Source organism: Vigna radiata, chromosome 5, assembly GCF_000741045.1.
Source record: "Vigna radiata var. radiata cultivar VC1973A chromosome 5, Vradiata_ver6, whole genome shotgun sequence".
Taxonomy (NCBI): Eukaryota; Viridiplantae; Streptophyta; class Magnoliopsida; order Fabales; family Fabaceae; genus Vigna; species Vigna radiata.
The window spans coordinates 2193220-2259851 of record NC_028355.1 but is presented as its reverse complement, the minus strand read 5'-3'; the positions used below and the strand labels follow the sequence as shown (position 1 = coordinate 2259851).

The window sequence follows — 66632 nt, the reverse complement described above, 5'->3', positions numbered from 1 at the left end:
AGGAGTAGCGCGACGAGAGATATGGGATTAGTTGTTGGGAATTTTATTATGTTTAAAGTATTTTTCTATACTTTTGAATAATGGATTTTAATAATTGTAAGTTTTGAATAATATATTGTAATACGTTCGAACGTTTGATGTTTTGTTTGCTTCCGTGATTTTATATAAATGTTATAAGCGACGACATTTAAAATCACATAAAATTGGTGTAAATTTCGGATTTTATTTTTTTTCAAGTGGCACTCCGTTAGGGGTGTTACAAGAATCATCTGCATCTTGCGCAAGGTTAGCCTCCTCTTTCCCTTTATCTTTCTTTACATCCTCATCATGCCAACGTTCACTTGAATAATGTTCGAATTTACCGCATGTGTAACACTTGATGTTTCTTTTATCAACTTTACTTCTTCCTCTCCCTCTTGAATACTTTCCACCTCTTTTGTTGGCATTCTTGGTCTCACTACATTCGTCTTCATCATTCTGATCAGGAGTGCATGAGTTTCTACCTCCGATTCGACCTCCCCGAGCACGACCTCTACCTCTTCCATTTCCACATCCTTTGGGTTTGTAACCGCTTCTGGCCTGTAGGGCTTGGTTCATACCTTGATGCACTTCTTTCTCTGCATTTCTTCTTTCGAATAATCTCTGTTCATGTGCCTCCAACGAATTATGTAATTCCCCTACCTTCATTTCTTCAAGATTTTTGCACTCCTCTATCGCGACGATGATATGATCAAACTGGGGTGTCAAGGTTTTGAGGATTTTCTCGACTATCTTCTTGTCTTTCAGGACTTTGTCGCAAGATCTCATCGCGTTTACAACGACCTGAATCCTTCCAATGTAGTCTACAACAGTTTCTTGCTTGCCCATGCAAAGGAGTTCGTATTATCGCTGCAGGGATTGCAAACAAACCTTCTTCACCTTGCCGGAATTGTTGTATCCCTCCTACAAGATGTCCCAAACTTCTTTTGCTGTGACTTTCGAGATCTTCTGAAAAATGGCAGCCGATACAATTGATGTAGAAGCATCCGAGCCTTGCAATCTAAACGCTTATTTTCTTTGTATCGTTTTGTTTCTTCAGAGTCACCTGATCCACCCTTCACTGATTCACCCTTCGCTGGTTCCTTGAAACCCTTTATACAATCTCATCAACCTCTTGATAGCCAAGAATGGCTTCCATTTTGACGTACCAATCATCAAACCCTTTTCTGTCAAATATGGGAAGGTTGCTGTGTAATACGCCGACCATCTTCTTGATTGTCTTGACCAAGTTTCTAACCTAAGCTACTCATACCACTGTTGACTCAACAAGTATTGTGTTTATGCAGAGAGCAATGATGAATAACGCAGAGAATAAGAGAGAGAGAAATGAATGAATACCAGAATTGTATTGAATAAAACAATCACTATTATATATAAGGAGTACACGAGTATATATAACGGACAAACACAAGTCAGTTATGCAAGTTATGTTTACATCAACCGCAAGTTTGTCTATTTTAGAGAAAAAATGATGTTTGCCTTAATGATGTTGTTTTTCCATGGTGTATATTTTCTTTCCCTTTCATGGTTGTTCATGTAAGTTATATCTTAGTTGTTTCATATTATACATATAATGTTTCGAGATACAAAATCATAGTTTCTCCTTTTATGATGGTGAGTTTAGGGAGTTAGGTGTAACATCCATTTGTTACTATGGAGAGGTCTGTAAACGACTAAAATTACTAAGAATGATAAGAAACAATTTATTTTTTGTTTAGTTTATATTTTTGAAAATATAAATTATTATTGTTAATAAATGTTGGTTATGTTATGGTTGTTTTGAAAAATACAATGCAAGTGAAAATTTTATGAGGTACAATTATTCTAAATGGTACAATGAAAATAATAGTGATGAAAGGAGTGATACTATCATGAAACAAAGAAAAAAAATATATAATCTCAAGAAATATTTTAAGGTTCAGAAAAATGGATAAAGTTGTTAATATAAACGGTTTGTTTTGTTGTGTGATTAACATATTCCTAATTTCAATGTTGTTAAAAATTTCATTATTTCTTGTAAAATTTAGATGAGTTGTATGTGTGTTGAATAATTTTGTTATGTGATGTTAGCATTATAACCTTTTGTCACCTAATACGTAATGTTATGAAATCAATAAAAAATTTAAATAGGTATAATATCTCGGTAAATCTTTGTTTTTTTCGAAATTTTAAATAAGTTATATTTTTTTAACGTATCAATTAGGTTTTTGTTTGTATAAAATGGAAGTAATTAGAAGTTTCCGGTTAAATTGAACAAATGATCGTTTAAGTTTAGATTATGTGACATTTATTAAACACACTTGATATTAAAAATAAATTTTGCATTAAAAATTTAAATTGTACACGAGTGAAATCAAATTTAAGAAAAGGCAAAGTGAGCAAAATTAAAAAAATTAAGTGCTGTTGAAAAATGCAAATGAAATTGGAAAAAAGAAAATTGAGAATTAGAGTTCGTGTGAGGGAAAAAAAAAAAAAAAAAAAAGCGTTGTTCTTCGATTCAAACAGGATCCGTGGGTTTTTCATTTTTTAATGGGGAAAAGTTGATTCTTCAATTTATCAATAAAAAGTGATCTATTCTGAAAAAGAAACAACAGAAAAATACTAAACAAGAACAAGAACAAATACATGCCTTGCTCTGGAACATTCTAGCTTCGGCCTCTTTTATCCGTATGAAAAAGTATTCACAATTCTGGAAGGTGATGGAAAAACATAAATTCATTCCCAATCTCATTTCCACTTAAATTTTTTAATTTTACCCACTTTCTCCTTTCTTAAATCTGATTTCATCTTTATGCTATCCAAACTTTTAATAAGAAAAGACAGAAATATTATATGTAGATTAATAGTAGGCATACAATTAATCAGTAGGTGATAGTCAATTAATAAGAACTAATAAAAAAATTATAGAGGAATACTAGTTTATATGCAAGCAGAGTAATATCAATTTTAATAACATGTTTACTTTTTAATTTATTAAGTATTTATTGATTTTTGTATTTATTTTTAAGTAAATATATAAGTAATATTTTATAAGTAGGATCTCATTATCTTATTATTAAAGACTAAACTTTTAAATAGAAAAATTTATTAACTAAGTTTTTTTTTTTTTATAAAAGTTATTATATTTTTAAATTTTGTTTTTATTTAATATTCTGAAAAATTTAATAAAGATCAGAATATATTACAAGAACATAACATAAAGTATTATCATCCTAACCAATTAAAATTTTATTTTGAGTGAATTTATTTCTACTCTTACTGGAATTAATATTTAGAAGTTTTCCATGGGTGTGATAGAAGATTTTAGTATTACATGTAATTTAAAGGATCAAAATGAATTTTTGTCTGATTAGGATTAGTAAGATGTGTTTTAGATTGTTGATATAAGATTTTCATGTATAAGTATAGCAGAATTAGAATCATATATCATAGTTGATTAAAGCTTATTACATCGAAAGCTAGTTATTTAATTTAATTTGTGTATATGCATTTGTGATGAGTTAAAAACAATTGTAGCTATAAATTGTTAAATTTAGTAATTGGTTATAGAAGAGACTATCCCCTCACCTTATTATTGAGATGGAATTTGTGTCTCATATATAGAATTGCAAACATAACGACATATATATGAAACATATTATTATATTATGAAGCAAATCAAGTGGCAGATTGAGTTGTCCTAACCAAGTACTACAAACCTTACTAAATTCAGTCTTCATTCCTCCTGCTCAAAAGGGAATTACTTTCACTATCTTTCTCTTATATATAAAATAATTATTCTATTTTTAACCCTAGTTAATTTTCATTTCTTATTAAATTTTTTTCAATATAATTAATACATTTATTTTGGAGATTCAGATAATATTGCATTATTTAGGCAGCCTTAGAATTAGGAAACATGAGTTTTGGGCATGTTCCATCCTTACTAGTCAGCATTATCCGAATCCTACCTCATTTTCTTGAGTTGAATCCAAAAAAAAAATCAATGAGAAGATGAAAATTATTAGCCTATAGAATAGTGAATCCAAAGAGGCAGAGAACAAAAACAACCTTCAAAAGCCGTAAGTCCAGGGGCAGCCACATAGCCATTTTAGTTCTTCACTGTCAACAAATAAATAAATAATTTAATCATAGATATGTGGATGAAGCTCTTACAAAAATTCCTTTCATCTAACATATACCTATCCTTTCTTTCCGCTATTCTTTTCCTTTTCACCCAATTTTCCATACCCAAAAAACCAATCTATATATGTATTGCTATTTTTAATTCAAAACTTTAAGATAATAATTTTTAAAGTCAGATTTGTATTTTCATCAATAATAAATCTCTTACACATGTAATGAACAACACGAACATAATGTTGTCTGTAATAATTTAATCATAGTTTAATGTCTTATGTACCATGATTCGTGTAATAAGAAAGAATTCTAAACACAATCCGTCATTAAGGAACTACCTCAAAAAATGTTTCCTTTGCCCTATTGGCCAGCACCCTCGATTAAGGATTTTTTTTCGCATGTATCCTATCAAAGGTTGATTTGCAGAAGATCATCACAAATTCCAAAATTTGTCTTCAGCTGATGTTTTGCACAAAATTTTAGTTTTATTAGATTTCATTCATGTGGTTAAATTATATTAAAATATGCGCACAAGTGTATGAGATTATACAACTACGACCTTGTAAGTTGTATCTGCATGTGGCATTCAAATCAACTTAAAAAGAATACTCAAATTATTATATTAGATTTTATGTCTTTTAGCATCAAATAAATGAAAAAAAGTGAATTATAAGTAAAAAAAAAAAAAAAAAAAGAGATAATGATAATATAAGAACAGATATAAAATGTTGAACGGGNAAAAAAAAAAAAAAAAAAAAAGATGATAATATAAGAACAGATATAAAATGTTGAACGGGTAGTGGAATTTGGTAGTGTCTAGGAGAAACTGCCCAATGAAATGCATGGTGGAGATATGGTGATGGGAATCACACATAGCAAGCTTATATGGTTCGGTTAGTAAGGAACATCTCACGATAACTTTGGCATCAAATCTTTCTATTTCCAGATTTCCACTATTTTTACAAACATAAACATTTTTTTAAATCTATTTTTCCTCCCATTTAATTTATAATATCATAAAAATGTGTATTTAATTGTAAAATCTAAGTAATGTTAATCATCTAATTTCAAATTCTAGAGTAACTGATTTGACGTAAAAATTATAATGTAATGTGTATATAATGTAATAAAATGCGAGAGATTTTATCTTGATTATAAATAAAAATTTATAATATATAAATATGTGTAAATTTTATTCTATAAATCAATTTATTAATTTTGTACAGTTATATTAAATTATAAACAATTGGTTTTATTAGTTTACAAGCTGATCTAATATAAAATTATGAGTTGTAAACTAAACCCTAGAAAAGTAAACTCAATCTAATTAAGTCATATTTTTTTGCACTTCATCCAACCTATTGTAGAAGTTTAATTTTTCAGTGCATATGTTTGTCTTGTATTATAGTTGGTTGGTCAAAGATAAACAAAGTAGTGAGGATACAATTATTTATTGGCAAATATCCATATATTAATGTTGATGCCACAGTGCATGCAGTGCATCCTTTTTGCATTGTTTGCTTTTAATTCATGACAAGTTTACATCCTTCTATTTACCAACGTAACTCTTCCTTTTTGCCAACATCTATAAGTTAAATCATGAAAGTTAAGCACTATTAATTTAAAACTATTGGAGAAACATATAAAGCAGGTGTGTGCATATATATTTCAAATTTGTTTTAGGTCTCAGATAAATTGTATCCTAAAAAAAAAAAAAAAAAAAAAAAAAAACCAATGTGTGTGCTGACTTTTCCATTGCATGATTTATACCAATTATGATGAAGATATATAATTTGTTTCATAGAATGATTAAAATAAAAGAATAACATTTTAATTAATGAAATAATTGAAAATAGGTACTTTTATTAATGATAAAGTAAATTATGGAAATAATATAGAATTTTAATAATATTTTTTTATGTACAAAGTATAACATGTTAACTTGAATACAATCAAGGTAAATTTTTTATCATCAGGAATCCAACAAAACTTGAATCAAAATAATATGAAACCTCCAGTTGATCACAATCAAATTTTGTTTTTTTTTTTTCTAAAATGTTTGATTTACTCTTAATGTTTGGATTACATCTAGTTATTTCAGGTACATAATTTAAGAAATTTAACTAATAAAAACACTTTATTAGAATATAGTCTTTTTAGGCACAATAAGCATCGATTTTTCTATATATTACACATTACGAGTATAAATATATCCAAATATAATTTTCTTAATTTTTTCCTGAAACTAAGAATTTCAAAATAAGATGAGAAAAACAATCTTAAATAAAGTAAACACAATTTTAGTTTAGAGGATAAAACTTTACAAAGTACAGAATATTACAATAATTTAAGAACACAATCCAGTTGTACTAAGTTTTTTTGTCAATTAAACTATAATTAAGTTCCATTAATCTAATGAGTGTCACTATGCTTCAACAGCTTGTATAAACATGTTATAGTCTAAACATAATATAGAATAAATATTATATCATTTGTCCAGTGGATTATAATGTGCAATAAACTATTTTAACTACAAAAAATGTTAAAACCCTTCCTAATAAATATTGATTTTAATCATTCGCATGTAGTCTAATTAGTACATTTTAACATTATATTTCATATGGTCCGATGATATGATTTTCCTATCTTGTATTGTCTGATATTTTGTTATCATCAAAACACTTTCATCTAAAATTATTCGTCTGATCTTAATAATGGGCTGTTATATTTTTCAATACTTTTATCCTGATGTGTTTTTTTACTTATTTATGACAAATTTTGCAATGAAACCAAATTAAAGGAATAATATTCTTATAATAAAGTTTTATACTTCAAAATTATCTTACAAATGTATTTTGTGGAAATATTTTTAGCTAAGATGAAAAAATTATTTCAATTTTCTTAATCTTAACTTTTATGTTCTGATACCATGTTCGTCGAATAACACCATTAAGGTTAATCATCGTATATATGAGGTATTGTCTGCTTTGAAACTTTATCCGTCACAATTTTGTTTTTAAAAGATAGATCAAAAGATAGAAGAGAGTAGAAATATTTAAACTTTCTTAAACATCAACTCCTAAGAAATATGAACTTTGTGTGTGGTAAGAACATAAACCTTCAGTCAAGAAAAACTTACTGAAGTAATTGTGTAGAACTTGATTTTACTTATTTTAAATATCTTTCAAAAGTGTAATTGTTATATGATTTTATTTTAACATTGTTATATAAGTATAATATTGATTATTAACTAAAATTATTTTGATCCAAATATGTTTAAATTGAGTTGGTTGGTTGATAAAGCGGTAAAATATGTAATTGTTTTGCATAGTAATAGTCTAACATAGTTTAAGTGTTATGGTAGAGAATTGTATAAGCATAGAAGGAATGGATAAATATTATGTTTTATTGATATTCTGAACCAAGTATATATTAAGGTATCATGAAGATAAGTTTTTTCGTCCAATTCACAATAAAGTTATCTAACAACGTATGATTTATCTAGAATGTTTGATAAACTTTGATTATGTATTAGGTGTTGGTCTCAAGTAGACCATTTTAATATATTTTGTCTCCTAAATTTTTTATGTATTTGATTGAATTGTTCTTTAATAACATTAGTTGAAACCATGAGTGTGAGATTTATTACGTATAAATTAAGTTAAGTTGTATATATTCCATTATTTTATGGTACGATTGAGATCATTATAATACGAGATCATATTATGGAAAAAGTAATTCATAATCATTTATATATATATATATATATATATATATATATATATATATATATATATATATTCGAGTATTTAATAACTAAATTTAGATATAATAACTGTTAAAAAAAGAAAAAAAAAAGCTCACAAATTTATATTGGTTAGATTAAAAAAAACCTACATTCATAGAGTTTTAACTAAAAGATTTTCACTATATCAAATAAAGTTGACAAGATTATAAGTACACTTTAATAATTTAAAACTTGAAGACATCTAAAACTTGATAAATCTATTAAGAACCACATATAATGTAATGTTACACACAATTGCATAAAATCTATCACCTACTTAACATAAAGAATTGAAAAATGCATCAATAAAATGGAAGAAGTACACCTGGGAGTGAAAATTTTATAAATCAATCCTATTGTAAAACAAGAAAATTTAAGATCAAAGCCATATTCAATTTCAATAATATAGTTCTTAGATTTCAAAATTAATGGATAAGAAAAAGGAAATTGATTTTTAAAGACAATCTGTTTTATGATTATATTAATTAATTATGGAAATAATTTAATCGATTAATGTTATTCACTTTGAAATCCTATCAATTAGGTTAATCAATTAAAATAACAAGCTAATTAATTAATGATCAGTATATCTTTTTCGAAATTGATACTTTCACGTAAAAATTAATCTTAACTAATTATATTATAATTAATTAGATTTTAAAAATATTCTAGTTTAATATACAATATTTCTAAACTCAAATCATATATATATATATATATATATATATATATATATATATATATATATATATATATATATATATATATATATAAAGACGAAAAAAAGTGAGCATTGAAGGTGCACACATGGCAGCGGATAATTGGTATGAACAAACATTTCTAAAATAAAGTTTAATTGTGAAAACAAAGATTCCAAGCTCATTCTATTTTATGTGGGAAACTAACTTCACCTTTCACAAGCCTTAACCTCAGTTCTCTGTCTTCTCTCTTCAATTTCTTCATGTTGAACCGTTTAATTTTCAATTAGGTGGTGTCCAAACACTCACAGCGTAGTGAGCTTCCATTTTAGCCGGTTGATTTCTCATTCTGCCACCGGTAAGTCATCTTCCCCTCTCCCGTGCATCTTAGGGCTGCAATGCATGTAGTAGATGTGGAACTTTCTTGAGAATTCTACTCTTTCTCTTAAATTCCCAACTCTTTCTAGATTCCTAATCCTGCATCCTAACATAAATTTGCAATCTATAGGTGTTTCTAGCATTTCCTCGAGGTACAAGAGAGCGGGCAAGGTTCGATTGTTTATTGTGCTGTCAATTTGAGGTAAGGGAAGCTGGTATTTCTTTCTGCTTATGGGAATTGTTTTATGTGAACTAGGTTCTGTTGAAATTGAATAATGATGTATGCATGTGATTGTAAATTAGGAAAAGTTGATGTTTGAACAAAAATTAAATGAAATTGTATGTTAGAGCACGTGATTAATGAAGTGTGATTTATGTGACTGTGAAATTGTGATTGGTAATGGTATGAGCAGTATGATTAATGTTAAATTGAGTGGTTAAAGGCTGTGAATCATCTCATGCATGTTACTAGCTGCAAATCAAAGTTGGGTATAGTGTTTTAGACTAGTTTAGAGGAAGTGAGGTGGTAGTTTTGAGTTCTAGAAGTTATAGCTTGAATTAAGCAATTGGGACAACCTAAGTAAGTCCAAAGTGACTTGTTAGAAGTGTCAAAATGACCAAAAACAGTCCTCAAGTGGTAAATTTAGATTTGAGCCCATAAGTTGAGAGAATTAAGGTTTTTGAGTGTAAATTTGTGCATAGTTGTTAGGGATTAAGGTTAGGAATGTTTATAAGCCTTTAGACAAGTTTAGATTCACATGTGTTTCGAGTTAGAATGATTAGAAATTCATAGAAGTACCTAAAACGAAACTTAGGGGTGTGAGTTCTGCAAAATCTGCATAAGTCACGCCTGGGCACCCTTCAACGCGCTATTTCACCTTAATTCTGGCGTCTGGGCGCCCTTTTCTGCTATTGTTTTTGTTTTTGACGTTTTGGAAGTTTCGGACGTTCGTTTTAGATGTTCTTTAGGTCATTCTGAGAGTTTTTGACCCTTTCGGAGCCATTGGTGAGAGTCTCCAAGCTATTTGAATTAACTAAATATTGGTAATTAAAGATTATAAAGAAATTTGTGTTAATAAGTGATGTTTCTGTGAAATTATGTAATGTATGAGTTGTTTTTATTACATAACTGAAGGAATGATTGTGCAACATGATTAAAGGTATGATGTATTGCATTGTAAATTATAGTTTGAAAGCATGTATGTACAAAGTATGTGAATTATGTAAGTGTAACAAAGTGATGGTTGGTGTAAGTGTAACAAGTATGGTTATTTGACGTAATTCCATGATCCTCAAGGGAGGTTACATGGTGGTGCCTGTAGTTTGTTGTGATTGACCGTATGAATGGTCGGAGTGTCCTTATGGGGTTTATCATGACATTCTAACGATCATTCATGCTCAATTAGAGAGTGATGAGTCATGTGGTGAGAATAGTAGGAGGTCCTAGTCTTGGGTGTCTCCATTTATGGGCCAAGATGAGTTTGGATGGACTTACACTTGTGTGTGGTAAGGGTGAAACCCGTTGGCAATGGCTTTGCAAAGCAGTAGAGGCCACCACAAGTGCACAAACCCCTAGAACTTAACATTTCATACTAGTCTGGATGGTCAAATCACGTGTCGGTCATTGGTATCAACAAAATGTGTTCGGTCTTAGTCTGTATTATGTTATGGTATTTGCATGTTGTGTGTGTGATTGTATAACATGATAATTAATTTCATTTAATGTATAATCTGATAGAATGTTTACTTGCTTGCTTGTGTGCATGCTGTTATGTATATGTTAGTTTGAATTTGGACTTATCTTGCATGCTTTTCAACCTAGCTTACCATTGCATTGTGTGTGTTGTATGTGTTTGCCTTTCCTTATTGCGATGATCATCCAATCCTTTGGATGTGAGCAGAATCTATTGGTGATGTGCCCTTGGAGCAAGCATTGGAGATTGAAGAAGACCCAGCTCTTAGTACTTAGGATTTATATTAATTCCTGTTAGATAGCATCTTTATTTTAAAAGACTCTTAGCGTTTATTTTATAATGATCTGTATTTTGGAGATACTATTCAGGCATCCTTAGATCTTTAGTTGCCATGTATTTTGAAGAACTCTTAACTTGTACTTAAGTTTTAATTACTAGCCAAATTTAAATAATTATACCCATTAATTCTATCACTTGTATACTCTTAACTACTTTCTTTATCATTATTTGATACATTCCATATATATGCGTCGTATATTTTGAGATGTCAAAATATATATATATATATATATATATATATATATATATATATATATATATTCATATTCATGTTTAAACATCATGCACTTAAATAAGGTCTTTCTCAATAATAAATTTGAAATTATTTAACACTTTCAAAACAATATAAATAACTTTTGAAACTATTAAAAATTAGAGTTAAGTGAATCGAAACTTACTAACTTTAACTTTTTAATTTAAAAAATTTGAAATTTATTTATTTTAATTATCCATTATAATTTATTAATTTGTTTTCCTATTTTCATTTGTAAAAATTGTTATAAAATGTTATTAATGTTATTTTTTTTTTACTACAGATAGTTTCGATTAAATAGTTAAACTTATATTTCTAATTCTGGTTATTTAAAAATTATTAGAGATTACTTATTGAAATTTAAAAATGTCAATTTTTTAAATTGAAAATATTAAGAGAAAATTAATCTACTACTAATTATAATTATTAAGAAAAAATACTTCTGTTTGTTATAGTTTTATAACTATATTTTTAGTATATATTTGTTATTATTCTTATCCTTATTAATATAATCAACGTTTTATTATTTATTTATAAAAATTACCTAAAATAAATAACATTTTTTTCTCAAATATTATGCAATTATAATATTATAAAACTTAACAAAAATATTTATTTAATAAATATTTTTTAATAATTGATACAACATAAAAAAAATATTATATTTTTTTGTTTGTTACTATGTGCATGGTTATAATAAACAGGTACGCTCTTTTGGTAACCATTTTTTTTTATATTTTTAATCAAATAATTGTATTGTTTAATCAAATAAAAGTGGTCTTCTTATTTAATAAAACAAGCAAGTACATAATCTCTTTATTCAAATCTAACTAAATAACTTCTCCTCCCCAAAATAGACACTGCATTTATTTTTTAAATAATTATGACAAAATGGTATAGTTTAATGTATTATAATATACATAGAGAGAAATGTGACCAGTTCCCATTTATAATTATAAACACATTTAGAAAATTTGAAAATAACTTATTTTTTACTATTAAACATTACAAATTCATCTTTCATATAAAAATAACTTTATCAGAAAAAAAAAAGAAAAAAAAAAACGAGTCCATCTATCATAATGAAGTGTATAGGAAAATGAATTTATCTCTTATAAAATAATTTTACCCTATATCATTTTCATTTTAATAAGAATATATAAAGATAAGGAAAGTTACTTCAAAATATTTTCAAAAGATCATTTATTAATTTAAAATATTATTGATTACTCTTCAGAATCATTAAATTTAATCAGATTACTTATTGAATTGACTTTAAAGATGATTCTGTTTAATTAGTTTCACATATTATAGGATCATTTCTATTGTTTTTTGAGTTAAACTCTGTTACAGATTTCTTTTACTTTTTTTATTACAAGGTCATTTCTATTGCAACAGTTATTATGTAATATTATAATTTTATTGTTTTTTGAGTTATAGTCTGTTACAATTTTTTTTTTATTACAAGAGGGTCATTTCTATTACTAAGAGTCATTATATATATATATATATATATATTATTTTAATTTATTTTGTTGAATTAGATTCTGTTACAAACCTTTTTTCTTTTTCTATTACAAGAATTATTATAATTCTTAATTTTATATCACTTTTTAAGAAACTTTTATTTTGAGAAAAGATATGTTATTTAATTATTTAATGTCATAAATTTTATATTAGATAAACTATAATAAAATAGAGAGTGTTGTTGAAGACATGTAGAGAGAAGAACTCCTACCTTGCCATGCATGTGGCTATGAAAATGAACTGCACTTCAATATTTGAATGCCAAATAATAATGTCCCAATATTCTTGAAGGTTTCAGATCCTTCACCATTAATCGATTTAACCACATTTGTTTATCTTTTCTGCATAAAAAATCAGGTGGCAAAGGAGACAAGAAAATAAAAAAATTATGGTTGGAAAAAGAAATGATAAAAAGACAACTTAGAGAAATCAAGAGGTTGCTAAAGTCGCTGTTTGGGAACTTGAACCACAAATTAGTAACTGTATTTAAACTTTAAATCCTTTTGCAGCTCAGCACTTGCTGGACTTTGCTTCGATGTGGGATCACCACACTCTACATTCTTCATTCTTCAATCTATCAAAATTTTCTATATATTTTACCTTTCACGATCTCTAAAGTTTATTCACCAAAATGAAGGTAACAAAAACTACCTTTCTCTTCTGTTCACATTATTATTATTATTCTTCGTTTCCAAGTAGCATGCATCATGATCATGTGTCTCTTTGCAGATTTTTGAGTGGATGCAAAACAGAATCAATGGGAGCAATGGAAGAAAACGTACTTCATCGATTTCAGCTACCCGTAAGCATATTTTTTTTCCTTGCTCTCATCATTCTCAAGCGAGAGGATCATTTTTGCCACAGTTTTTACATGGTTTGATATACTAAGGTCTGATTATGACGTTGGCTAGCTATGAGTTTTTGTTTCTAGATGCACATAGCGATAAAAACTATTCTGAACAGAGTTAAGAACACAATAATGCTCACGGCTAAGAACAATAAAACAATGTTCACAGGTTTGGTGGTGTCTACTGTGTACTGTTGAGTAAACCATTGTTTATTCTACAGGAACAGAAGCTATGCCACTTGGGCTTGATTAGGTAGACTGAATTATAGGCTGCAATTATTATTCTGTTTGATTTATCATACAAGAGAAAGTAATTAATATAATAATAATTCAGTTGAAATATTTATCCATTGTAACTTGGTGTTTGCGACTTTATATCACCTTGTATATTCTATCATTCAGATTACACAAAGCATGAACCTTGCAAACAAGAGTTCAGTGACTGGCCTCAAGCACTCCTTGCAATTGGAACGTTTGGGAGCAACACCATGAAAGAAGATTCGGGTGGAAGGAATAAAAACACTGTGGAGGATTCATCTTCCTTCAAGGATTGCACACAAGAGATCACGCTAGAAGAAGTTGCAAATCTTCAGAATGAGTTCTGCATATTCTTTAAGGGGCGAGTGGAGCCAAATTTGGGAGGTGAACAAGAAGAACACACCAATGATCTGACCAAGGATTGTTTGAACAGTGAGCATTCTGAAGCTAAAGAAAATGAATCTCTTTCTGATGGCTCCAATGCCATGCGAGGTAATTTCTACCCAAGCAAGAGTATAGTGTTTAGCAGGGGAAAAGATTATTGTTTGGATCATAGCAGTAAGAGAGGTGTTGGGAAGAAATCACTCTCTTTTCTTCTTAAGAAGATGCTTGGTTGCAAAAGTGGTTTTCAACCAACCCCTTTGTTCAAAGATCCACTTTCAACTGAGTCCAGAATGGAGAAGGTAGATCAGAAACCATGCAAATCACCTTATAATCACTCCTTCAGTTTTCTTACTCTCATTATACTTTGCTTGTGATCACAGATTTTGAGGGCAATACTTCACAAAAAGATATATCCCCAAGGTTCATGTTCGACTGCACCGTTCATAAACAAGTACCTTGAAGCCACACCAATTTCTCAGTTTGATGATGATGAGGACAATGAAGATGGTGATGATGAAGAGGAACTTGCTACTGTTTCAGAAAATGGAAGTAAATGGGTGAAGACTGATTCTGAATGTAAGCTCTGCACATTGAATGATTTATCTACATTATTACATTTTACTCAGTGCCTAAGTTCATGTAATCATGTTTTTTTTTCTGTGACAGATATTGTTCTTGAGATATGATTGGCTTGTTCTGCTGTACCTGAACCACTGTGATTATATGCATGCTGAAGTCTTCACATGGAAGGTAGTAGCATAAACAGGATGGAAGATATGAAGTAGTGTTCTACTCTTTTGGATGTATGAATCATGCCAAGGAAAGCTGACAAACAGGAAGAAGAATCTGGAAAAGTTCTATGTTTTACAACTTTAATTTAGTCCATGAATGTCACAACATAATCCAGTTTCTTATAGATGAGATCTTAACTTCTGTATTTGTAATAAAGTGTGATTAATTTAACAATAACAAGCTTTTTTTTTTCTTATCTTTTTCATTCAGCTTTGAAGGTTCTAGTGTAAATGTGCAACTACGATACATTATTGCATGGTTGGTTAAGGGTCACCACCATATATGTTAATAATGTGAATCAATCGAAACTTGACATATATACTTAAAATTTTCAATTTAAAAATAAAATTAAAAAATGAAAATGAGTTAGGCCATGGTAATTTTATATCTTATAGTTTCAAATTCTTCATTTAAGATTAAAGTACTATATAAACTTTATTTTAATTTTTTTAGCTTTTGGAAGAGATATTTTATCTTTTATATAAGTTTTTTTTAAAATAATTAACATCGAACAGAATTTTATTTTAAAAATAATAAGCAATTACTTTGATATAATATTTAATATAAAAACTTTGTTTTAATAGACTAAACTCCATCTTACATATTTGGGTTAATTGCAAAAAGTCAGTAGTTGGATATACTAAATACTTTTTATTCTTTTCGAAAAATTAAAATGTTGATTACTTAAATCAAAATTTTTGTAACAATTCCTTAACTCATATTTACCAAGTATGCATTCCTAAATTCATCAAGAAATAACTTTCGCATCAGCAAACCAACTACACATCACTTTTACAAGCAACTCAACATACCAAATTTTACAAATCAATCATCACATCATCATACAAACATCAAATATAACATGTCTACCCATCTAAATCAAATAAACTAGCTTTCCTTACTTGATAGATGACTCAATCGCTATAGAAAACCTAAAATAACCCCAAACGCACAAGAAGTTCTATTTGCTATGAACCACAAAAACACAATAGATATATTGTTAGAAGCACTGATTAGTAGGAACTCAAACTTCACATGCAACACTAAAAGGACTAGTATGCAAGGAAAACGAAATACACCAAAGAGAGGAGCAGAAAACCAACTACTCTATTTAGGAAATTGATTAGTAAGACTTGAAGATCTCACTATGATCATCACTCAAGCGGTCATCGATCTTCAAACAAAAGAACAAGGAGCAAGAATCCTTGTAGAGAAGTCAATAAACTCTAAAAAAATTATTTCTACTATGTTTTAAAATAATAAAACTCTTTTATTACAAAACGACATATATTAAAACTATTTAATATTAAAATAATTAAGTCTCACTGTTTTTAAAATTGTTCAACTTCTAAAAATACAATTTTTTAAGTATATATATATATATATATATATATATATATATATATATAATATGAAAACTTATTTATTTATAATTATGTAATACTTTATACAATTTTTTTTACTTAAATTCAATTGATATCGATATTTATAACTTTTTCTAAATATTTAGCGTTAACAAAATGAAAATATATTTTTTTATGTTGAATATTTAATAATATTATATTTTGTTTATTTTATTTTTTATTTTTTATAAAAATAATTAATTTATACTGAAATCGTACAAAAGCGTATGAGTATTTTTGTTACAATAGTAGAGATCAGATAATAAAAAGATAATAAAGTTTGTCCCTACTTTATGTTGCAGTGATTTATCCCTAGTATAATTCCAAATATAAGAATTCATGGAGTGAAGGTTGAAATTATGCAGGTGCAGAAAAACAATTGTCCAGGTGTACTACACAATATGGAGGGATAATGTGGAAAAATGAATTTATTTTAGTATGAGAGATTTGAATAAGCTTACAAGGACAGATGTTGGCTTAAGGAGGCTAAAGCCTGCATTTGTCATCTACAAAAGAAAGTTGAACTAATTAAGCTAGATTATTGACATGCATATCTTTAAACCTGTACCTCCTCTATCCTTCTAATAGCTTCTTTCATTTTTGGTCTTTGATCAGAGTTACTTTCGGTGCAAGCAACACCAATACGGAGAAGTTTTAGCATCTGATTGCGTGAATTTGTGTCGTTTGATGACAACTCTGGATCGACCAATTCAACTTCCATTCCTTCTGAAACAGCAGAATGGGCCCATTGAACAACATCAGTACCACCCTTGCCATTGCTGTGATACTGGGCAGGGAACTTGCCAGTGATCACTTCAAGAATGATTATTCCGAGGCAGTAAACATCTGTCTTCTGTGTAACTTTTTGGTTTTGCACAAAGTCTGGGGTTTTGAAGGCAAACAATGCCTGCACTGCAACATTCGGGTTCACCAGTGGCTGAAATGCATAGTCACTCAAAAGAGGCTCATAATCATCACTTAGAAGAACATTGCAAGATTTAAGATTCCCATGAGGCAAATCGTATGTGGAAAATTCAGTGTAAAGAAATCCCAACCCTCTTGCAATTCCCTTCACAATCCTCAAACGAATTGGCCATGTCAATTCAGAATGTGATAGACCTCTATCACCATGCAATACATAGAACAAGCTTCCTTTCGGCATGTACTCGGTTATCAGGAGCTTCTCCTCCCTTCTGTAGTGGTAAGCCAGGGGAGTGATGATGTTACGGTGTCGTATCCTTCCGAACTGCCTCATCTCCGCGTCGAACACCTCCTTCCCCATCTTATTCACCTCCCTCATCCTCTTCACCACCACGCACAGTCCGTTCGTCATCGCCGCCTTGTACGCCGACCCCAGCCCACCGTTCCCCAGCACCTCCGCTGCCGCCTTCATCATGTCTTGTAGCCCAAACACCCCTCTCGTCTCGTTCACCATCACTATGTCCCCCCTCTTGTTCTCCCTCCTCTCTCCCACGCTCCCCCCCACGCTCCCCCTCACGCTCGCCACCTGCACCTCCACAGCCTCCTCCGCGTTGCTGTTCCTGCTCACCGCCGTGAACTCCACCCGCTTCTTCCGCGTCAAAAGCAGAAATAACAACGCCGCCACCGACACCACCACCAGCACCACGATCACCTTCCTCCCCCACCCGCTTCCGTACTCCTCCTCTCCCACGTTGCTCGCCATCGAGTATGACGTGTCGGAAACCTCGCACGCCTTCACCAACGGTTTACCGCACAGTTCATCGTTTCCTACGAACGAGTCCACGGTGAACGTCGCCAGACTCTCGGGAATGGGCCCTTCGAGTTTGTTGAAGGAGAGGTCCAGCGATTTTAGCCGTTGGCCGAAGTTAGGGATTAAGCCCGAGAAGGAGTTGTACTCGAGGTGGAGTTCTTTGAGGAGGTCGAGCTGGGTTAGGGATTGGGGGATGGTGCCGTTGAAGCGGTTGCCGGAGAGCCAGAGTTTCTTGAGGGAGTTCAACGGGTCGAAAAAGTCGTTTGGGATTGGTCCGGAGAAACGGTTTTGGGTTAAAAGGAGGGACTTGATTGAGCCCAGTTTGTTGAACGCCGGGATTGGTCCCGTGAAGGAGTTGTTGATGAAGCTGAGAGTTCTGAGGCCGCGAATCTCCGCCAGGGCGTCGACGTCGATTGGTCCCGAGAGGTCCAAGTCGGAGAGATGCAGGCCCGTGATGACCCCGTTGAAGCAAACAACGCCTAGCCAGGTGCCAGAGCAAGGCGAGACGTTGGGGATCCAGGAGGAGAGAGAGCGATCGCCGTTGACAAGGGACTGCTTGAGACGGAGGAGGGATTGGGTTTCGGTTGAAGAAGAGAGAGTGAAGAAGAGGTGGAAGAAGAGGAGAAGGAGGTGGTGGTGAAAGCGAACAGCGGCCATTGGGTGGTTGTCGGAACAATGGACCGCTGCTGCTCGCAGAGACTAAGGTTGTTTGTTTTTTGAGAGGGAGGTTGGTATTGGGAAGGGAAAGTGAGGCAGGGTGTCATGTTGGAGGTTGGTTTAGTGTTGTTTTGGTGTTTGGGGGTGAGAGAGAGGAGAGAAATGAGTGATGATGGTGTGTTTTTGCCAGAAATGCCGTCGGAGATTCTAAGAATAGATGGATGTTGCACTGGACATGGTGCTCCTTTGGTTCCTTCCGATATGTTTGGATGAAATTTACCATTTACAATACTTTCTAACTTCAATTTCTATTTTACATTGTTGTTTTGTGTTTTATTCCTCTAACTTTAATTAAGGTTTGAATTATGTGTTTACTTTTTTTTATCATAATAAAAAGTAATAAGATTATTATTATTATAAAATTGAACTTAAAGAATTTTTATAATTTTTTTATAAATAGTTTTTATTTATGTTGTATGTAATTTTTAATTAAAAATGATAACTAAAGTTAGAAAATCTGTTGAATAAAAAAAATAATTAAAATTTTAAAAATTATCTTCTTAAACAGTAAAATTAGTAAAATAATTATTCTAACTTAAAAAAATTATTTAAAAAGTAAAATTAAAAAACAAATATAAATGTCTTTATATATATAAAGATAAAAATATTTTGTTTATTTCATTGCGATCAATTTTGCAAATTTATTTATAATTTTTTTATCTTATCATTCTAATATGAGAATCTAATTTATATAATAACTTCCTTTCATATTTCAATAATTAAAAATTTATGGATTAAATATGTTTTTAGTCTCTCAATTATAAGCGTTTAAGTTTAGTCCTTCATTCAAAGTTTACTTCATTTTCATCATTCTTCTTAATGAAACTATAGTTTTTAATTCTTCATGACTAACTGTTTAATTTTTTTTTCTGACATGCCTAACTGTGTGCCATATGTAAGATCAATTCTAATTTTGTTTCTGACTATGATTAAGATTAAAAGAAAAATCATTAAATTTAGGGTGAAAATTGGAATCCCTTTTCTTATTCGTTCATGGGTTCATCTTTTGGATGCACTCTTTTCTTCTCCATCTTCAACCAACCATGGCCAATTAATGTTCCAGACCAATTTCAAGTTATCACCCAAAACCTAAACTGTTCTAACATTTCCCATTACTATGCATCAGAAAACAATCATACCAAAACATTCCAGACCAAACTATTAATACTAGTCAAACATACACCAATTATAATCTTCTATAACACCTCACAGTGCACAAAATTTCCAGTTTTAAATGTATAAATCCAATACAGAAACATGTATCATATCATTCTCATCTTTTCCCTAACCTCAATATTGTTATCTAAGTACTCACTATTTTCATTTTATAAAAACCCATTTAACAAACCATCAATTTGTTCATAGTTAGAACAAAGGACACAAACAAAACTATTATCCAATCAATCAACCCATCAAGATAAAATAACCCCTGAAACCTGGACACACTTTTCTCTTCCACAGTGCTTTACCCTTTTCTTCTTGTATGATATCTCCAATACATGATAGTAAGTAAAATAATAAACAATATAGTAATATTTAAATAACTAATTTTAATTTAGTTTGAAACAGAAAAGAAATATTTTTTTAGGTTAAATCCATTCGGAAGTCCCTATTTTTGTGTTTTTGTCTCACTTATATCCTTGTCTTTTATTTTTTGCCAATTAGGTCCCAAAGATTGAAAAATTAAAAGAATTTAACCCCTGCCGTTAAATCAAGTTAACGGGGTTAACTTTTTGCTTACCTTGTGAGAGTGAGGTGGACAGATATCGTGACGTGGTGTGCGCAGAACCTTTTACATGAATTTTATTATGGAAATCTAGTTATTATTATTATTTTAACTTTTATTATTATTATTATTAATTATTTGTATTATTTATTTTTTATTTTGAATAATTTTTTTAAAATAACTGGAGCTTCTTCCTTCTTCCTTCTTCCTTCCACAAACCTTAAAACTTTCTCACTGCACTGTTTGCGCTGCACCACCTAGATTGCTGCCACACCGTCGTCGAGGACCACCTCCTGCACCGGACACTTAATCATCAAACTCGTTGCTACAGTATTGCCGATAACAGTTGCTTGTACTGCGTAGCTCCATCACCACGTTTTATCCTATTCAGGTGGAGCACCACCGCACCACTTCCTCTTCGTTCATGACTACCATCATCGGCGTTGACGAAACCATTCATAGGAAGCACTGCTCAACTGTCGCGCTCTGTTCTGTTGGGTCGATCACAAATGTTCTGTTTGGTTCGCGATCATCGTAATTTGTTCTCTCTGTCGTGACGTTTCTCTTCTATTTTCTTCTTGGGAAAAGGCAAAGAGAGGGGCGGGGAATGTGCTTCTTGGCTTTTGCATTTCATCCATTCCTCAAAAATCAGTTCAGTTCGAAAAAGGGGAAGAAGAAAATGGAATTCAAGAAAATGAAAATTAAATTAAAGACGAACATAACATAATAGAATAGATAGAAAGAAAGCCCTAAAAGACTTGTTCATCGAATCCAGAATCCATGGCAAACAATGTTCATGAAAATCCCCATTATAGCATTTCGGCCGAGATCACTCTCTGCTGCAGAAAGAGAAAAGAGAAGATAGAAAGAGATAAACAGTGTGCGTTGCGTTGTAGAGATAGTGGTTGAGGTGCAGAGGAGAGACTATTGGACACCATAACAAAAGCAGAAAGTAGCGTGATTGCGAGATTATGTTAACCGGCGACACCGTTAATTTCAAAATTAACCCTAATTTCAAGCTCCCAATTCAATTATAAATTAACCCTAATTTCAAAATCTTTCACAAAAACCTCAATTTTTAAATTCATTGTTTAAAATATTGCCATTTACAAGGATATACATAATAAAACAAATATTAAAAGGTTTTGTACATGTGAGGCTCAATTTATTTAACTTATCTACATCATGAAACTTATCTACCTCACCTTCACAAGTAATCGTGTTAACTTGATTTAATGACAGGGGCTCAATTTATTTAATTTTCCAATATTAAGAACCTAATCGGCAAAACTTAAAAAAATGTAAGTGAGACAAAAACACGAAAATAAGGACTTCCCAACTAGTTTAACTTTTTTTTTTTTTTACATTCCTTAAAATAATCAAAACTTGGTGTCAATTGTAAAGTTCACATTTAAAAAATAAATGAGTACATATTTAAAGTAAACTGATAATGTAATACCATATGTTCATCCAGATCCATATCCTCTTTTCTTCAAACTATAGATAATAGCATTACCGCGTGAAAGCCTGCAATTTCAAGTTAGACAAATTTCACAATGCTTACAAGATACTGCGAAATTCTATTTTAGCTTTTTTTTTTTGAGGAAATTAATGCAGGAAGAGAAAATGAAATTACCGAGAAAACGTTGCAGTGGCCAGGATCAGCAAGGTGAGCCATCAAATTTTCAATGGGATCAGCTCCAACGTAAATAGCTTGAAACCAGAACCCTACAAATGCCAGCATTGCAAGTCTTCCATTCTTTATCTCCTTCGTCCTCAACACCATCACTGGTTCAGGTGACCCACGACCCCAGTCCATCGGGTCAAACCACAGCCCACCCGGGTACCCGACATCGGGCTTCGGGTTCGTAATGTGAGGCACTTTGGGCTCAATGTCAACGCTTCCTGGGTTAAGCATGTCGGCCCATCTTCGACCCTCCACCCAGCCCATCAGGCCCATTTGCGCCACGAACAGCGTTGTGTGGTCTGTAAAGTACTCTCGCGATCCGGCATCGTACCAGTTGAAGTTGTCAACGTAACCAAGTCTTTCCAGCAACTCCGGAACCAGAATTCCAAACACTGCAAGCATCGCCCATCTTCCATGTACTAGTTCCGCTTGAGCGAACCACTTTAGCAACTCTGGATCAGACCCTGACAAGACGCAGCAGACACAGACACAAACATAAAACAACCACATGGGTTGCAGTTAAACACAAGACAACATTGTAGAGCATACCTAATCCAAGAGGATCAAAACCGAAATCACCGGGAAGACTGCAGCAGACAGAAAATTGAAGCAATTAAGTGAAATTCTATTTATTAGAAATTAGAAAGTTTGGTATATATGCATACCTGCCATCGAGCCACTCAGGAGGTGAACTACCAGGGAACCACAATGGTCTATCTGGAGGAAGTGGCTCACACACAGCTGACACTCCTTTTGTTGCATTTGCAGTTGTTCTTCTGCTCAAACCCAACCATGTCCCTGTTCTTTCGGCCAAATTAACCTTTTGATGTATTTCTCTGCTAAAAGACCTGTTTGGAAGACTTGACAATGCAGTGGAGGAAACTGCTAAAGCCATGAATCAGATGAGAGAAAGTGTTGTGTGAAATGGAACAAACGTTTCTGTTTTCTGAGCCTTTATCTGCTATATCCAGATGATAGATAAAACATGAAACCATGGCCAATGGTATATGAAACCCACACGTGGCACCTATATAACAGGTTCATCGTAAGATAGATAATAAAACTATATTTTTCTAGACAAATATTTCATTATCTACCTTCATATTTTCTAAAAAAAAAAACATATTTATATAACTAAAATATCAACTAAAACTAAATTTAAAATAATTGAAGTTATCAAGTAAAACTAAGGATTAATGAAAAATCTTTCAAAAACAAACTTAATTAATAACAAATCTATATAATATTCATATATATCATAATAAAAACATATTTTAAGACAAATTCATATAATGCGAGTTATCTGACCAACCCATCCCTAAACTATTGAACCTTGTCCTCAATATTTGGATGATGTGTTGGGCTTAAAGTGGGTAGAGCAATGAAGATCGGTTTGATTGTTGGTTAAGGCTTGGTGTAACTTGAACGAAAGGGGGTGTGGATAGCAGTTAAACAGCCAGATCTTCTTAGAATAGAGACGTAGGTCAGAAACTCTAATTTTTTTTTATTTAAATTCAGAGGAAGAAAATTTACTTCTTGATTCTTAATAATGATAACATTCTCTTTATATATTAATTATATTAGTGATTCACTTTTAAAACATAAAGAATTTGATAGAACTTTAAAAAAATAAACAAGTTGAAATTAAATATTTTAATTTAAAAAGTATAAGTAAGTCTGTTAATTAATAGCAAGTGCAATTAAAATAAGAATTGTGCATTTGATATATATGTTTTTCAATCCATCACTTTCAAGTTTGTATTCGTTTTAGCAAGTTCTACTTTTGTACGTTTATCTTCAATACTCATTCTCAATTATCTTTTTCAGATCACTCAAATAATAATTAATGATGAAACTCCAAATGAAAAAGAGATTATTTAAATTTTTGTTTTTTCACTATATTTAAATTTGACTAGCCTTCCATGACAATGTTATATTTATTTTACTAATTTTTCTCACATTGAAAATGGAAGAAGACATTACTCTTAATCTTCACATTTCATTAAACATTATTCTATCACAATTAACAACACGAAATTTTCACTCAACATCCCAAATTTGAAGATAAAAAGACGGAATCTGTTGCAATTATTTTTTTCCCCATCCACAATATGTTAGGTTATCAAAGTATATGAAAACCTTTTTAGAAGAAAAAACTCATTAACAATCACATCTCTGTCATAAACGTATTTTTTTCACAAAAACTTTGATATTTTTTAGAACTTAGGAATACATGGTGTAAATGTGCTAAATAATTATACACGTGGATTACAAAAGAGATGTACTATAAAGTACAAGTGTAATTTATTCTATACTAGTTATTAATTTTTAAATAGCGATTATAAATATATTTTATATATGTTCTAACTTAAATTAAGCTTACAAGAATTGAATCTTCAAAAGAAGTGTTTAACTGTAAAAATCTAATAATATTAATCGGTCTCGATCACATGACGCAAACAAATTGCTCTCTAAGAAAACCAAGTTGCTTTGTCACTTTCACCAATATAACATTGAAGTTTTCTTATAATGTCAACCAGAGTCTTATATATAACATGTTGCAAGAAAACTCCTTTATTTAACACTTTATATTCAGTATATATATTGACGTATTTATATAAGTGGTTCCAACGATTCCATCATGTAAAACTCAAATTTGACTTTCTAAATAAAATAAACTACATTTCTTATGAACAAGACATTCACGAATTTGGTGAACTAACCTGCATGAAAATGTGTTGGACGAACTTCTCCAACATCCTCTACCTAGAAAATGGAGAAGATATGGTTTATATATATTATCTTTTTTTTCTTTAATTCATGAATAAATAACTAATATTTTGATTAAACTCCTTTCTAGATATATATCATTTAATATATAATTTATGTACGGTAATTTCAAACAGTTACTTCACATAAATATTTGCCAATCCCAACTGAAATTTTTAATTTTTCAAAATTAAACAATTCTTTATGAAAGAAAAATTAGCAGTTTTAACTCATTGTTAATGTGATAATAACTAATTGACACATATATAAAAAGTGTTAAACCTAGTGATTGATATTCTACTAAATAACCGTACTATCATCATTAAAATGTGACAACATTTTCTATTAACAACATGATAATTGTCATTAATATTTTAGCTGAATAAGTAATCAATACTATATTATAATTATTAATTGCGAAGCATGATGATTTAATTTTGTATAAAGGTATTTATTATCGTAATTGTTTGACAACGATGACTTTAAAATCCTGAACCAGAAAATTACAATGGTTGTATTATTGTCCTAAGAAACATCTTTCAGTTTCAGTTGCAATTGTTCTATCAGTGTGCAGTACTTGGCTTTGAATGCACTTCATCTATCATCACCCAATTCTGACTATTACTACAAACTTCCCTCCAAAACCAACCCACGTAAGCAACTTAACGCGAACCCCACTTCCTTATTCAAAGCCCTCGACAGTTTTCGAAGCAACCCACGTAGCGTAACCAGTTGCCAACAATGGTGGAGAATTCAGGGGTACTCGGGTGGTTCCTCCTCAACCCCAAAACGCCACCTTTCGCTTCTCACAAGACCCTCTTCGCGTTCCTGTGGGTGGCGGCGCTGGCCTCGCTTTTCGTCTGGCAGAGGAACACGATCAGCGGCTTTCTGGTGCTGGGTGGTGTTCCGGTGCAGCCGCCGCCGAAGCTGCGGCCCGTGGTTTTCTGTTTGACTGAGTTTGGTGGGGTCGGTGACGGCGTTACTCTCAACACTGAGGCGTTTGAGAGAGGTGTTAGGGCCATTTCCAAGTTGGGGAATAAGGGTGGCGGCCAACTCACTGTGCCACCTGGACGTTGGCTCACAGCACCCTTCAACCTCACCAGCCACATGACTCTGTTTCTTGCTCCTGATGCGGTTATACTTGCAATTCAGGTGGGGTTTTTTCTGTTCTTCTTCTTTCAAATCTCAATTCAATAGTAATAGCATAACCTTGATACCATGATAACAACATTGAAATGGCTTTGTACTTGTTAAAGATCAAGATAAATTATACTTGATATTGATGGAAAGAGTTCATCAGCGTGATGTAATGTTTTTCGAACTGGTTTGTGTCTGAAAAAGAGAAGAACTGTCAAAAAATGCCCACCCATGTTGTCGTGGATTGAGACTGAAAAGGAGAAAACAAAACAAAACAGAAATTGATAAAACCAAAAAAGGAGGCGAGGTAGAAAAGAAAGTAAGCTGAAAATGAGATAGAAAAGAAAGTGAGTATACAATTGTAATTTTACCATATATAATATGCATTCTGCTGCATTTTTATGATTGACCTTTTCAGTCCTACTGTTCCTCAATCACTTGATTAAATTAAAACTTTTTACTTACTTTTATATATGTGATTTTGTGTGATGATTAACAGGACGAAAAGTATTGGCCACTGATGCCTGCATTGCCTTCATATGGGTATGGAAGGGAGCATCCTGGGCCTCGATATACCAGTTTGATCCACGGTCAAAATCTTAGAGATGTTGTCATAACAGGTCTGGATCAAAAAGTCATCATCTTCTCTTTCGGGCAAGACTTATACATAGTACCAAAATATAATCAAATTGTTATATATGTTAAGGAGAAGAAGGGAATTTGTCTATTGAACCCTTGATGTTAGAGTCTCAGAAAATAATATTGTCCAACTTTTTGTGATGCCAAATAGTTTGAAGGTTTTAGTTAATGGAGCACTGTATTTTATAACTTCTGCTTTTGGATACCAATGTACACTGTTTAGATATATTGTGGGAAACCAGTCTTAGTGTTATTAACTCATCATATACTGATCAGGATGAACACAAAATTTCTGCCACAATACTGATCTCTTTTATTGTTGTTTGTGCAATACTTGCTCTCTATGTTTCTCTTGTTTACAGGGCATAATGGTACCATAAATGGACAGGGACAAACATGGTGGACAAAATATCGGCAAAAGATTCTGAACCACACTAGGGGGCCACTTGTTCAGATATTATGGTCTAGTGACATTGTGATCTCAAATATTACTTTGCGTGACTCTCCTTTTTGGACACTTCATCCGTATGACTGCAAAAATGTTACAGTGAAAAATGTCACTATATTGGCTCCTGTATATCACGCTCCAAATACTGATGGCATAGATCCTGGCAAGTGTCTTCTACCAAAAGCTACAACATATTTCATATCTTAACATGTGATGTGCTGTTATTTCTATCCTCTGTTTGATTACATGTTCAGTTTGTTATATTGTTGTATGAATAATATTCACAAGTCTCGGTTTCTATGATATGAACAGATTCTTGTGAGGATATGTTGATAGAGGACTGTTACATAAGTGTGGGGGATGATGCAATTGCAATAAAAAGTGGATGGGATCAATATGGAATTACTTATGGGAGGCCTTCCAAGAATATAGTGATTCGAAACCTTGTTGTTCGATCTAATGTCAGGTAAAGTGAATTCCTAAAACTAAGCCAACAAATAGAAAACAAAGCATAGCATATCTTATGTTGTTGCACGTCATTCAGCATCTCATGTTGTCATGATATTTAAATAGTTTGGAAACTTCTGTGTGTGAAATGCAACAGTGCTGGGATCTCAATAGGCAGTGAGATGTCTGGTGGGGTATCCAACGTGCTGGTGGAGAACATTCTGGTATGGGAATCAAGACGTGCCATGAGAATCAAGACAGCACCAGGAAGAGGTGGCTACGTGCGCCAAATAACTTACAGGAACCTAGTTTTCAAAAACGTGCGTGTTGGAATTGTGATAAAGACAGATTACAATGAACACCCTGGTGCTGGATACGATCCAAAAGCATTTCCAATACTGAGAGACATAAGGTTCATCAATATCCGTGGCCAAGGAGTTCGTGTGCCAGTTCGAATTCAAGGCAGTGAACAGATTCCAATAAGAAATGTGACATTCCAGAACATGAAGGTTGGCACAACCTACAAGAAGAAGCATATCTTCCAGTGTGCCTTTGTCCAAGGTCAGGTAATAGGGACCATCTCTCCCTCTCCCTGTGACAGCTTTGATCGGTACGATGAGCAAGGGAAGCTTGTTAAGCATGCTGCTTCGCAGAATGTCACAGACATAGATTATGAAATTTGAGGTGTCTTCTGTTCCAAACTCAAATAATGTCATACCTGTCGTGCGCGTGCATGTATATAAAGAGTTTGTTCAATGGAAGCATGAGAGGAAGGATGTTGTTAGTTACTTTTCTTAGGTGATGAGTTGTATATAGGAAAATTTTCAGACGCTTATATAAATTTTCCAGAACTACAAAATCGTTTCTGAGATAATGTTCTATGAGATGCAAGTCATTACACCTTCCAGAAGTCATGGAAATTAGATGGATGCATTTGATTGAAAGTTAGAACTAATAGTTAAATCAACTTTGAGTCAGATTGTAATCATAATCTATAGCTTAAAAGTGCTTTATCAGTGAACAGTTTTAAATTAAACCATTTTATTTTAATTAATTATATTCAAAATCATATGATTACCTTATGATTCTGAATAAAGAAACCATAATTAGCATGCTATTTTTTGTTTTTGTTAACTTTGAAGGACAACATAAGAACTAAGGTGTAAGGGTTACTCTCTGCACTACTTACATTGTTACTTGGACCACCACATATCAAAAATATTCTTTTTATATGGATTTTAAAACTTAAAATTTTTGAAAATTCCTTAAATGGATTTCGAAGTCCATTTTTCAAAAGTTTCTTTAGCAAATTTAGACATTCATTAAAGAAAAATTTCTTCAACGAATTTCGACATTCGTTGAAGAATTTTTCAAAAACTTCAATGTATTTCGGAATTCGATGAAAACTTTAAAAATCCTTCAACAAGTGTCAAAATCTATTGAAGATTTTTTTCTTCAACAAATTTTGAAATCCGTTAAAGAAAAAAAGTAGAAGTGTAAGATTTTTTAAAATATAAAAGATAATTTTGGAATTTTAAAAAAATATGATGGTACAAGGAGCAATATAGGGTGGTGTAGGAAGTAACCCTCCTTAGGTGCTTGGACCCATACATGCCAATGCTTAAAAGGCTTTATCTTCTTGCACCTCATAGTTTCCAAATACACTCCATATATCTTCTTATACAATGATTAACTACTATTGAAGAATTTCAAAAAAACAAACCCTACCTTATTTGCATACCTCCGTAGTTTTTTCCTACAACGAGTCTCCATTTCACCTTTGAATAAATTTTGTTTATTTCAATAAATGTTATCATACCTAACATCAATTTTGTTCCATATGTTTGTTTATAATGACTTACCTAAAAGTAATTTAGTTTGTAAAAAGCAGCAAGAAATTGTTATTATTTTTTTTTAAATACACAACATTTTTCACATAAAATTTTGTAGGAAATACCTACGAATTTTATAATTTTATAAAAAAATAATTATCCAACAAAAAATAATTATCAATTAAAATTTTTAAGAAAAATAACAAAAAAAAATGTTTTTTGTTTTTAAACTTTTATAACAAATTTGTAAGAAAAATCTCATTAAATATAAAAGGTTCTAATAGTACGTACTACTTTATATTAATTTTAGTTTCAAATCTTCTAAATTATAAATGTCTTTTGACAACATGTTTTTCTTACCAAAATCTCTTGACTACTTGATGAAGCCTTACTTTCCTATCTTTAACTACACACCTACCAAATTCAAGAAGCCATCTTGAAAATTATATAAAATCAGATTAGAACTGAATAAAAATAATATGAAAAAAAAATGGTAATCTCTAATTGGTTAGGTATATAATCTCATTTTACCGATCAGTTAAAAATTTGCTAAGAAGTATTAGTCATGATCAAATCATGTCTAAAACGCGAACAATAATTTTATCTTTGCTAAAGAATTTTAAAATTTTCAAAAAAAAAAAAATCAAATATGTTAAAGTTTAAGTTTATTGATTTTTTTATTTGGAATTAATTATCACACCAAATAGAAAAGTTTATTGTTTAATGCAAATATCAATAAAAAAAGATAACCACTTCAAACTTCAACCAAAATATTTCATTAAATTTATAAAAAAAAAAATAAGTTAAACAATATTGGTTAAGAAAACTCTAATAAATACTAACCTTTAAATTGTTTAGGTATACATCCTCGATAAATAGTCTTAATAATTTCAACTAAAATATAATCATCAAACTATTAAAAAAAAAGAAATTAAATAATAATAAATTTTAGTGACTAAAAATATGTTTAGAAACCAATTTCTTAATTGGAAGTCAATTTAGCGACTAATTCCTTTAGTAGTCAAAATCTTATTACAGTGAGAGACTAATTCATAATTAAAATTATTTAATTGTCAATTTAAAGACTAATTATAATTTTTTAAAACTAGTTTAATTATCAATAATTTCTATTTTATAAATTGGTCACGTATCACTAAAATTGAATGGTATTCGATGATTTTATTATAGTGATATCAATTAAGAGTCAAACACTTTTATCAATTGAAAATAATATCATTCACATAGATATAAGATAATAGTATAAGTCATTCAAAATATAGATATATCAATGTTAATGGAGAAAATCATGAATAGCAATCAATAAATAACATTAATACACTATCTATTGATATTAATAGAACCCAATACGAATTACATAAATTACAAATCATATTATTGTTAATTAAAAACATTTGTGTTTGACTTTCAATAGATATTTTTGATATTGAAAGAAAGAAAAACTCAAACTAATTATTATCCATCAACAAAAGAAAACTAATAACTTAAAAATAATACCTTTGACTAACCGGAAAAAGAAATTTTGCGCTGGTATCAACAAAAAATAAAATTACGTTTATGATTTCTCAACCTTAACCAAATTAATTATAGACCAAAGTTGAATTTATGTTATACTAACTGTGATCGAGCTAAAAAAAATGTAAAAAAGATAAATAAATTTATGGAATAAGAAACTACGAAAATGTTAAATCTTTATTTTTTAAAAATTAAATTTGACATTTTTTTTATTTTAACTAATAAAATATTCTTATAAGTTTTAAAATTTTAAAAATTTGTTAAATTAGTGAACTAAAAGAACATACTTTTGCCATTAAATATATTTAAAAAATAACGAAAATTTCCACAAATATATATAAGAGGTAGACATGAGGAATAAAATAAGTTGTGCATATGATAGAAGATTCTAGTAAGGACTTATTGTGTAGAAAGAGATAGTAAGAAAATGTTTTTAAGTGCATTTGTATATTCTGGTGGCTTCCAATGGAAGGAAGTAGTTGAGTGAGAGTTATGATTAGTTTTGAAGATAAGATTAAAGAAGGGTTTGATGTAGCATGTGTTAAAAGTCAACATATGATAATTGGCACGTGATGCAAAATGCAACGTTGATTGAAACTACAGCCTTTGACTTGGTTGGGTTGTGGTTGTGGTTGTGGCTGCCAACACCTAAACCAACCCAACTTAGACAGCACCCTATTGTGGCTTTGTTTCAAGTTGACCTCTCTACACAACCTGCACTGGACTCAGTCCATTTCCAGATAATCTATTTCTTCGGATATTCTAGGGTTTCACATCACCTTCTTTACTATCTAACTTCAAAAATATAAAAAGTTCACATTTTTTTTTCTATAAATAAAATTTTGTACAAAAATAATGGGTGGATAAAATTTTTCTACACTCTTCTCCATAAATTTCAGTAATAGCAAGTTTTATATATATCAATTCAGCTTATACTCTCATGGTTATTATCTCATATCTTATTATTTCTTCACGTGTTAAAAAATATAAAATTTTATAATTAATATTCAAACCTCTACGTTAACTAAACAAATCTTTAAAAAATAATAATACATCTTTGTTATCACATAAAGTTTTGTACGTATTGTAACAAATATCGTCTTATTGTCAATGTTTATTATAAAATACATGAACATCCTCTAAACATAAATTTCACACTAACAAAGGTAGTTATGTTCATAACATTATTATGTAAGAAGACAGCGATTTCACACCAAAATCAATTTCAACTGATAATATAAATTTCACTTCACAACAATATCAAATCCTTTTTGACATGCTTTAACAATTCAATGATCGAGCTTCCAACGCCCAAATCAAGTTGAGTCTGTGACAACTCGGTAGTTCACAATAAGTAATATTGTATGTTTTTTTTAAACTAGGAGTAATCTTTGGATTTTAGATTCTAGAGCAACATACCACATATGCATTTCTTTAGATAATTTCCCCTCATATCATAAATTTCATCCCATTTTCATTACTTTACCTAATGCTCACATCATCAAAGCTCATTATTTTGGTATTGTCATTTTTAATCATAGATTTCATCTTCAGATTTATATGTGCTAGATTTTTCTTTTAATCTTATTTTAGTATCCAAGATTATCAACAATCTCAATTGTGATCTGATTTTATCTTCTTCTGGTTGTGACATATAAGATGTTCAAACCAAATAGAGGATTTGTTTGATTAAACTTCGAGGCAACCTATACATTTTTTCTACACCTTCAATTATTTATGTCAACACTTGCACTAGTAATTCTTGTAATATACCCATTCATAACTTATGGCATTCTTGCCTAGGACATCCCTCTAATAGTAGATTAATACAAGTTTTGCGATCTAAATATCAATACATTACCAATGATAATATTAATGTTTGTCATGCTTACTACGGTGTCAAACAAAGAAAACTACCATATTCTCTCAATACATTTATCTTTGACGTAAGCTCTAAGACATCTTTCTTTTACAAATATAGATAAGATGTCTCATAATTTCAGTTGTGTTTAAATTTCTCTCATTCAAACAATTGACAGGAACATCCAAACTTCACTTCATCATCACTTCTACTCTTATTACGTTGCACAAATTATATTCATTATTTTACTCATTTCTCATACTTAGCATTGATGTATGGTGAATTAATCCAATCTTGATCTGTACGTATATATATTGAAATTGTGTACAATTTCAATAATATTGAATGATCACTTTGATTGCTTTTGTATTGAACATTTGATCACTTTGATTAAAACTTTGGAGATTCTGATATATAGATACACTTAATTCAAAATGAAGTATGCATTGAATAAACTAATATTATGTATAAGTGTTGAGAATATGAAAATGAAACTATTCATACTTATAAATTAAACTTCACAAACATGTTATAACACTCATAATTTAAAACTAGTAATAAGGTGTCATAGAAAGTATGTATATAAAGAGTTATAAGAGTTCTAGATAAAAAAAAAAAAAAGTTACAGAAAAATGTTGGAAATAGGATGGATAAAAACATGTAATTATTCATAATATATTATAGTCATTTGATTAGTTGTTGACATAAACAGTGTATAGGAACTACTATTGCTATAGATGTTTCGATTCATCTTATGTTCTATAATTCATCAGATTTATAGAAAAATTACAAAAATGAAACTAAAACTACTCACGAACCAAACTCGCATCTTCATTTAAGCAATTGAAATTCTTAGCGATATTCAAATGATGATGTTTTGCTTCATGGTTTGTTAATTTCTCGTAAAATAGATACACATTCAAGCTAAAACGATATTGTTTAAGAAATAATTATTAATATTGTATTTCATGTTTTATTATTGTTTATGAGTACAATTGAGGCTGATGAAAATAATGTCTTCAAAAATTTCATATCATCTATGATAAATTAGGAAATGAGTGTTGGTAAGTTTACATTTGATTTTTCTTATACTTAAATTTTGGTTAAATTATTGTTTTGGAGTGGAAGTATACTTGAAGTTTAAAGAACAAGAGAGAGTGATTTATATATCATACAAATTTTTACAGTGTTAGTATTTGGTTATTATTAGACAACACTCATATATTTTTTTCTCCAGTTATAAGGTTTTCACATTATATTATTGTTTTTATCTTATTTTTATAATAGTAGAGTAATTTCTAAAGATAAAGGTGATGCGATTTTGGTATCAAGAATGATAATTCAGTAAAATTTTTCTTAATATGTATAGTGGTGGCAGTTTATCTTATTCCATTAATCACCAACTATATAAAACTTTATTTTGCTAAACTAATATATAGGTTTAGTTTTGCATTATTGGCCAATAAAATATATCAATAGAATGACTTTGAAGAATTTTCTATGAAATTAATTCTTAAAAGTTATGATAAAGTAGAACTTATTATTCATACATTATTATTTAAAAAAAAAAAATCACGTGAGAGAATCTCCTCTCCCTCTTTATATTTGAAATATAGGTCACTGCATTGAATATTATAATATTTAAATTTTGTAAACGTGACGTGAAACTATATACTTAATATGGTGTAGCATAATGTTTTAAGTGGTAGGTTTGACTTTTCATTTATAGATGTAGCAGGAAAACTCTCAATTTTCAAAATTTTATTTTTTTCACATCTTAAGTAATTAAATAGTTTTTAATGGTGTCTCAATTGAATATCTTATAGTTATTTAATAAAATCATAACTTAAGAGCAGTTTATGTCAAATATATAGTTTATAAACATTTTTCTTTCTCAATTTACTTTCAGTGTCTTCATAAGATAAAATTAGGAAAGAGACAATAATCTTGAAAGTAAAAAATATCTTAAAAACCTTAAAATTTAAAATTTATGGGTAAGAGAAAAAAATATTAATGTATGACTTATAGGTGAAAATATAATAACCTTAACAATGAGATTTATGAGTAGGAAAAAGAAGAAAAATTATGTAAATGTATGACTTATAGGTAAAGATGATAATTATATTGCACATATAATTGATTATATTATTGAAAAGTTATTGTTTTGAAAGACTAGTTACATACACAACATAACGGATTATTTAGGATTATTTTTTATTTTTTTCTAATAATAATAATATATAAATAAATAAATTTATTAATTAAATTGCTTTTCTCTTATTTATTTTTAGTCTTTTTTTATCTACTTCATTAAATGTTCTATCTAATTTTATAAAAATAATTAAACTTAAATTCACTTTATAATACTTTAAATTTGTTTTACTTTCTCTCTCGTTTTCCATTATTCAAGGAAAATATGTATCAGTATTATCTTTATTATTAAAATCAATATATTTAATTCAAAAAATAGTAAAATATTATGATTTTACACAAATTTTCATTTTCGATATTATGTCTGTTTAGATTTGACGAAAATACTTGTGAAATTGGATATTTGCAAATAAAATTTATAAAGAATAGTTAGTATTGTAAGAAGCGAATATTTTAATATTTATTTATAAATAGATTAGGTCCGAGTATCATATTTATGGATATTTATTAACTATAAAAAATTTAAATTTAATTTAAATTTAATTAAGTTGAATTTAATTTAAATTTTATTAAGTTAAATTTAATTAAATTAAAATTAATTTATATTTTATTAGGTTAAATTTAATTAAAATTAAATTTATATTTTATTTTAAAATTTATAAAATATTTTTTTAAATATCCACGATATTCATATATATTTGTGGATTTTAAAATATATGTAAATATATTTTAAGCGAGAGTATTCGAAAAATAACAGAATGGATGTCTGATAATTTTTTTTATTATAAATTGAATAATAAGATACATACTATTTATATTCAACCTAACATAACCTGTTGACATTCTGCCCATGATCATAACATAACATTAAAATCCGATAAGATTATCACATAAATTGTAAAATCATGTAAGTCATTGATTTTTCTAAGATCTGTTTACTTTTTGGTAAATGGATTTATTATTTATAAAATTTATACCTAATTAAATATAATTAAAAGTTAATTTTATCATGTGATGTCAACTACAACAACTACATTTAATTAAAAATGAATGTAATTAAAATTTAACATATTTATTTTCAAATTCACTTTCATATTTTATATCTTTACTTTCTTAATTAATAAGTCTTAATTAAAATAAAGCTCGATTAATATATATATATATTATAAAAAAAGTATAGTTTTACAAGTGTTTGAAAATCCTAATCTTGATCTTTATTTAACTAACATGATCGCTATCATTTGACAGCCATGTTGAGAGATGTAAAAATTCCCTGGAACAAATACTATACTATCTTAACCCTTGTTTATTAATTCGTTATTTCAATGTTATATTATAATGGTTAACACAACAGAAAATTGAAGAGGTGAGAAGCATGACATGTTTAGCAATGGTGAAATAAAGAATACAAACATGGAAGTGGGTGTAATGACGTTGCAATGTTTTATAAAGAGTGGTTATGAATGTCACGCATAAAAAAGATTAAAAAAAAGTCATGAATTTCACGTGGATGGGTGAAAAGAGTAAACAAAACGACACCAACCAATTCAAATCAAGGATTAAATAATGTTAAATTGAGGTTGCCCTGTCCCATCTTAAAACAAAACGTTGAAAACTCAACATTTTCTATCAAATCCTTTTTTTACCAATACAAAAAAGGTGATAATGTTTAATTTCTAATAATCGTAATACAAGGTTTTATTTTATGTTAAAATAATTTAAATATATAATAATAAATAAATAAATAAATAAGAATGAGAATAGAGACAAAGTTCTTCATTGTTCTTTAGAATGACTCAGTCTTAACCCGTGACTCCATAATTCTTTCCTTCCAAACCACATGCTCCAACCACTCCTCAATAAATTATCACTATTCTCTTAAAAAAGAAAATAAATTATTAAATATATATATAAATCTATAATAAAATATAGGGCCCCCAACTATTGGTCGTTTTTGTGTTTAGTCCCTCTTTCAAACTATAGTACAATTTAGTCCTTCAACTTCAGAAAATTATGGTTTTAGTCTTTTTTACCAAATTTTTTAAACTTTATTTACTGTTTCAAGCACGTTACATTATAGCATTTGGATTGTTTATACTGTTTGACACATTTTTGCTTCAATGTTAACTGAGAAACGCATTTGAAACAGCAAATAAAGTTAAAAAAATTTGGTAAAAAGAACTAAAATCAGAGTTTTCTAAAATTAAAAGACTAAATTGAACTATAATTTGAAAGATGGACTAAACACAAGAACGGCCAATAGTTGAGAACGAAAAACATATTTAACCCTAAAATATATAATGAAACTGCGCGTTCTGAAAAGCCGTTTGGTCTTGCCACGTGTTACATTATTCTGCGGTTGCGTGAAGTGGTGTGGAATGGGTGCATCCTATCCTAGAACTTTCCTTGTCTCCTCATTTTCCACACGGAATTTCATGGTCGACTTTACACTTTCAAATTCATACCCATACCCACTCTACTCTTCTGTTAGTAATGTGAATGAGTTTTGTTATGTTATGCTATTGCCCAACATCATCACTACTTACAATGCTTTTAAATAATTCCATAAATTAATATTTCAAAACTTGTTTTAAATAACAATATGAATTTGCTTCTCATGTTTGTAATAAATAATTTTTTCCCATTTTCAAGAAAAAGACATTTAACCTCTGGTTTTATTTAGTATTAAGACGGCAATATTGCCTCCTTCACACGTTATACTAAATTGGTTGTTTATTTTAAATTGATTATGATCATTTTGACATTAAATTTCACCCCTATCTTCATATTTATGTATTTAAATATAATAGATAAACATTTTTTTCCTATCCTCACTTGAAAACGAATTGTATCTATTCTTGTATTTATAGGGCACCCAATGGTATCCATTAAACCAATTTTAAAAACAATTCCAGATATTAAAGTTATCACTTGTTGTTATAACATATCATATTCACTCAAATATGTATCTACATTACATACACACAACTCACTCCTATAAAATACTCCTCTTTAATATAAAGTTTCACTAAATCTACTTCAAGGATTAGAGTGTGTCGTATGTAAATCAATTAATTTATCAACAATCAACCTCTTTGAACTTCCGGAATAAAATTACTAATTTACCTTTGAAAAAAAAAAGTAGAGAAAAGTTTTATATTGAACACCTTTTGAAATCATTGGACATTTCCCACATAAATTTTGGATGAAAGGAATTGGTTTTAAATATTTTCAATTTTAATCATACATTACTTTTAATGAATAATGACCATTAATATATTTTTTTTTTACTTATATAAGCCTTCAATTAATAACTAGAGACTATTTCTAAAAATATTAGGATCGAAACATACCTGTTTTTCTTTCTAACCACATAATATATTGATACATAATAATACGTTGGTTAAAGTAAAACCGAGTTTTAAATATTTCTTTACTGAATTTTGTAATTAAAAAAATGAAATCAGAAAAAAAAAACCCATCAATTTAGTTTCTTAACTAAATAAACATAAATCATGATAAAAAAAATTACGATGTTAAAGTAATAAGAAAATTATGTAAAAACAAATTATGATACATATAGTGGTGTGACTTTTCTTCTGTTCCACTCATACTGTCTCCTCTTCTTCTTGCTGTTATCACTCTTTCAATATACATTACATAGTTCTTTTCCCTTCTCAATTACTTTCAACAAACATTGCGTAACTTCTACAACGTCTACACTAACTTATATATACTGTGATTTGTTATAAAAAAAAAAAAAAAAAACGAGACTACATTTATGGTTTGACAGTGAATTTGATAATAAATAACTGAAATGATAAAAACTGTTAGAATAAATTTTTAAAATAGTTCAAATATTACATTAATAATAAAACTTTAAGTTTAATTTAACGTGACAAAATTGATATATAAAACGAAAAACGGATATGTAAAACGAAATCAACGTTCACATTCACTTGTATACAGGAAATTTATCATACGATAAGTTTTCAATAATATAAAAGGTTTCATTGCTATAATTTAATGTATATCTAGATACTAAGTTTTCTCGCCTTTTTTCATCTAGCCGGAAATTTCAAAAATATGATATTAAAAACAAACATAAAATTTTATATAACAATTTATTTTAATCGATATAGAAATCGATTCATTAAAATTATATTATGATAGAAAAATGTGTCTTTATTATTTATAGGGTTTATAATAATCAAGTCTATTAATTAATTGTTAATGTCATATATTTATATTTGATACGACAGTCAAATAATTAATGTCATATATTCATATTTGATACGAAAATCAAATAATTAATATCGTATATTCATATATTAATGTTGTATACATTCATATTTGATACAACAATCTAACTATAATGTCTAAACCATTAATGTATGTTAATATACCAGTTAACTGTCCATAAATGATCATTGTACTCTTAATTAGACTTTAATTACCTAAAGCGGCTGCCTCGATCGATCAACTACCCCTACCGGTAAGTTGATTCTCATTGTAACACCGACCGATGTATTTCATATAGTACACAAGTCTCCTAAGCCAAAACAAGCTCTTTATTGGAAGAGGTGCACAAAGATTATTATGAGCTTAAGAGAGGCCGCTCACGTTGTATTAGGAAGTTTATTTTCGATGCGCTTTAAGTCTTCATTCTTCTCTACACAGATCGGCGGATTCTAGGAGTTCACTTTGGAATCATTCCCTAGGTCGATGAGGTTGAGGTGAATTCCCTTTGGAATCATCAAGTGGCAAACTCTAAGAGTTCTTTTTGGAACCATTCCCTAGGTCGAGGAAGTTGAGGTGAATTCTCTTTGGAATGACCGAGCGGCAGACTCTAGGAGTTCTCTTTGAAATCATTCCCTGGGTTGAGGAAGTTAAGGTGAATTCTCTTTGGAATCATTGAGCGATGGATTTTAGGAGTTCTCTTTGGAATCATTCCCTACGTCGCAGAACTTGGGGTGAATTTTATTTGGAATCACCGAGCGACAGTTGAGCGACCCCATCTGGTGCCTAGAGTTCTCCCTATCCCTGAAGGGAGAGGAACTGATGGTTTAACAGTTACCGCCCAATATTGTGGACTGCTTTGCCACTATCCACACCTTGTTCGGTAAGTAGTACGTTGCCAACAGGGTTCAAAGTTTGATGCACCTTCCTTTAGTGAGCACAAAGCATGGGAAAGATGAATCCCTGAAGGCTTTCATGGACCAATACAACTAAACTGCTTGGTAGGTGAGAGATATCAACAAGAGTTCATCCTCAATAACCTGTCAACAACCCTAACGGAGGGATCGTTCACGGATAACCTATGCGCTAGGCTACTAAAGACTGTGGATGAGCTGTAGGAGAGAGCAACTGAGTTTGTGCGCATCGAGGACATGCACACTTTTCGGAAAAGACACCTGGAGGAAGTTGTAGCCTCCGACAAAGAAAGGAAAGATGAGAAAAAACTGATCGGCGGAGGAGATAAAAAGGACGAGTCCAGGCCCAAGGACCTTTCCTAGGTGCCCAAGTTCAACCAGTACACCCCTCTAAACGCGTCAAGGGAAAAAATCGTGAAGGAGAAGTTAAGTGTGAATCTCCTCCTTGCGATCAAGAAGAAGCCAACTCCGAAGAATGTTGACGAAAAAAAAACATTGTTGATACCATCAAAACTTTGAGCACACCATGGAAGAGTGATTTGCCCTTCGTAATAAAATTGAAAAGGTAATCCAGACAGGTTACCTTCAGAATTATGTTAAAGTAGAGCAAACAAAAAAAATATAGCACAGTATACCCATAACCTACAATATTTATACCCATAACCTACAGTATTTATAAGGAACTATCTGCTCGATACCATTTAATTAACATCTCAATAAATATAGCATAATACTATATAAGGAGTTAACATGTAATAATAAGATAGGACAGCTAATAAGCTTATAATAAGAGTTCTAAATAATCCTAAAATGTCGAACATTTAAAACTATACAAGGATTATAAGTCAGATACAAATTATATGAACAAACCAAACGGTTGCAAGGCTACGACGGCATTACAAAAGATATTCATATACTGAACGATTATATGAAGCTATATAAACTGAACGGTTGTACACTTAATAATACTCAACTACTGACTAGCCGATCCTACACTGAACTTCAGGAGTCTCTACTTCCAACGCTTTTTCCAGCGAGCACACGTCCCCTTTCGCTCACATCCGCAGGATGATCATTGCAATAGGAAGGATGACCAAACAGACAAACAAAGACAAGACAAAAGAGTAGGGTAAGCTTATGCAATTTAATTAATCATAATGACGTACAGATTCATGGATATCATACGAAAATCATACATACATTTCAAAACATAACCAAAAAGAACTATACATGCAATGATCAACCACTAACTTGACTCATCCAGATTGTATGAATTATGTAGCTACGGGTGCACTAGAATGTTGTAGTAGTTGGGATGCACTTAACAGCTGCCACCTGAGGTTAGTCCGTTATACCTCACCCAAGTTAACCTTATGGACTAGGACCTCCTACCATTCTCACACATGAGTTACTCTTCTCTACGTGAGAATGAGCAATAACGGAATATGAGAATAAATGCCAACTAAGCTATAAGTTCCACAATTCATACTTTATAATTCCATAACCATTCATGAGATATTCCTCCTTGGAATTCTCTTCCACATCCATGTTATTCAATTCATATCACTCTTCAAATATCATCATACTTAACCACCAATGCAATCAAACCGAATAGTATAATAAAATCCCAATCATGAATAAGACCGAAAGAGGTATCATTATATTTATGAACAAGGCTGAGCGGAATAACATTCCTTAGAGTCTAACATGACCGAATGTTATTACCAAACTGGCTACTTTAGTTGAATCGAACCCTTATTATTATACTGATTGTTTTCTCGCTAACCGAAGGCTAAGACCGAATGGTCCATACTAGACATAACCAAAAGGCTGACCGAACGTTATAGTATGCCTATCATCAAACATAACCGAATACTAAAGCTGCAATCGAAACCTAAGAGTTTTATAGGCTTAGGCCGAACACTTCTTTCATGAGACCGATCACTGTTAAAACCGAATACTATTATCAGACTGGATACTATGGATAGACCGAGTGCTAGTACAAGACCAAGCACTACTGAGACCGAGCGCTAGTCTAAGACCAAGCACTGAGGAGACCGAATGCTAGTCTAAGACAGAGCACTGAGGAGACCGAGTGCTAGTTTAAGACCGAGCACTCTATGCTGATGAAATATATAAGTAAACCGACTACGAAAAATAACCTAACATCTATTCACATTCTGAAGACAAGTATAATATTGAATGCTTAACTTATTTGAATACCTTGACTAGGCTGACTACTAAGTAGAAATAGAAAACTATACCTAAACCGAATGCTTATTTTCAAACATACCAACAGAAGACCGATCGGTCATCAGCACCATGCCTCTTGCACCGGCGATCACTCCCCGCCCTCGTTAGTGCCCGGGTGTCACATGCCCACCAGCTTCCGTCTGGTTCGTCTTCGAACCACACCGTACTGGGAGAGGCTAGGCTTTGATACCATCTGTAACGCCCCGGCAACTTACAGGGACTGTTGACTGCCCCCACACATCACCACGAGACTTTCCAGTGTGCTTTGTCCTCACTCGCACACTTTTCGGGAAAACTTCCCGGAATGTCACCCATCCCAGAATTTCTCCAGGCTAAGCACGCTTAACCATGAAGTTCTTATGGGTCAGGCTTTCGAAAAGTAAATGCATTTTGGTGATATGGGTAGCCAAATCAATTCCTTTAAGTTATCCTTCAACTGTATAGTCCCATACCTATACAGTCTCCAAATCCCTCTCATTCTGGTGTATGTTTGATTCGTCCATGTGTCCCTTCCACTGGAAGTCTGCCAGGAGCCGCTCCTTGTCCGTGCCCCCTGCACCATGCCTCTTGCACCGGCGATCACTCCCCGCCCTCGTTAGTGCCCGGGTGTCACAGCAATTCTCTACAGAAGGAGAATTCAGTCAAGACCGAAAACACCAAGGGAAAATCGAACGATCACGAATGACTCTCGACAACAATTACAGAATTTTGCAGAAGACTACAAAATTAAGATCAGACCCTATTCCTACCAAGTTCATGCAATTTCTCAATCATCAACACATACAAATGAACATGCAAAAACATCAACATTTCAATATCAACCAAATCATCAACATAATATCATTCCAGCAAGCAAACATGCATAACACAAGAATCATAATTAAATTTCAAGCTTCCTTTACCTCGAAACCCAAAAATTATTATGCTTTAGCAATATTTCCTACACCGCAAGTAACTTCTAGGGCTTCTTATAAGCTTCTGATTGGTGAAGAAGAACCAACCATAGAATCAAAGATAAAAAACAATTTCAAAGAAGGAATTGATGAACACATGCAAGCCAAACAGTGCTTGCATGCATTAGAAATAGTAAACCTCAAAGACAAAGAGAGATTTGAACTTACCAACTCAAAACAAAAATCTAATCGGTGTAAACGAAAGAGCTTGACACCAAGAATGCTTAAGTGCTACCTGAATGATGATTAGAAGAGTAAAAAGGTAAGAATTTTTAGAGAGAAGACAAAGAAGTTTAGAGAGAAAGAGGAGAAGACGAAATTCGGAGTTTTGAAGAATAAGAATGCATGTAAAAAAGTAATACTAGATTTAAAAATCTTGCTTAAATCCAATCATGCACACTTGGATCTCATTCAGCTGCGATATTTAATAGTGCTGACACTACTTATTATTGGAAGTAAGTTATTATCTCTAGGTAAGTTATATAGTATTTACTAATAGGAAAGTCATGAGCGTGAATATGTATTTGAGTATATTTATTCTAGATGTATAAAGTTATTTCTATATTTGTTTTTAATATTCAGTGAGTATCAAATCTGTATTTGTTTTTGTTTATTCAAATAATACACTTATACAAGTATTTCAACCATGTGCAAGGCTGTGCACTCAAAGAATCTTAACAATCTAACATATGTACTTTAACATATGTAAGTAATGAATATTTAGTAATAATAATTTAAAAATTATAACGTTATCAAATATTAAAACAATACACACTTTAATGTCAAATAATAATAAAAAATTATAGGAAGTTACTCTTTATTCACTTCAATGAGTTTAACCTCATCTTCAGAATCTCCTAAAATTAATATTTGAAAAATAATATCCATGATTAATATAATTATTTTAGAAAAGTGAGTATTAAATTAAGACAGTACTCATGACTTCTTATGAACTCATCAAATTAAGTAGAAGTAGTTCAACCTATATCTGTCATTGTGAGTTTCAAAAGACAGTAAAATAAAACGTGCTAGATTTGGAACATATTTAATGAATAAAGGAAACAGTAACATCAAACACAAGAAGTTGCATTAGTAGGTTTACGAGTCTGTATGTCTTTATAACATACTGTTTTCTCATTTATCTAGGAAAGTGTGTTTCTTTTCCCTCTTTTTCTATAATAAGATAAAATATTTTTATTTTATTTTTATTATAATGAACGGTTATCGGTGAGGGTAAACGGTGTCCCGATATCATTTTGGATTATGTTTCAGCTGTATGGGTCCAATGCAGATAACATTTATCAGAACCGAATTCAAAGTTCTCTTTACATTTACAGAAATACCCCTTTAAAATCTTTAAAAAAATTCTTTTATACCAACCACATACATCCTAAATTGGATGAAGACAGTCTGTTTCAATCTTTAACTATTTGTTCTATTTCATTGTATATTTTTATTAATGTTTTGAATATGAAAAGAAAAATATTTCTATAGTAAAGATATTGGAGTTAAATTATTTGTTTATAAATATGAATGTATCTATATATTTATTTATTTATTAACAACTAGCAGAGTAATAGAGTGAAAGAAATAAATGTTATTTAAGTACTAACATAAATTAACTGATAGTTGAAGAACAATGTGGCTCATACAATGAAAAATAACTTATAGCTATTAATTGGATGACTATAATTGGTGTGAGTGTTAATAATACTCGTCCTCAACATGCATAACCAAGATAACCAACACATATTTTACTTAAGCCATGTAGAATACTATAATTTATTACCTAAAGATCATAATTGTTTATGCTTAAAAATCTCACAAATTGATCATCTAGTTGAACATACATACCAATAATATTATATAGTCAATTATGTCTTTATTTTTGCATTGTTGGTCCAAATTTGTGATATAAATAAAATAACACAATATTATATTTGAAAAATCATAACCATTTTATTATTAGATTTTAATAAATTAAAACTTGAATTAAAAATATTATAACCATATTTTCTCTCCCTCAAATCAAAACCCTATGTTTAGAATTGTATGGTTTGTTAATTTTGTTTCACTAACATAATAATAATCAATACTAGTGCAAAAATTAGCTTTTAACGTCACATCTTAAACGTAAGTTAGGGAGATCTGACGTAAATTAATGACCGGTGACATTTTCGTAAAAAAGTTGGTCATATAGAAGTCGGGTAGGAGGGACCCGACGTCTATAATTTTATAGACGTCGGGGCCCCTACTAACTGACGTCTATATGTCTGACAGATAGGTTAAAAATTATTTCTTTTTGCCATATAGACGTCCGTTAGGAGGAGCATCGACGTTTATAATATTATAGACGTTAGGCCCCTCCGACCGACGTCTATATGTCTGACAGATAGGTGAAAAGTCATTTTTTTCGCCATCTAGATGTCTGATCCCGCCACCCCAACGTCTACATGCGATTATAGACGTCAGCTCCCCTTACAACTGACGTCTATATATACCACGAATATTATTTTTTAAATCAATGGATGTCACATTAGTGAGGTCCCCGACGTATATTCGGGAATAAACGTCAGTCTTTAGGGCATGAAATTTAACTTACTCTATAAGGACATCGAACCTGCAAAGTCCGGCGTCCAATTAACGTCACCCATAAAGAGGTCGGATCGGAATATGACGTTAAAAGCCCAAAATAACAGACGTTTAAAGCCCTTTTTACACTAGTGTACGATGTATAACTTTTGATAAATGTTTTAATCACAACCAATTTCTCACTATATATTGTGATTATTGTAGTAGTTAAAAAATACAGTGGATAAAAGAATGACTTGTTAAATGAATTTTGTGTTATTAATTTTGGTTTTAATTTCAAAATGCTTTAAATATTTTATATTCATCTTATCCGCAATAATTTATATATAAATTAGTAAATCTTTTGGCTAATTTATAGTGTTTATATATATATATATATATATATATATATATATATATATGAATAATATTTTTTAAATGCATTTTTTTGTAATTACTCATTAATTATATTTTATTTTAAACTAAAAATAATCTTAAGTAGTTAAATTTTTCTTGGTCTATATGGAGTTAGGATAGTAATGCTTGAAATTTTAGTAATAAACCAAAGAAAATTATTTAAAAATTGAATACTGATTTTAAAGAAAAAGATGAAATTTTTTGAAGACTTGTACATAAATTTTGTCTAACAAACAAAAGAACGAATACATGTGTGTATATATGTAGTAATACTTACCATCTTTTGTTTTCTTACTCATAGATTACATTTGTTGTTTAGGTTGACTAATATGAAAAGTAATAATAGGAAGTTTGATCCTAAAAATATAGTTTGATCCTGAAAACAAACATTATAGGAATAAATTATCATACCTATTCATATCAATCAAACTTGTAATATTATTTGCATGAAACTTATGACGTTTATTAGCTTATTATATGAATGATTATGTGCAACTAATACTATGAATGGTACCTTTAGATCAATAATTGAAGAATAAGTGACAAAAGTTTTCTATATTATACGAATGAAAGTTTTAGTTCATACTCAGTACTTCCAAAAACATAATTAGATGACTAAATTAAACATTTTAAGAATTTTTCATCTAGACAAAATATAGTGAAAACAATATTACCAAAGTGAGATTAATTAATTGAAGTACTTTAAATTTATTTTCTTAAGAATAAATTTAAATTAAAATCATCTTACTTTAAAAATATTTAATACAATAAATAATTTCATCATAGTATAAATATTGCAAAAGTTAAACAAAGGATGACGAAAAGAAATTAAAAACTACCAATTTGTAATAAATAATGAGATGACAAATTATAAAGAGTTGATAAATAAGGTAAAAGGTGACATAAAAAATAGTTTGAAACAATGAATATAACAACTCAACCATTTTCAGTTCAATTTAATTTTTTTTTCTTGTGAAAATCTTAAAATTTTATTTTTCATTAATTGTTTGGGACGTCGCGTTTTTATTTTATTTCTCTCTTTCCTACACTTATCCACTTAAAATAAGGATACTCATTCAACATTTTTCTGATATAAATTCCAATAATGGATACACTATGATTTGATTTAAGCAGTATGTTGAATAAGTCAAACAACTAATTCCCGTTGAATTTTCGTATCCTCTCTTATATGTGACATACTGAAGTGTATTGAATAAGTCAAACTCCTTCTTCATTAGCTTGATTAATTACTAAGGATATATAAGTTTTTATAAAACCACATTTTAACAGAAAATTAGATGACAAAATATTGTCATGTTCTAAAACATTATAGTTTCTTTTCAAAATGAAAATCACTTGTTAAATTTAACGCTTTCATCAAATAATCATTTATGACTTTAACGAATGGCTTGATAACATTCAACATGATATTGTTGTGTATTGACAATTCACATCAATTAGATTTAGTTAGATGTTTATATTTTTTCTCTCATTCAAATAATAACATATTGTTCATAGGATATGTCTTATAAATTTCGAAATAGATTCAAATTATTACCTCTTATGGTCTAATGGGTACTAATTATATTTTATTGTAAATTAATTAATATTAAATTTAATCATTATGAAAAATATCATTCATATGTATGTTTTAATCGTTCGATGTCTGAGATAGTATTATTGTATTTACAAAATGTTTGACCGTTTAAATCATTTGACTTAAGAATAATGAGATCATATATGTAATAAATATCTGATATAAAAAAAAAAATAACAATAAAGATATTTTCTTAATATTTCTTTCTATTTCTCTTTAACCAAATAATTTTATTTTTACGTAGGTTTATTTTCCTTTTCTTCCATTTTTATTTTATCTCTTTCTCATTCTATATTTCTTTGTTTTCTTTTTCTACCAAATGGAGGACTTGATTCTCCAACTACTTCACTAGTAGCTATCACATGAACTTGTTTTAAACATGTGTTGCAGATAGTTGAATAGTCAAACATCTTTATATACTATATACTATTTTCTTATCGGTCTCACTGGACCGCATTTACCAACCTTTTTATTTTACAATATTTGACTTTTTCATTCTATATTATCTACTATTTTTATTAGGTTTAATTAAGTTAAAATATTTTGATTTTATATATTTATAATAGATAATAGATAATAGATAATAGATAATAGATGCCGACCCATGTTGAATGGATCAATTTAAAATGTCGAACTTTGATGTTATATACGAAGCATCCTCAAATTAGGTCTTGTTTGTTTATCAGTAAAAAATGAGAATAATATGAGAAGTCAAGACAGAGAGCTACAGCGAAATTTCGTGTAGTAACCTTCTAGGCACTGTCGCATATCTGTGGACACGTGACTCCAATAGTAAAATAATAACGTTAGTCCTTTCATGATTGACGTTATAAATTTAAGATTTTTAAAATTCTTTTATTTTAATGTCTAAGATTTGAATAGTATTGCAATTTATACGAAAAGTATATCATTTTTATTTTAGAAGTCACTTTGAATCAATTGGTTCAATGAATAGTTATTAAAAGTAAGGAAGTTTAATAAGCAGAAAATATCATAAGATCATAACATAGTAAAATTCTTAAAAGAAAATTATAATAATGTCAGAAATCTTGGAATGGAAATAATCTAATTTTTATACATAATTAACTAATACTAATTACAAGTGCATAGTCGTGATTTAGTGATGAGAAGAATAGTCAATTGCGCGTGACAATATAATACTACATTGAAATAATTGTATATTGTAACCTAACTTCCATTGAAACAATTGTATGGGTTGAACTTGGACAATTTATGAGTTTGCAAATAAAAGCTAGCACACTTAATTGGATTATTTAATTCTTTATCTAGAACACATTTGCCTTCAAACTTTGGGATTCATGTATTCAAATAAATGTTTATATATAATTCAAATTTACAAAGAATTTTTAATTTTTATATTATATTATTAATTAAAAATTATTATAAAGAAAAGATATAGAAATAGATTTGTCTTTCACCACTAACATAAAAGTTCCTTTTTGAACCCCACAAGCATAAAAATATATATATATATATATATATATATATATATATATATATATATGATTTATTTTAAAATAAATATTAAAAAATGATTTTGATCAAAATAATTTATAAATTGATAAAACTAATTTATAAGCTAATTTTAAAGTGTTATCTCGAAGAAGATTTTTTTTTTTTCACGAGTTGATTATTTTAAGCATCTTAATTCTCAATATCGCTATGGATTTTTCTAACGACCATTGGTAAAAATTGTCCCAAAATTCACATTGAGGATAGTTTTCACTTCTCGATAAGCTGTCAAAATAAAAGTTCCGAGAGAAATGCATCTGTTCCTAAATTGACATTAAAAAAAAAAAAAAAAGTCTTCTACATAGTGAAAATGTATAAGCCTCTAATAATTGGAATTGGTGATAAGATATTGTATGTAGTGAAAGTATATAAATCTATAATAATCGTAGTATCTTTATGTGGGGCTATACTTTAATAAAGTATCATATCCCACACATTTCTTTTTGAATAATTATACAAATTAAATTCACGTGAAAAATATGAAGGTTTAAAAAAATATTTTTAAGTTTACGATAAAAAAATATTCTTAATCAGCTAAAAGCATAAATTCAATCTTAAAACATTAATATTAACAAAATCTTCTACTCATTTTCTTTTTGTATTGCATATAATTTATTTATGGTAAGTGTAAAGCAATTTATATGTTTATTTATTACAAATTTTAGCTATAATATAATTTAAGATTAACTATCTTTTTAGTCTACACATTTTTTGGACTTTTGGTTTTACTTTTAATGTGTTTTCTTTGACAAATCTTAATCTTTAATATTTTATGTTTCTTTCTTTTCTTGTATTAAGGAATAATGTTAATTAATCACAACAATAATGTTCATATTGTAGTGATTTGTCACATCATATAAAAAGTCTTGACATTACAATCACGTTTTTTTTTTATATAAACTGGATTTATTTTTGAAAAGTTGAAAAATTATTTGAGTATTAATGATTTTAAAAAATTAATATTAGATTATTTTAATTATAAATAGGTTTTCTACTCATTTTATAAAAAATATTATATTTTTAAATATTTTCTAAACTTCTTATCTATATTTTTTTTCTAGATTTATGACTTTATCCTTCGTCTGTTTGAAGATTGGAGTAAGTCATAAAACTTTTGATGTTAAATTTTATAATTTTATTGGATCATAATCTTGAATATAATAAATTCATCTTGTTTTTTTTTTATCTTTTAAAAATATGTTGCATGTGGGAAGCTTTGGATTTACATGTGAAATTTAAATGTTCAAGGTGAATCTTTGTTCAGTTAGAATTGTTAAGGTATTCCAAGATCATTGAAAAAGGTTTTCTGTGTTTAGGTGAAGAAACCTATATGAGATAGAGTTTGTGGAATTTGTGAGAGTTGAGCCCGAGGAGAGCATCTTTTGGAGTTTAGGAGCATCAATCTAGGTAAGGAAAACTAGTTTTAAATGTAAAAGTATATATGTTGTATGATGAGTTGTGATCTTTATGTGTTCTTAAAATGTTATAATCAGTTGTGTAGAAAATATTTTGAAATGGTATTTTTAGATTATTGAAGTTGGAATAGTTATGTTGTATGTAGCACGAATGAAAGTGAGTGATTTGATTTATTGATTGAAAAATTGTGTAGTATATGAATATGTGATAACGTGGTTGTGTAAGATTAGACATCTAGTATGTTAGGTTAGAAGTTAAAAGTGTGTATTTAAATTATTATGTGATTGTTTTTACTTGATGTTTTGGTAGGATTAATTTTTGTTGTTTGTGTAAGTGGTTTGAATTGGTTAAGACTGACTAATTTAATCTATCTTATAGTTATTTTGAACTAAAACAAGAAATTTTAAACTAAAAAGAAACTTATGTGTATAGACAATCAAGTCGAACAACCTATTCAAATTGAGAATTAAATATTTGATATAGTGTTGGACAATACCACGAAACTCTTGGATGTCATTTGTGAGAAACTAGATAGTGAGCACAAGAGGTTTAGAGCACTGGACACTACCCTGGGACCGCTATGTGCTCCCAAGTTAATGGTTATAATGATCCAGGGCTTTAGACACCACTTTGGAACCGTTTGGTGCGCACTTCACAAGTAGCACCATAGGATATGATGTTGGGCTCAAGTATAAGGCATTGGGCACCACCCTGTTTTGGGTTTTGGATAGTTTCAGTTGCATTTTGATTTTCGATTTCTTAACCATTAAATTGAGCTAAATTTTGTCAAACGGTTCTTGAAACATAATTCTTTATTTTGCATGTTGGGGTCTTTGATTAGATGTTTGGGGTTTGGGAAATGCTTTTCACCATTTTGATATACTTAATATACATATTGTATATGAATATTATGCTAATGAATAAAAAATAAATTATAAATTTATAACATTTAAATTGAAATAAATAATAGGTCACTGGTGCTATAAGATTAATTTGGATTGAAGTAAGAAACATATGTATGACATGGTGTGATGATTTAAGATTATATGAGAATGTGATTTGTGAACTATGGTGTGAACATGATGAATGTATTGACTCCTAAGAAGGGAGTACTACATTGATATGATGTTAAGTGGTGTATTGAGAAGTGATTCCATGTAAAGATTATCTTGACTATGCTAGTATCCTACTCATTTAGAGGAAGATATACAATTGTGAGAATAGAGAGAGATTCATATCTAGAGCTTTGGTAAGAGATCAAATTCATAAATTCATAATTTACCCTGTCATGCTCAATACACATGTCTTCCAGAAGTATAATCAAATGTCTAAGCTTGAGAGCTAGTGGGTTGTGATTTCATGTGTATGTCAATGACGGTAGGTTTTTTGGTAGACATGTGATTATTGTTATATGTGATTGACTAGTTATGATGATGATTTTACTATGTTATAAGAAAACTTATAATTTGTATGGTCTCTTATAATTACACTAGCTTACCTTATTGTTTGTTATGTTGTGGTTTGTTCATCTATAATGATCGCATGTTACATGTGAGCAGAGAATAGTACATATGGAAAAGTAAAAGCAATATGCATGTTGATGATCGTTAAGAAAGATTAGTAGGTGCTTAGGTATATAACTTTTGTATTGTATAGGTTCTCTTAGTCGATGAAGTGTTATTTATCTTTCAAAAATTTAAGTCTTGTTTTTCTTATGCAGGATTTGTAAATACATTTTATATATTAATACGTTGGTTTAATGATTTTTATCAATTATGAAATGTTTTAAATCAGTAAGGTGAGTTCTATTAAATTAGACAATAAAGTCATTTATATATTAATATGGTAAATATGAATTTATGTTTCATAGAAATTTTTTGAGAGTTTCATTAGGGGGAAATTACATAAATGTGAAATGAGTGAAACCTATTATAAGACCCATGAAATGGTGATGCACCTTGGAGACCAACAAATGCATTTTCAAGACCTACTGCAGAAAACTAGGGTGTGGTGGGCTACCCTTCCATCAATTCATGCATAAAATGAGGAAAATTGGAACTCACGGAAATAATGTAAAAATGGAATTCTAGCTATAAATGGAGAGGCAACAACATGAGTTTTGGAGAAGGAGTCTTCTTGGACAGACTATACTTGGTGCAAAAGAGGAAAAAAGCAAGAAAATAAGGGAGTTGAAGAAGAGCTAGAAATTTGTCTTGAAAATTGAAGGAAAGTATTGCAAAAGAAATAAAGAGAGATAACTCTTTTCTTTCTGCATGACAGTTATGTTTTAGGATGAAGAATCTGAATATATGAGATATGAATATGTTGGGTTTTAGTAAGGGAAGCTATCATGTCCATTTGTGGAGTTTTGATTTTCTTGTCTATGTTTTCCTTATTTTCTGTTTTTTAAGTTATTTCGGTAAAACCTCAATGTCCATCTTGTTTACCGTTAGATTAATCTGAAATTTTGGTATATGGTTCATAAGACATATTAATTCACTTTGACCGCATGAACTATTAATTGAATGTTATTTTAGAAAAATTAATTTCACATTTTCGAGTGAACTTATCATGTCTTTATTTATTTTTTTGCATAATCTCGGTAAAATCTCAAATTTCACTTAGTTAACATTTAAATTAACCTCAAACTTTGATATATGGTTCATAAGATATATTAATTCACTTTGATAGCAAATTATTAATTGGATGTCTGTGCTTAAAGAAATAAATTTCTAATGTTTGAGTGAATTGATCACCACTTTAATTTTGTTTATGAGTCATCTCGGTAAAATCTCAAATTCCACCTAGTTAGTCGTTATATTAACTTAAAATTTTGATATATGATTCTTAAGATATATTGATTCTATTTGACTACTCTGATAATTAATTGAATGTATGTGATTAGATAAATTAGTTTCGTATTTTTTAGGAAGCTCACCTTAGTTCAATTTCTAAGTCATCTTGGTAAAATTTCAATTCTCACTTTGTTAACCGTTAGACAAATCTAAAATTTTGATATATGGTTCCTAAGATATATTAATTCAACTTGACCGCTTGGATTATTAATTGGATGTTTGTGATTGTAGAAATTAGTTTCGCATTTTTTAGGGAGTTCAACACGACCTTAGTTCTGTTTCGGAGTCATCTCGGTAAAACTTCAATTCTCACCTTATTAACTATTAGATTAACATGAAATTTGATATATGATTCTTAAGATATATTGATTTAATTTGATCTCTCGGATTATTAATTGGATGTCTTTGGTTATAGAAATTAGATTCATATTTTTGAGGGAGTTTAACACCATTTTAGTTCTATTTGTGAGTCATCTTGGTAAAACCTCAATTTTCACCTTGTTAACCATTAAATTTTGATATATGGTTTCTAAGACATTGATTCCCTTTTACCATTAGGATTATTAATTGGATGTTTGTGCCTAGAGGAATTAGTTTCGCATTTTTGAGGTAATTCAACACCACTTTAGTAATGTTTTTGAATTATCTTATAAAATTAGGATTTTCGCTTTATTAACCATTAGATCAAACTGAAATTTTGGATTTTAGATATGCTGTTATTTATTTTGACTGGTCAAATATTGAATTAGAGACCTCTAGTTAAAACAAGTGTTCACGTGATATTCTAGTAGTTTAGGTTGGTAATAACTTTAATATATATAATTTAATTTATTTATATGATATATATATATATATATTATTTTAAAATACATAAAATATATATATTTTTTTAATTTTTATGGATATCCGCATATACACGTGAGTCTTAAAATATGTGCCTGTATTTTTTAAGCAAGTACCAACATAAATAGAAAGTAGATTGCGAGTCAAATATTGATTTTACAAGTGAGATTGCGAGTAGACACTGTCGTACTTAACCTGACTCGTTGTCATCCATAATTATATGAATTTAAGTCGATGACCAAAACAAATAAAATACTTTGATACCACAAAATAAAATTATATATATATATATATATATATATATATATATATATATATATATATATATATATATATATATAAATTGTATTAAGATTTCAAACCATTTCTAACTAAATATTTAAGAATATTCTTTCATATTAACTTGTTATTTAACATGTTTTATAAAAAAAATTACACGTAACTAAAGTGAAACTACTAAATCACTTAAGTTTTCGGAATGTTAATTTCATGGTTATATAATCTCTTAACATTGGCATGATAAATATTAAAAGAGTTAACATGTAAAAGATTCAAAATTCAATCCCAGGAAAAGTATTGGTTAAAAACCAAAAGTTCAAAAACAAGTATAGACTCAAATATTAATCCCTATAATTTACATATTTAGAAATATTTATTCTGCGCGCAACACAAATAAAAATACCAATTTTTTTCCATTTATAAAACAGATCATTAATAATCTAGCACTATCATCAACAAATTTTAATCGTGAAAACTTATAATTTTTCTCGAAATGGAATTAGTCTAATCACGAAGTTGTGTTCATGATGATATCCCTAGCGTGCTGGTCACACGTCTTTCACGTTTGAGATCTGCCACGAAGAAATATGTTTGAGTCAGATGTAATTATAATTTTTTAAGTATTTAGTGTTTATAATTGAGATAACTAATTGATTAAATATATATGTATCAAGGGACTAAAATCAATCCAAACAATTGATTACTGGGAATAATTCCTTTTTTTAATTATTTAGCACGATCTTCTAGGTTTCATCAAATCTGTTTGAATTCCTAAATTTTAACTTATCAATGATTTATAAAGCTAATTAAGTTTTTTTTTTTGCAAAAAGTAAAAGGCATTCCTATATCATATTTTTTATGTACACACATATATAATAAAAAAATATTTCATATATGATGATATATAATAAAATTAAATATTTATTTTAAAAACACATGGTTATATTTTAAAGTATTTATTCATAAAGAACTCTTGTTTATTATTTCATTTTGAATGTAATGTTAGCACCAACTTCTTCACATGTTTGGTTGTAGAATAATCATGTATATGTTTACTCCTAAGTTTGTTGTCTAATTTGTTTCTTTTTTCTGTGTTTCTACACCCAACTAAATAAACAAAAGTAAAATAATTAAACTCGTCATGCAATTGCGAGGCTAAGATAATTATATATATATATGTGTGTGTGTGTGAATAAAATAATTTTAAAAGTATTTTTAATTTATTCTTGCAACGTTAGGCATTTTTAAATTCTGTACTATTTTAATAAAATAACATAACACACAAACACAATAATTAATAGATTTTTGTCGGTATAGTATTTGTAAAAAGAAAATAAAAAATAAATAAATATGATGTTAAATGAATGTAAAAATTTTGATGTGTTAAAGAATATTTTTTATGAGTAAAAACATGTGGTGTGTTTTCACTTAAAGAAAACTAAATTAAAAATTTAATAATTATAACAATCAATAAAATAAAAATAATTAATAAAATTTATATCGAAACAATAGAAAACAGTGAACAACTGAATTTTGTGTATTTATATTATAATATAATAAGCAGCGTATTTTGTAACTTTCATGAAAGTAACAACCGGATAATTTATTATATATAGTTAAATTAATAATTAGTTATAAATATAATAAAAAAGATATGCAAAAAGAAAATCCATATCAGTGTTTTAGATATTAATGATCCAAAAGCGCGTGATATTTATGCAAAAGCATTAATTAACAATGGCATGAACAGTTCGTAAAAGAATGAATGAGTTAAACGTGAAAAGATAAAACCAAAAACGTGGGCGCATTTAAGGTAGTGAAAAACGCAGTCGTAAAAAACAAACCTAAACGGAGCCCAAACGTAACCGTTTCGTCGCCGTTTAGTTTACCGACGCAAACAACACGTGGTGGAAAGGAAAATACAAAGCCACATTAATAATATTATTAATAATAATAATAAACAAGTAAATAAATAATTATGGACAAGAATAAAAAAAAAAAAAGAGGGAGACTTTGGGAAAATCACAACAAATGGAACAGCATGACATGGTAGCAGACAGCGGCAAGAAAAGAAAAGAACCGCTTTCGAAAAATCCCACATATTCCTCGTGCTTCAATCTTCCACCTCCTTATTCAAAATTAAAATAATAATAATAATAATAATATTATTTTATTGGAGCTATTGAAATTGGTTATCATTGATTTATATATATAAGATGAAGGTGCGGAGACAAAGATTATCATTACATATTCGGACTCTTCCTTCGTAATACAACGACCCTCACCGTCAAACCACGCGTTCTCTGCTTCTCTTTCTCTCTCTCTATCTTTCTCTCTCTCTCACCGAATACTTGTGTTTCTCTTTCTGAGTAGATTCAATTAACCATGTCCAGCTCGTCGGAGTACTCTGAATTTTCCGGCCAGAAACCGGCCAAGTCGCCGGAGAAGTCGAGCTTCTCTCAAACCTGCAGTCTGTTGAGTCAATACATCAAGGAGAAGGGTAGCTTTGGAGATCTCACCCTCGGTATGACATGCAACGCTGAACCATGTGGTACGCCTCTTTAAACTATGGAAATGTTTTTTTTTTTCTTTTGGGTTTTCTATGTGCAATTTCAGTGAAAGTTTTGGGTGTTGCTTAGTTCTGTAGAAAGGGTAGGAAGGGAAACATTTAGAATTTTGATGGGTACTCAATTGGTTATTGCTTTCATCTTGGTTTGTTTTGAGATAAATATATCTTTAGGAATGGGTCTTTCAATTTTTTTTTTTTTTTTTTTAATTTTTATGAATTGAAACATTTTTTCTTGTGTAGTTTTAGGCTTGAATTTCTCTCTCAATTCTCACGTATCTACCTTTGTTGCTAATTTATTGTTTTGCATGACTTTTGAAATTCCTAGATCTAACTCATGACTGCAAATTTGCCCCACTTATTTGAATGAGAAAAAGTGGAGAAAAGGGTTTGATTTTAATGTTCTCTTTTAGTTTGAAAACAAGATTAATCTGTCAGAGATTTTGCATGTTTTGGAGATTTCCTTTTTTCTTTTCTGATGTGAAATTTTTTACAGGGTCACCTGAAACTTCTTGTCAATCTGCTACAACTATGAACTTGTTTCCTACCAAGGAAAACAACGTAACACCAAAGAACCTGACAGCTATGGATTTGCTCTCTCCGCAAGCTTCCTATCGTCCTTCAGAGGAGATTCCAACCTTGGTTAATTCCAGGTTGGTTGCTTTGCTTCTTTAATTTGTTGCCAAGTCAATTAACAGTAACCTTTTGTTCCAACTTGGTGTTGAAGAAAATTAATGAGCAATGACTGCATACCAATTCATAACTGCTTCCACCCTTTAGATATGCTATTTAAATCTCCAATTTCTTTTATGGCTGTTTCGTCACCAGAAAAATTTCCTTTAAACTAGTATGTGACAATTTTTGTATTAACTCTGTGCAGTGCAATTAAGTCTGTGAACAAGGGTGCTAAAACTGCTCAGATGACAATCTTTTATGGAGGACAAGTTGTTGTGTTTGATGATTTTCCTGCTGACAAAGCAAATGAGATCATGTCCTATGCTAGAGGGAAGCCACAGAGCCAGAACAATTCTGTTTTCACTTACACACAGAGCCAGCCTTCATTTCCTCCTAATTTGATCAGAACTTCTGCTGATTCAAGCGCTCCAATTATTCCCTCTGTGACTCTTACCAACTCCATCCATGAACACTCTCAACCATCATCCAGGCCTGTTGTTTGTGGTAATTTCTTAAGATCATTAATACTTTTGAGATGAATATTTTTATTCAATTTTGTTATATGGATTATTTTGTTTTCTAATCAGGAATTTCCTTTTTGAGCAGATCCACCAATTGCTAGAAAAGCTTCACTCCACCGGTTTCTTTTGAAGAGAAAGGATAGGTATGTACTTTCACCCAAACAAAGAAATCTTTAAACATCTTGTGCATGTTTGGTATAGGAATATTTTAGGGAAACAATAATCTTTCCATTTTTTCAAAAACCATAGAGATAGAAATCATTCATTTTTGTTTTAAATAAGTTGAACCAAACACACAATCCTGCAGTTGTGGGCAAACTTAAAATCAAATAAATTTATTCACAAGCTAGCCCAGATGTGAATTCTTTTCATTTTTCCTTGTTTGAAAAAGAAAAATCTACATTTACCCTTTGTGGATCTGGTTTTTCTTTTTCTTTTGTCTTGATGATATAGATATTATTAGTGGACTTGCAACCCTTTTGCTTTTGTTCAGTCAATAATGTTTCCTTCTGTTGTTTACAGAATTGCTTCCAAAGCTCCATATCAAGTACCAAACGGGCCATCAGCTGAGTCCTTGCCATGGCTTGGGTTGAATGCTACTTCACCTAAAATCTGAGAGCAGCTACAGAATATATAATTTTAAGCATATTTTTGTTGTGAAAATGTTAACTAGTCAGAAGTTTTTTGCCAGAACCTTTCACTGAGTTTCTGGTTATGTTTTTTTTCCTGACTAGGTAGCATTATTACTTTTTCTTTTTTGTAATGTTTTACAATGCTTTATGGGCTTTTTGCTTTGTTTGTCATAGTAATTTCGGCTCTGTTGGGCTATGTCCTAGATCTAACTATTTGTTAGTTGTTGCTGCTCTAATTACAGTGATTCAATATATTCATTGTTATATTAAGATTAATCTTTTTCTAATTTTTCTCACCAGGAAATACTGAATCAATTTATCTTTGAACTTTTGGCCAATCGACTTTGATGTGATTAATTCAAAACGGTTTTGTTTAGATTTACATGATGATTATAAGTTTATTTTTGTCTGGAATTAAATTAAAAATTAGGTCAAATTAAACCAAACATTAAAGACAAACTAAACCAAACATTGAAACGTGTAAAAGCAGGAGCAATAGTATTAAAGATAAAGGGAGTTGTTGAAAATTATAAGGTTTTGAATCGCCACTGTACAATTCAATTATTAAGATGAAATATTAAGGAGTAAAATTGGACTTGGGGAAGTATCGTATCAGATTACATCATCAAGAAGAAAATCATTTCTGCTTTTGCTTAAATAAACTTTTATTTGTAAAATTTGGATTACTTTTTCTTTTATTCTTTAAAGTTGAAAACGGTTTTCTAATCTTTAAATTAAAATAAATGGTTGCTTTATCCGTAGTAACGTTAATTGTATATACTTGATTAAAATGAACAATACGAAGATTTTTTTTTTATCTTTAATAATATTGATTTTGAGTAATCACTACCGGACTAAATAAGTTGATATATTACCACTTTAAATGTAAATTATTTACCATTTGATTATTATGCTAATATTTGTTTATTCAAATGAAAGGTTCAGCAAAATTTTATATATAAATTGATTTTTATAGGTACAATATTGTATTCAAAAATTTTATTACACTAGTGACTTGAAAATCAAAGTATATATTGCAAGCATTTCGTTCGAACAATAATATTAGTTATATAACATTTCACGATATTAGGAGATGAATTAAAAAGTTAAACTATTTTGATTTCAGTAAAAACATTATGAGATGAATTAAAAAGTTAAACCATCTTGACTTCAGTATAAAAACATTTTGACTTCTACTATGATTCAAATTATTAGCTTGTAAAACACCCTGGTATTCCAGCAAGAAACACGACAAATAGTGAAAAGTAACAATTATGAGACATTCAAGGACACCTCACCTCATATACCACTTGTAGAGTTATAAATAAAATAAAAACTAATTGAGGTAAATAGAAAAGGTGGGAGGAATTCATGTTTTAAGAAAATGAATCAATAAAAAAGAATCTAGAGGTCAGATGCCATATGTCCCATGAACAATGTCAAATAAGGGATGACATGAAAAGAAACTTCAAGTTGAAGTTAATTGTAGTTAATACCAATACTACTGATTGAAATCACTAAAATCATGAAAGTGTAAAGTCAACCTAGAATTGTATGACATTATAATGTGTTAACTCATTCCTCCTAACCATCGATAAGATTTATCGTCATCCTTTTATTGATAACATCACGAAAATTGTGTTTTCTACACTTAGAAAGGTCTCTCAAAAGATCAATACGACGGGCAATTGACCTAGATGGGTACATACAACACATAAATGTCAATGTCTCACAAGTCAATCTCTACACCACAATAGAATGTAATGGTTTTTTAAGTGTTCCTCACGTCCTAATAGAATTAAACTTTAAGCTAGCTTACACGACTCTTATTTGTTCCATTGATTTGGTTTGACATACTTGTGAGAAATTTTGGTATGTAGTTTGCAACAAGTCGACAACAATATTTAACGCCCATCGCCCTAATCAATATCTAACAAGAGAAGTGTGAGCTTTTAAGGACATTCTAGGAGATATTGAAAGAAGGAGTGTTGAGTATAAGGAACTTGAATCTCGAAATAACATAATATCACATTATCAAAACTTTCAAATTGGAATCCTTTGCAGACATCCAATACAAGATGCCAACCTCATGATGAATTGCAAACATGAGCTGCCAAGTTCGTACAAATAGAATAATTGATGAGCTTCAGAAACAAAACCTAGTGTTGACTCAAGTGAAACTCCTACAAAGATTCATAAACAAATAATCAAGACATCATGGAGGGATTATCAAACAACTAGAATTTGGAAAATCATGATAGTTGAGAAGAGGTGTGACATGACCAACAGACTAAACACCTCAAGAAGCACAAACATGTGTTACACCACTTTAAGGTGTGATCAATACTATTTTCGAGGTTTTACAAGTGGAAATTCCCTTTCCTCAGTTTGAAAAAGTATTTACGAATGGTAGAGTCAGTTTACGCAATGACAATAACTCTAAAAAGAATAACATACCTTCATTGATGAAGACTTTAGGATCATCAACCCCTTATAAGATGATACCATGGTGATCACTATAGAGAATGAAAACTTTGTGGTCATGAAGAATCTTGTAGATCAAGGAAGTTCAATTGAGATTTTGTACTAGAAGATGTTGAAAAAGTTGAAAATTCTAAAAGGATTCTATACACTCTTATGATGATCAAATTGTAGAGTTTTTCAGTGAAAAAGTGGATACAAAAGGGTATTTATATTTGTACACCATGTTTAAGGAGGAAAATTTAAAGAACTAAACAATTAAAAGTTGATACCTTATCATCAATGGAAACACTTCATTTAAGTCCTTTTTGACAAGCTTGTGTTGCATGATTTCGAGGATATAGTTTTCACCCTTCATTTAGTAATGAAATTTTACTAAATATCTTGGGACATAATCATAGTACATGTTTACTAGATGACTGTCCGAGAATGTTATGATGCTAATTTGATGGTTGCATTGTCCCTTTCAACCCTATCAAATGAGAACAAATGGTATGATGATAGTTATGACCAACTTAGATCATCGATTAATGATATTATTAGAGTAAAACCACATAAAAACACTTTCATTGATAATTGAGTGACCCCAAACAAAATACCAAAACTGAAGCATTTTTAACAAAAAAAAATAAAAAAAAATAAGATTATCTCAAAATTTTTCAAAAAAAACACAAATAATAAAACAAGAATTATGGTTGCTTGGTTAGGAGAGAAGTTACATAAATTTTAAATTTGTATACCTCAAAGTGATTTTATATTTTCTTTATAATTAAGATAAAAATCAACCCTATTTATTACCTATACTTTTCTATTACATGGTTCAATATAATATTCGTAGGATTTGTGGATTATGAGCAATGAGATTGCTCAAAGAGATCAAAACCTTACTTATTGGTACATAATTAACCAAATTGAATGATAAAACTATTCAAAATGTCAGAAAATTTACATATTTATTCATTTACCCATTATTGGAAAAGTTTTTGAAAGATAGAAATGATAGATTATCAATCAAATACAATAATTATTTTTAAGATGATGTACATTTTATTGAAATAATATTTTAAGAAAGTATTTTAATAAATAAGATTATTCAAAGTAAATATTGTGGTTGTGAAGGCTTATATATATGAAAACTTGTGAATATGCAAATATAATAATATTAAATAAACTGATTCCAACCTGGACAAAATATTTCATTTTTTCTTTTTTAAATTCTTGAAATCTCTTCTACCCTTTATTGATAAATTAACAATGTTCAACATACCTTAGATAAGTATGTTTTGGTAGCATGTTATAAGAAGTTTAATTTTCTTTTATTATACGTTTGTTGAAAGAAGCAAAACTCAATTTGATGTCTTTGTGCAAGTGCACTTTCATTTTGTTATTGATAATAAATTTGAACATTAGGACAATTTAATTTTCCTAATTACAGTGGGGCCATTGATGTCAAAACCTATTTTCTTATCTTTTACTTTAGTTGTTTTTCCTCCCAGTGTTTTTTTGTGTTCTTACAAAGTTCATGCCAGAGGACCATGTCAAATAATAGATGGGCCTATTAAGTAGTCAGCTCAATCCACACGTCTTGGGCTAGGTGTTACCTCGCCTCAAATCTAAGCCCAACTACAAATATATGTATCTTTAGGCAGGGGCTTTCTTCATGTACCTAAATATTTCTTCCTGCACTGTTAAATTTTACTGTGATGTTAAATATGTCCTTCCGAATATATAAAATATTAAATTAATTAGATAAACAGTAATTACCACTTATCAAATGTATTTATTGTGTATATTATATTTATTGATCCTAGCACCCCCAAATCAACTCCAATAATGTTTTCTCTCTCCTTCAACTTCATCTTTTTTATTTTTTCAAGGACATTTTCGTGTGTTTCTTCATTTATTTTTATTCATTTTTGTTTTAAACTTCTTTATTTTTGTTCATATGTGTTTATTTTTTGTTTTTTAAAAAAAATATTTTTCCTTTTTTTAATGTTTTTGTTTTGTTTTTTTAAATTTCTTGTGCTTGTTTTGTTTAATAAATTTGTTGATCTCCACTTATTTTTATTGAAAAAAAAATTAGGTATTTTATGTTGATGTCATGTTTTAAGTGATTAGAATCTTCGTATATAAAATGAAAGATTATCCTTTAAATTTTATGAAATCACAAGTAAATTCCAGTTTCATGTTAGATTTTTCTTCTTTTATAAATAAAATGTGTGAGGAATATCACACAAATAACTTTATAACTGATTAGAGTTTTCTCATACAAGATGAATTAATTCAGTGGGCTTGAGAGACTGCTTTTGACCTTGGTTTTATTATTGTTATTATAAGATCTGATAAAGCTAATGATCAACTTAAGAGAAAGACATATATATTGTTAGGATGTGAAAAGGGTGAGAAGTATAAGAAATATAAATATGATATTCAACCTAGTTTATCCAACACAAGAAAATGCGATTGTTCTTTTAAATTGAGAGGCAAACCAATTTCTAATGGAGAAAAGTGTGTATTGAAGGTAATATATGGATATAATTACCATGATTTGTCACAAACTTTAATTGGTCATCCTTTCATTAGGAGGTTTAAATCCATTAAACAATTGTTACTTGCTGATATGACTAAGAGTTAAGTGAAGCTTGCAAATATTTTTTTGACTCTTAAAGAAAATAATGAGTGTAATGTGACAATAATCAAACAAGTATATAATGCTAGATACAATTACAAATGATCATTGAGAGCTTCAAGAAATAAATTATAGTAGTTGATGATGATGTTAGAATGTGATAAATACATTCACTAAAGTAGATGTAGACAAAATTTATGTGATAAGTGACCTCTTTTAGAAACATCCTGATGCACTAAAATTATTGAATGCATTTAATATTATTTTCTTGATGAATAACACCTACAAAACCAACAAATATTGGTTGTTATTACTTGAGATAGTTGGGATCACATCAATAAGGTTGACTTTCTTAGTTGTATTTGTATTATTATTGAGTGAACGACAAACTAATTTCACTTGGACTTTGGAAAGGCTAAGAAGATTATATATGACATGTGAGGGTGGTGCATAAGTTATTATTAGTGAAAAAGACCTAACTTTGATAAATGTCATTGACACTGTATTTCCTGAATTTTATCATCTCCTATGTCGTTTCTGCATTCAGAAAATGTGAATGCAAAATATTAGTCAATTTTGTTGAAGCATGGAAAGTTTTCTTGTAGGCATGAGAAAATCTCATGGATTGTGAACATGAGTCAATATTTAGTGATTATGTTGATTGCCTTCATCATGTTTGTAATTCATGGCCTTTATTCTTTGAACATGATGACTCTTGGATCATTTCGTATAGGAAATACTTTGTAAAAGCGTAAATAAACCGATTAATGTATTTAAGAAACACAACATCAAACAGGTATGTTTGTATGTTATTTTATTTAGTTGTTTTTGTTAGATATTTGTATTTATGTCATTTATATTAAAGTTGAGTCTGCTCATTAGAGCATGAAGAAAATATTGAGAAGTAGTATGAAAGATATATTTTCGTATTGGAATACAATTCATAACATCATCATCTTACAATATAATGAAATAAAGACATCATTTGGAAAAAAATATTGTCACTATTTAAAGTCTTATTAAAAAATAAAGACATCATTTGTTGTTTTTGAGAAAGAAGTAAAAGTTGTTGTTGAGGTGTTGCAGTCGTTATTTCATGGAGCTTTGGGTGTTGGTCGACTTTCTCAGGTGCCAAATTTAATTCTGGTGCAAATTTCAATTTGATTGAGTCAAATTGTTGTGTTCAGTAGTGACTTCATATCACGATTCAAGTGTGAAGACTATGAAGATTTATCATATTTCTAGATGATTAACGTTATAAAGCTGAAGAGTGATATCGTATAACTTTTCCTTGTATCTTTTTGTTTGCTCCCAATAGAAGCAGACTAAGCATACAACGAATATGTTCAAAGCATAAGTCATCCCAATATAACATGGTTTGAAAAAAGAGACCAAATATCAGTTAGGTTATTTAAAATTATTTAAAATTTCTAAAAGTGATTAGGGACTACTTCATTAATGTTGAATTAAGTTCTCGCATAATGCAAAAGTTTTTTATGTAGGCATGGATAAACAGATTGCATAAGAAACATAACATTAAACATATATGTTCACATGTTATTTTATTTAGTTGTTAACATTGATTTGCGTGTGACGAGGATCGTGGGTTCGAAGTTGATGCTCCTTGATGAAGATGATGATAAATAAGTCAAATTATTCAAGTTTTATTCTTTGAACATCAAATAGATAACATAATATTTGAGACCTTATAAATAATAGTCGATCCCAAAGTGAAAAAAATGAAACCTCTATAGCAGAAGTATTAGTTCAGGATTTAACCCAGAAGCTTAAGAGCCTTCAGTTCCAATACTATAGATAATAGAAGCATGAGCCATTAATTGCATCCCTAATTCAATCAACGGTTAATTAATATGAACTATAATTTATGATTTCATTCATTAAATTACCATGAACTACGATTTATGATTTCAGGGGCATCAACTTAGATAAATGAAGAGAACTTAGAGAAGAAAAAACGGAAAGTGGCTAATTTGGAAATAATTGTTCAAAATGTTCGTGGACCTCGAGCTGGTGTCTAAGTTATTACTGTCGGAATATTCT

At 29.7% G+C, this 66632-nt stretch overlaps 5 protein-coding genes across 5 annotated transcripts; 3 read left to right on the top strand and 2 right to left on the bottom strand.

Annotated features, from left to right (window-relative positions):
- Positions 1–13337: 13337 nt before the first annotated feature.
- LOC106761618 lies at positions 13338–15313 on the top strand. Its single transcript, XM_014645184.2, has 5 exons — positions 13338–13471; positions 13564–13636; positions 14084–14622; positions 14704–14899; positions 14990–15313. The coding sequence occupies exons 1-5, from the start codon at positions 13466–13468 to the stop codon at positions 15007–15009; spliced, it is 834 nt and encodes a 277-aa protein (XP_014500670.1). The 5' UTR covers positions 13338–13465; the 3' UTR covers positions 15010–15313.
- Positions 15314–16897: 1584 nt separating this feature from the next.
- Positions 16898–18907, bottom strand: LOC106761798 (pollen receptor-like kinase 3). The gene has a single exon (XM_014645364.2). The coding sequence runs from the start codon at positions 18905–18907 to the stop codon at positions 17075–17077; it is 1833 nt and encodes a 610-aa protein (XP_014500850.1). The 3' UTR covers positions 16898–17074.
- Positions 18908–22069: 3162 nt separating this feature from the next.
- On the bottom strand, positions 22070–23365 carry LOC106760930 (photosystem I chlorophyll a/b-binding protein 6, chloroplastic). Its single transcript, XM_014644378.1, has 4 exons — positions 23046–23365; positions 22930–22967; positions 22330–22844; positions 22070–22220 (listed from the first exon to the last, which is right to left on the bottom strand). The coding sequence occupies exons 1-4, from the start codon at positions 23273–23275 to the stop codon at positions 22206–22208; spliced, it is 798 nt and encodes a 265-aa protein (XP_014499864.1). The 5' UTR covers positions 23276–23365; the 3' UTR covers positions 22070–22205.
- Positions 23366–25644: 2279 nt separating this feature from the next.
- On the top strand, positions 25645–28825 carry LOC106760835 (probable polygalacturonase). Its single transcript, XM_014644266.2, has 5 exons — positions 25645–26301; positions 26786–26906; positions 27288–27536; positions 27686–27839; positions 27978–28825. The coding sequence occupies exons 1-5, from the start codon at positions 25891–25893 to the stop codon at positions 28501–28503; spliced, it is 1461 nt and encodes a 486-aa protein (XP_014499752.1). The 5' UTR covers positions 25645–25890; the 3' UTR covers positions 28504–28825.
- A 28471-nt stretch (positions 28826–57296) lies between these two features.
- Positions 57297–59748, top strand: LOC106759829 (protein TIFY 10B). Its single transcript, XM_014643175.2, has 5 exons — positions 57297–57618; positions 58130–58286; positions 58514–58812; positions 58915–58972; positions 59352–59748. Exons 1-5 carry the CDS (start codon positions 57453–57455, stop codon positions 59443–59445), a joined length of 774 nt encoding a protein of 257 aa, XP_014498661.1. The 5' UTR covers positions 57297–57452; the 3' UTR covers positions 59446–59748.
- The last annotated feature ends 6884 nt before the right edge of the window (positions 59749–66632 follow it).

Excerpts from the sequence above, each read along its gene's own strand:
- LOC106761618 (XM_014645184.2), top strand. Across the intron at positions 13,637-14,083 it reads TTCATCGATTTCAGCTACCC|ATTACACAAAGCATGAACCT; the intron begins GTAAGCATATTT and ends TCTATCATTCAG. Across the intron at positions 14,900-14,989 it reads GGTGAAGACTGATTCTGAAT|ATATTGTTCTTGAGATATGA; the intron begins GTAAGCTCTGCA and ends TTTCTGTGACAG.
- LOC106761798 (XM_014645364.2), bottom strand. The coding sequence starts at position 18,907 with ATGGCCGCTGTTCGCTTTCACCACCACCTCCTTCTCCTCTTCTTCCAC.
- LOC106760930 (XM_014644378.1), bottom strand. The coding sequence starts at position 23,275 with ATGGCTTTAGCAGTTTCCTCCACTGCATTGTCAAGTCTTCCAAACAGG. Across the intron at positions 22,968-23,045 it reads CCTGAGTGGCTCGATGGCAG|TCTTCCCGGTGATTTCGGTT; the intron begins GTATGCATATAT and ends TGTCTGCTGCAG. Across the intron at positions 22,845-22,929 it reads TTTTGATCCTCTTGGATTAG|GGTCTGATCCAGAGTTGCTA; the intron begins GTATGCTCTACA and ends GCGTCTTGTCAG.
- LOC106760835 (XM_014644266.2), top strand. The coding sequence starts at position 25,891 with ATGGTGGAGAATTCAGGGGTACTCGGGTGGTTCCTCCTCAACCCCAAA. Across the intron at positions 27,537-27,685 it reads TACTGATGGCATAGATCCTG|ATTCTTGTGAGGATATGTTG; the intron begins GCAAGTGTCTTC and ends TGATATGAACAG. Across the intron at positions 27,840-27,977 it reads GTTGTTCGATCTAATGTCAG|TGCTGGGATCTCAATAGGCA; the intron begins GTAAAGTGAATT and ends GAAATGCAACAG.
- LOC106759829 (XM_014643175.2), top strand. The coding sequence starts at position 57,453 with ATGTCCAGCTCGTCGGAGTACTCTGAATTTTCCGGCCAGAAACCGGCC. Across the intron at positions 57,619-58,129 it reads ATGCAACGCTGAACCATGTG|GGTCACCTGAAACTTCTTGT; the intron begins GTACGCCTCTTT and ends AATTTTTTACAG. Across the intron at positions 58,813-58,914 it reads ATCCAGGCCTGTTGTTTGTG|ATCCACCAATTGCTAGAAAA; the intron begins GTAATTTCTTAA and ends CTTTTTGAGCAG.